At 47.9% G+C, this 72,089-nt stretch overlaps 3 protein-coding genes and 1 non-coding gene across 4 annotated transcripts; 3 read left to right on the forward strand and 1 right to left on the reverse strand.

The window, feature by feature from the left end:
- Nucleotides 1–9,326: 9,326 nt before the first annotated feature.
- LOC124700954 (chaperonin-like RbcX protein 2, chloroplastic) lies at nt 9,327–10,866 on the reverse strand. Its single transcript, XM_047233022.1, has 5 exons — nt 10,585–10,866; nt 10,274–10,365; nt 10,123–10,180; nt 9,906–9,971; nt 9,327–9,626 (listed from the first exon to the last, which is right to left on the reverse strand). Exons 1-5 carry the CDS (start codon nt 10,822–10,824, stop codon nt 9,504–9,506), a joined length of 579 nt encoding a protein of 192 aa, XP_047088978.1. The 5' UTR covers nt 10,825–10,866; the 3' UTR covers nt 9,327–9,503.
- On the forward strand, nt 9,705–9,778 carry TRNAI-AAU. Its single transcript has one exon. It is a non-coding gene; the product is annotated as a tRNA-Ile (tRNA).
- Nucleotides 10,867–38,830: 27,964 nt separating the features above from the next.
- LOC124697789 (polygalacturonase-like) lies at nt 38,831–40,105 on the forward strand. The gene has a single exon (XM_047230330.1). The coding sequence runs from the start codon at nt 38,831–38,833 to the stop codon at nt 40,103–40,105; it is 1,275 nt and encodes a 424-aa protein (XP_047086286.1).
- Nucleotides 40,106–59,263: 19,158 nt separating this feature from the next.
- On the forward strand, nt 59,264–60,508 carry LOC124700955 (polygalacturonase-like). The gene has a single exon (XM_047233023.1). The coding sequence runs from the start codon at nt 59,264–59,266 to the stop codon at nt 60,506–60,508; it is 1,245 nt and encodes a 414-aa protein (XP_047088979.1).
- The last annotated feature ends 11,581 nt before the right edge of the window (nt 60,509–72,089 follow it).

A 72,089-nucleotide genomic window follows, 5' to 3' on the forward strand; every position in this document is an offset into this window, starting at 1 on the left:
TACTGACTAGTTTGTTGGTTGATGATGATTAAGGTTTCCTAATCATAGACATGTGTTCTCAACTAAAAATGGGGTCATGTTATTGGAAGAATGACATGATGGACAAGACCTAACTAAGCAAAGCAATACAACCGTGTCATTTAATTGTTATAGCTTTCCAATGTCAAATATATTAATCCTTAGGCTATGAGATTATGCTACTCCCTGTACCAGAAGAATGCTTTGAGAACATCAAACATCATTTCGTAATTGGATGATCGTAAATGTGTTCTATGTTGCTAATCCCATCAGCCGTCGCAAGATGAAAACAATGAAAAGAGCAAGAAATGCAAAAAAAAAAACACACACACACACACACGCACACACACAAAAAGAGCAAGAAATCCCATCAGCTTGCTCCTTGTCGTAATGCTTGTTGCGGACGTTTCTTTGTTATTTTATCTGTGTTGTTGGTTAGATTACCAATATTTTTCATGCTGCTAGTTGTCCCTGATCTTCGTATAGGTCGCTGTATATTCTTATTTTCTATTCTTAGCTCTCTCCTTTTTTGCCCTGCCTAAACTCTCTAGATGATGTCTTATATTTTCTCGAACATTTGAACCTAATTGCTATATATGAGTGCGTAAAAATAAACAATATAATATTTCTTGACATGGAAATCTTCTCATGTCACGAAAAGGCGGTTGCAGAAACCCAAGCATCACATCAAGCACCATCTTAGGCCATCTACAATCCAAGATGCTAATAAAAACGAACAAAATATTCTCTTGAGCACAAATGTTCGTATGAATTATTAATATCTACAGGAGTGGTGTCTAGTTAGGCATTTTTCATGTATAAGTAAACAATAGTGCTTGAGCAAAGAATAACTATCACCAGTTACCGTTCCTTTTTTATATGTCTGACCTCGCACGGAGGTCCCCATGTAAATAACTTGCTTCCATGTAGCCCAAACACCTCTGAATATCAGTTTCGGACGGCTGTTAGTGGGTAACAATTGAGCTTTATGGTTATAGTTATGCCAAAAACTTATGATGGTTAATTTAAATGGAGACAAGGATCGTTTTGTATGGAAGTTGACAAACAATGGATTGTTTACGGTGAAATCTATGTATGAGGATCTTATGAATGACCACACATCTTTTTTGAGAAAATATCTATGGAAAGTAAAAGTCCCTCTTAAGATTAAAATATTTATATGGTTTCTCAGTAATAAGATTTTGCTTACCAAGGACAATTTAGTTAAACGACGATGGAATGGGTGTACGCAATGTGTTTTTTGTGGAGAGCAAGAGACTATTGAACACCTCTTCATAAATTTCCCTTTAGCTAAAATTCTTTGGCGCACGGTTAATTTAACGTATAATCTTCCACCTCCAATCAATATTATGAATATGTTTGCTAATTGGTTAAATGGAGTCGATAGACAATCTAAAACTTTTATCTGTATTGGGGTCTCTGCCTTATGTTGGTCTATGGAGGGTGATGAATGATGTTATTTTTAACAAAAAACAATCTTTTCACTTTTTGCAGGTTATTCATATGGTGTCACATTGGGTTCAGCTGTGTGCTCTACTGTCACCGGAGAAGCAGCGGGATGCTATGGCTTCTGGATGCACACGGCTCCAGACGGTCGCTCAACATATCTTGTGCTAGGCTGGCTGGCGGCACAATAGGCGGCTACTTTGATGTGTAGTCATCTTTTTTTTTCGCTGGTTGATTCTTGTATCAATCCTGGGCGATGCGTGAGTCGTTTTGAACTATGTACTCGTAACTTTTTAATAAAAGGCCGTGTGCATCATCATGATGCAGAAGCCGGGGTTCAAATTCCCATTTCGAAAAAGAATGTAATCGAATGGAAGTATGTTTATTTTATTTTACTCACATATTGTTGACGGTCAGAAACCCCCTGGCGGGCAGAGACGGTCAACACGGTAGAGCCAGGAACAACTAGGGCTGCGGCTGGCCCCAGTCCCTCAGAGCGACGGCCCGCAAAGCCTCCTGGTCGCACGTCCGATGTTTATCACAAGGGCGTGCCACCTGACCTATACCTGGTCAGGAAGGTGTGGATGATGCCTCGCTTAGTTTCCTGCATGGCATACACGTAAACATTAAATACGAGCCTCGATCGGCTCTCGGGTTATCCCGTGAATCGGCTCAAAGAGCCGATCCACCCATGATCCGGACAAGGTGTCCGAATATATGGTGGTCCTGCTTGATCAAGATGAAGCTAATGAGATCTACAACGATTTAGGGTTTTCACCGCATAATCGGATCATCCTACTCACGATTGGGCCTCGCGCTCGCGCACGGTGACCGTAAGCCGATCCTAGACAGGGCCTAAAAACCAACACGAGGTTGATCCCGGAACATCCTTTCTAGGGCTAGCAAACGCCACCCTACACGCCGCTGGATCCTCCAACCCTTTGTAAGGCATAACTATTGCGGATGTTAAACTAATCCTTGATGAAACAAGGAGCAATCGTAACGGATCAAATCTACTAAACTATGATCAAGCGGGGTGCCGCCCCTACACCTAAGATAGGTGTAAGGGCGGCTAGATGTGCAAGGGTCGCATAACGAAAGCATGTAATTCGAAGAACAATGCTAACCCTAACACATCTAAGATAACTACGTTGCTCGCCATCAAAAAGGCTTCGATACGAGCAACGCATGAACAACGTAGGCAGGCTTGTGCTGCCTAGATCGCAAGATGCGATCTAGGCAGCATGATGCTTACCGGTAGAAACCCTCGAGACGAAGGAGTTGGCGATGCGCCGAGATTTGTTTGTGGTTGAACGTTGGTTGTTGTTTATCCATAAACCCTAGGTACATATTTATAGTCCAGGGGACTTTCTAATGTGGGGCGTGCACTAAACCGTGCACGGGTAAAACTCTAACTTCTAAACTAGGATGCGATCTAATATGTTACAGATACACGGGCAATTAAGCCCAACTTGGTATAAAAGGCCGATTCACGTATTTCTTCTATATATATATCTTCAAGTCCATCTTGATCGCGGCCCACCTTGACTCGGTCAAATTCTGGTGATAACACATGCCCCCCTGGTTTTGGAAATGACATTTCCAAAATCATTATGTTCTTCTTTCGTCGGGTCATGTCGTGGCAGAACCGTTGCAGTATCCGTCATCATGATGCCCTGCCTTCTCAACTTCTCCGCGTGACCTGGCAGTTTTTTTTTTAGGCACCACTTCCTCGGAAACTGCTGTGGCATTGAACTTCCACTATATCCCCTTTTATTTAACCGCTCCGCACAGTTTATTCCTGCATCTTCTTCGCATTAGCACTCCAAAAGCCCTCCTGCGCCACCATGTCCTCTTCCTCCTCTGCTTCATCGGATCTTTCCACCCAGTCCTCTTCGTCTCGCGAGCCGACGCCGGAGCCGAACCCGGCGGAGGGCCACGCAGCCAACATCCGCCGCGCCATTGCGGCCGGGGAGGAGCCTAGCCATGACTTCTCCCTTTGGTCAGAGGACGACAAGTCCTTGACCGACGGGGAAAGCGACCTCCGCTTCCTCGCCGATGGGACAACGGAGGAGGAGAGTGACGACGATCGCTTCTCCTGTGACTTCCCCTCTCCCGAGGAGGAGGAGGAGGAAGAAGAGGAGGAGGAGGAGGACGACACCTCCTCCGACGAGCCTCCGGCCAAGCGGTTCTGCCCTTGGCCGGGAAACCTCAGCGACTTCGACAGTGACGATGACGACGCTGACGAAGAAGACGAGGACAATGAGGGCCCGGTCGGCGGCCATTGGAGCGACGACGAGCCTGCCGGGAGTAGCGCCGACAGCGGCGATGACGGCGACGGCGAGGGCAGCGACGGCCCGTAGATAGGACATCTAGCATAGGACCGATAGCGGTAGATGGGGTCATGTATCCCCTAGTACTCCCTTTTGAGAGCAATCAGCTCCTTATGTAAGAAATCTATCAATGAAGGACTTTCCCCAATCTGATTTTGCCGATTCCTTTTAGCTTATCTTAGCCGATTTCCTCTCATACTGATCTTGCCGATTTGTCCCTTTTGCCAATGCGTAACGAGCCGATAGCAACGCATCGGTCCTTCGACATTTACCCTTCCCTTCTTCAACTGATGATTCTCTTTCCGGTAGATACTGTGGGATTTCCAAGAGAGCCCTTAAATTTCTCCCACCGGTTTCAGCGATCCTTTTTAGCGAGCGCTCATTATTTTGTGAAGAAGGTTGCAACGAAGATCAGCCGATGGTACCCCAATCGGTTCCTCAATAGAGCATCTACCAGGCCTGTTGCCCCCCGAGTCTCAGCCAAGGCAAAACAGAGACAAGGATACGCAAATTAGCTGTATGGACCTGTGCTTGATTATGTCTGAGGGAGCTTCTTATGCAGAACCGGCCGATTTGAACATAAATCGGCTTCCCAGAGCAGAGAGCCTTCAAGGTGAGCTGCCCCCCGAGCTTCTTCAGTTCTTCCTGCACCTTGCCGGCTAGATCGGCTCCTTTCCTTTGGCGGATCTAACGCAATCCATCCTTGACCTGATCTGCACGTCCAGGCCGCTCTTGGCATTGTTCTTGAAGAGAGGATCCGAGCCCTTAAACTACTTCATTGAGGAGTTCTTCCATTAAAATCTCCCTTCGTGCTCCATTGACCCTCTGATCGTAACAGTTATTCCTCTTGAGTCGATGGCCATGCATCGGCTTTCATATTCTTAAGTCGATGTCTGCTGCATCGGCTGTGCTCAAAAGTCTCGGATTTTTTTACGGCCGACTTATGCATCGGCCCCCACACTTCAATACCCATCACCAAAGGATGAGATAATTCTACTGCATATCCTCGTGTTTTATCCACCTGGGTGCCCCCCGGAGCCGATTCTGTCAAGAGAATTGATGGTATCGGCTCTGTTGGATAACATGTTGAACCCAGGCAAAATGGATGGTGAGGATAATTTTTTGGCCGATTGCTGGAATCGGCCTCCACGTTGCTTGCTTGGTGAAGGTTTTGTGATGTCCCTTCATAAATTTTTTTGGGGCCGATCACAAGGATCAGCCTCGCCACGTTTGCTTATTGACGTGCTCTTGCTACTCGTTCAGGCCGCTAGATAAAACCAGCCCAATCTCTGACTTTATCATGTTGGTGCGCTTGCTGTCGCCCACCTTGAGTGCATCGTGTAATCGTGGAGCACTAAGCTTTGTCGGAAGAACGAGCACCATGTTTGTGCCAGCCGATGTTTCATCATCGGCTTTCCTTTGCTTGGGGCGCCACTCCATTTTCCGTGGATGACCCTCTTCATCCAGGGTTCGTTGAACCTTCGCCGCCAGATCAGGCCTTGCCTTCCTCAACGTATGCAAGTATAACCTCTCGGCTTCCTCCAGGCCGCGCAATCGCTGAACCCTGCGTTTCTGGGAACGGCTAAGTCCATCAGGGCACCACCTTGGCCGGTGATACCTGTCTTCTTCTTCCCCCTCGTCTTCTGAATCTTCGAGATCTTTCGACCGATGGGACTCAGCTCGTTTGCTCTGTGGCGGGAGAGGCCCTAGGCGCTTGAATACGGACACGTTGGCTGCCTCCTTCTTCTTCTGGTTGCATTCTGGACAATTGCCGATTGTGGGCAATCGGCTCATTCCTGAATCCCAGCAGTGTCTAAAGAAGGGACAGTCCCAATGCCTATCCTCGTTGACTTGCTCCTCCAGCTTTTCCTTGGCACGGCGCTCGTGCTCCTCCTCATCATGATCATGCCGACGACGTCTCCGTCGTCCCTAGCCAGGCGATCTTCTTCATCATCGCCGTTGTATCGCCGGCGTTGGTCATACTGACTCACATACTTGTTGAGGAGGTGATCAGAGAGAGGTCGTTGATACCTTATGTTTTTCACCTCTCCCTCTGTGATGTAGCGCTTGCCGTCTTGGCGGAGCCGATCGCGTGGAGCGGCTTCCTCTGTATCTTTGCTATGAGAGCAGCTGCCCTCATCTCCATCCTTGCCAGCGTGGTGTCCAAGATCTACCATATTGATTTTGCACGAGAAATCCGGCTGGCACCCTCCGTGGTAAGTATACTCCGCCATGTTTACGGCGGGGAAGGGGTGTGTGTCGACCTTCATGGCGTACTGGTTGAAAATTAACCGTCCGTTTTCTATCGCCATTTGGATCTGCTGCCGCCACACCCTACAGTCGTTGGTGGTGTGGGTGAACGTGTTATGCCACTTGCAGTATGGCCTTCCGTTCAGCTCTTGCACCGTGGGGAACTTGTGGCCTTCGGGTACCTTTATATGCTTCTCCGTGAGTAAGAGATCAAAAATCTGCTCCGTCTTGGTCACGTCGAAGTCGAACCCTTTTGGAGGGCCTTGTGGCTTCACCCATTTGCGAGGTCACGGGGCCTGTCGCTCGAGTCCATTCAGCCACCGCTACCTCTCGATCTCCCGCAGCACCTTCATCCTCGTCTGCCTCAACCAGGGTCACCACACGCTTGAATTTGTCCTGGTAAACATCTGGGTGGCGCTGCTCATATGCTGACAGCTTCTGCACCATGTGCGCCAATGAAGGGTAGTCTGCTTGGGAGGCCACGTCCTTAATCGATGATGAGAGACCAACCACCGCCAACTCGACTGCTTCTTTTTCACTTATATGAGCCGAAAAGCATCGGTTCCTAATGGTCCTGAAGCGCTGGATGTATTCTGACACTGTTTCCCCGCGCTTCTGTCGTACTTGCGCTAGATCGGCAATACCAACATCGGAAGACTCCGAGTGATACTGCTCATGGAACTGCTCTTCCAACTGCTTCCAAGTCCGGATGGAGTTCGGTGGCAGCGATGTGTACCACCCGAAAGCCGATCCTGTGAGGGACTGTGCGAAGAACCTCACGCGCAACTCGTCCGATGCTGAGATCGTGCCCAGCTGTGCCAAATACCGGCTCACATGCTCGATGGAGCTGGAACCATCCGATCCACTAACCTTCGTGAAGTCCGGGAGCCGATATTTGGGTGGTAGCGGGATCAGTTCGTAGTCGTTGGGGTACGGCTTGGTGTAGCCGAACGTCTTCCTTTTCGGCATCATGCCGAACTGATCTTTCAGGATTGCACAAATCTGATCCGCTGTGATGGCTGAAGGTGTCGAACCCTGAAGATTCGCCGAGGTGGCATACTTAACCAGCCATGCTTGCTTTTCCGATTCTAAGCCAACTGCAGGAGCTGGGCTTTGGAGGTCTGTCGGAGTGGCGTACTTAGCTAGCCACGATTGCTTCTCGAGATCGGCTCCCGACGTTCCTCCCGCCGTTCCGGAGGCCCCCGATATTGCAGCCTGGTTCGAGAGTGCCCGGGCGTTGCGGTCCGGTACGTATGCGCACGCGTATCCGTGCGGGATCTCCTTGGGTGCCTCGGGTAGGAATTGGTAGTCACTAGGATCACCACCAATCTTGTAGACGACGTATGCCGATGAGTTCGGCAGTTCCGGTGCTGCCCATGCGAACGGCTGGGGCCGGAGTGGCATCTCTCCTTTGAAAGTCCCCAGAGCTGGTCCCGACGGAGAATACCGGTGGCTCATGATTTCCTGGACCACGCGCAGAGCGACACGCTCCAAAGTGTTCACCGAGGCTCTCGAGTGGCGGTGCAGCGAATGAGCCACCATGTAGTTGATTTCCGCCGCAGCGACCCGGTGCGTTCTTCCGACGGGGCGGACAGATCCACTCCATCGAGTGCGCCTTCAGGTGTGAAACCCTTCCACCTGACGCCATGGGAGCGGGTTCGGTGGAAAGAGCCGATGAGTTCGGCTTCGAGGGTTGCCCTGATCTCGTCATGTTTCTTCTTGAGTTCATCAGGCAGATCCTCGTACGTGACCGGAGTGTCTTCCGCCATCTCGGATGTGGATGGCGATGTTGCGGATGTCGAAGGTTGTCCCACCGGGCGTGCCAGAATGTGTTGACGGTCAGAAACCCCCTGGCGGGCAGAGACGGTCAACACGGTAGAGCCGGGAACAACTAGGGCTGCGGCTGGCCCCAGTCCCTCGGAGCGACGGCCCGCAAAGCCTCCCGGTCGCACGTCCGATGTTTATCACAAGGGCGTGCCACCCGACCTATACCCGGTCGGGAAGGTGTGGATGATGCCTCGCTTAGTTTTCTCGCATGGCATACACGTAAACATTAAATACGAGCCTCGATCGGCTCTCAGGTTATCCTGTGAATCGGCTCAAAGAGCCGATCCACCCATGATCCGGACAAGGTGTCCGAATATATGGTGGTCCTGCTTGATCAAGATGAAGCTAATGAGATCTACAACGATTTAGGGTTTTCACCGCATAATCGGATCATCCTACTCACAATTGGGCCTCGCGCTCGCGCACGGTGACCGTAAGCCGATCCTAGACAGGGCCTAAAAACCAACACGAGGTTGATCCCCGGAACATCCTTTTTAGGGCTAGCAAACGCCACCCTACACGCCGCTGGATCCTCCAACCCTTTGTAAGGCCTAACTATTGCGGATGTTAAACTAATCCTTGATGAAACAAGGAGCAATCGTAACGGATCAGATCTACTAAACTATGATCAAGCGGGTGCCGCCCCTACACCTAAGATAGGTGTAAGGGCGGCTAGATGTGCAAGGGTCGCATAACGAAAGCATGTAATTCGAAGAACAATGCTAACCCTAACACATCTAAGATAACTACGTTGCTCGCCATCAAAAAGGCTTCGGTACGAGCAACGCATGAACAACGTAGGCAGAGCTTGTGCTGCCTAGATCGCAAGATGCGATCTAGGCAGCATGATGCTTACCGGTAGAAACCCTCGAGACGAAGGAGTTGGCGATGCGCCGAGATTTGTTTGTGGTTGAACGTTGGTTGTTGTTTATTCCATAAACCCTAGGTACATTTTTATAGTCCAGGGGACTTTCTAATGTGGGACGTGCACTAAACCGTGCACGGGTAAAACTCTAACTTCTAAACTAGGATGCGATCTAATATGTTACAGATACACGGGCAATTAAGCCCAACTTGGTATAAAAGGCCGATTCACGTATTTCTTCTATATATATATCTTCAAGTCCATCTTGATCGCGGTCCACCTTGACTCGGTCAAATAAGCACCCTGCATTATTGTACATGGCGTTATTCAACGATATGCCGTATGTTGTCTTAATTTCTTCTTGTTTTTCGGAAAACATAGTGTTCGTTTATATGGATAACTTGTCCGTGTGAAGCAAAACTCTCAAATCTGAAGCTAGTATAAACAGGGGGCATGCAGTGTCTTAGCTGTAGAGAGAAAGCATGAGCATTATATAGCTCCTTGCTCGTCAGAGGCCAGTGCAAGACTATTTAACAAGCTAATTCATGCATGTATCAACTGGCACATTATACACACTTTGGTAGCATCTTCACCGAAAGACCGAACAATCCTCTGCTCTGCGCTAGATCGTACATATATACACATATCTGACATGTTGGTGCACAATGCTCTCTCTACCTAACTAGGAGGCTTGATGATGAGCTAATTATGTTTAGCAGAACTGCATGCGCGGATGAATGAGATCAGCCGATCTTCTCGGTGTTGGTGTCGTCGGTGGGCCAGATGACGGTCTCCATGAGCCGCTCCCGCATCAGCTCCAGGTTCTCGTCCGAGATCTTCTCGTACATCTTCGCGTGGTCGCATTTCTGATCGTCAATTAAACATGAGAAAAATCAATTGTTATTAAAATAATATAAACGTTTTAGCACTATTTTAAATAAAAAGGTCCTGTAGCTCAGTTGGTCAGAGCGTCGGTCTAATATGCCGTCGGTCGTGGGTTCAAGCCCCACCGGGACCATATTTTTTTTGCATATACGAATATAAAAAAGGATTTCTTGTTTTTGTTGGCCCACCAAGACGGTAAATTAGTGGGCCGCATAGTCGAATTAGTGGGCCGCATAGTCGAATTAGTGGGCTGTATTTACCTTGATCCATTTCCCGTACAGGTGAAGCCTTGTTATCATCACTCGCTCCGCAAGCTCCTGCCTCTCCTGCAAGCGACGAGAGGAAAAACAGATATCCTTGTAAGGAAATATATTCCATGTTTAAATCTGTAGCTCTGCAAGAGGAACACGATGCATGCTATCTTTTGAAGATTGTGCTGCATCAGTTGAGCAGTCTCTGGATTTACTAGTTGCTTACCTTTACAAGAGCGCGCAGGAAGAACTTGCCCTCAGTAGGCTTGTTCACTGCAACAAAGCTGCCAGGGAAACAAGAAGAACTGAATTAGTACAAAGATTTGAAAAGAAGAAATTATCTTTTTGGTGTATGTATGTATCTCTCTCTGACTTACTTGTAGAACCAGCGGTAGCTTGGCGGGTTCATCTCGTAGAGCTGGGTCATCACGGTCCTGACGGCTTTGTACGTGAAGTAATTCATCAGTTGCTGCACAAACATGAACAGGCAGGAGGGGAAAATCACATGTCAAGAACTAGTAGTCCTGAATAGATATATGCAGTACAATTAAACAAAATTTAGCCGAATCTATCAGCTGGGAATTGAAATTGTTGCCAAGAGATGTTCCATGAAAATTCCCCAAAGCTGTTTACACAAGTACAGTATATAATTAAGGTGTAGATGAGCCTAGGTTAAACAATTAATTACCTTGTCGACATCGCTAAAGTCGTCCTCGTACGTGCCCCCGAGGTTGCAGACGATGGCGAGGCCGCCCCTCCTGCCCCGGCCCTGCCTGAGCCTGACCGAGCACGCCGCCGACCGGCGAGACCTCCTCCTGCTGTCCCCGACGAAAATTCCCGCCCCTGACCCAGACGCAGCGGCAACCCGCCTCCTCCCTAGCCCGACGTCGACGGCGCCCACCGCCGGCATAACCTGAACTCCCGCCATGATCTCCAAGCCAAGGCAACAGAAATGGAATCGATTAGCAGCTACCTAGCGAATGCTTTCTTGATTGAGCTAAGCTAAAGCTTCTTCAGCTCGGGCTGCGCCCGCGGGCGCAGTATATAGTAGTCCTAAGCAACCGAGAATTCCAAGTGGCAGGAGGAGGAAGAAGAAGAGGTGGTGTTGAACCGCTGTTCCTCGCTGCCTTTTCTTCTCGTCGTGGCTGGCTTGGCCGCGACGCTCACCAACCAAATTTTCTGAGGCGCAGGGCACTCCGCTACAGAGGAAATTCCGTGGCCGGCGGCAGCCGGAGAAACTGTAATTCTCGTGTGACCCCCGCGTGTCATTGCCAACGCAAGTACTTACGTCGACAAGGCAGATGTGAGGCTCCTAGTTCCCTGCTGATTCTATGAATCTGAAAGCAAGATCTTTTTTTCCTGTGAAAGAATCTGGAACCAAAAGCTGGGACGTACGGCAGCAGGTTGTGAGATTCAGAGCAGGGCCACGGCGGGTTGCTGCGTGCTATGTGCTGCCTCTCGGTTACCGTCCGGGTACAACGAACGGGACTGATCACATGTTTTTCCCATGAGTAAAATGCATGGCAACTAATGAAACTCGTCCGCGGGATCAGATTGGTCCAGTGTACCCAGAGCGGACACAGATCCTCTAACGTGGGCAACCTTGTCGGCCCTAAGGGCATCTCCAACAGGGCGACCCATCCCGCGCCAGCGCGTCCGGATGGGTCCAGCCGGACAAAAACCCGGTCCAACGCGGGGACGCACCGCAAAAGCGGACGGCCGCGGCGTCCGGAACGACGCAAACCCGGCCCAAATCTGGGCCGGGTTTGCGTGGCCGCGGATGGCACGCGGCGTCCTCGCGTGTCCGCCCGTCCGCGTGGCTGGCCCACTGCGTCGGTGCCCCGGTCCTATTAGATGTGGATCGGGGAAGGGGACGGTCCCTATCCAGTCCCCACTTTCCACTCCGGCCGCACGCGCGAGCTCGAAGCTTCCGCGCCGCCATGGCTCCGAGCGCGAGTTCGAGCCTTCCGCCAACGACCACGAGGCCGGCGGCGGCCGGCAAGTCGCGCCGCCGGCGCTCGCAATGGGGCCGCCGGCGCCTCCCGGACGCGAGCGGATCTACGTCACCGTAGCGGTGGCGCGGATGTTCCGGGACGCCGGCGTCCCAATGCCGTGGGGGACGTGCACCTCCCCACGGGCGGCACCCGAGCCCGGATCGGGTTCCGGTGCCGCTCATCCCGGCGTCGGAGCCGCGCCCGCTACGCCGAGATCCGGAGGCGCCGCGCTCGACTGCCGGCGGACCTCCGGCAGGACCCCGCGTACGGCGACGCAAGTCCCAACCGGGACTTGTGGTTCGAGGTGGAGCACGATGCGCGGCGGCGCACATGCTTCACATCCGCGACGGCGCGGCCTCGCGCGCGGCCAGTGCTCGGCTGCTAGGCGGGCTGGCCGCCGCCCGGCGGCCTCTACATCAACGAGCCCGCGCCCCGGCCCCGGCCGCGGCCGCAGCCGCAGCCCCGTGAGGAGGAGAACGACCCGGAGCCGCAGGGCGGCGCTCGCGGCGTCCCGCGAGCAGCGAGGACCTCGACGAGGCTGGCCAAATGGCCGCTCGTCGCCGAGACGCCGCGCACCTCCGCGGCCGGAGGAGGCGGCCGGGAAGGCCCGGGAGGACGCCCGGGCGGACGCGTGGGCCTTCCTCGAGCCGGCGCGCCGTCGGGGAGGAGGCTGCGCGTCGGGCGGCGCTCCGGAGGAGGAGCGCCGGGCCGCGCGCCCGGCGGAGGAGGAGCGCCCGGCCACGCGAGCGGAGGAGCAGCTCCGACAGGAGTCGGTGCGGAGGGCACGGCCGCGCAGGCCGGCGAGCCCGCCGAACGCGCACTCCGCCTCGGGAAAGGGCGCAGCTGGGACCCCGGCCGGAGTCCCCGGTGCCCTCCGGCGTGTCGAGCCGGAACGGCGCATCGCCGCCGGGGCGTCGTCGTCATCGACGCCGACGATGACGAGTACTACTGGGGGTAGTACGCCGCCGGCCACCGCGTGCTCGCAAACCCCGGCTAGGGTTTGCTTTTTTTAGTTTAAAGCCATATATGGCTTTCTTTTGTGTAAAATTTGCCCAAAATAGGGCTAAGTTTAATGACCAACTAGTTTAAATTTATGTTTTGTTCTTTTCCTTTTTTATTTTCATTTTTGTTTTATTTTATTACCAATGCGCTGCGCCCGCGCGTTGGGCGCAGCGTGCGACCCAAACGGACACGCGGACGCGGGGCGCTGTCCGGGTGTCCGTTCGGCCACGCAAACGGCCCAAAACGGACGGCCCAGCGCGTCCTTTTGGGTTGCCCGGTTGGAGATGCCCTAACTCTGGGTCACCGACGACAGGTGGGCGACACGTGTTAGTGACCCAAAGTGAGGGCATGGCAGGGTTGCCCACGTCAGAGGATCCCTGTCCACCCAGAGCCTATTTGAATAGTCACAAAATTGTTTCTCTTTTTTAGGATGCAAAAAATCAGCTGTTTTGTTGGGAATCATTTCCGCCTTCTTGCTTAGCACGAAGTTAAAAGCACTCTCTGGCTTTGGAGGAGCGCTCGATTCCACCACCCTCGTTGGGATAGGCCCTGAAGCCGTTCGCGAGGGAGAAAGATGGAGACGATGGAAATCAGAATTTTAGCTCCACGTTTATGCACGAAAAGTAGCATCACCGCCAACTTAGTAGGTCACCCCCACTGTAGAACAAATTCTATCCACACTTTTCGTATCGGACAACCAAGGTGGTGGCGGCGGTGATTTAGATCCGGGGCTTCTCCACCTTAGCAGATCACCGTCGCAGTTGCGGCGGGTCTATCCGCCGCACTGGCAAGCACTCGTCATCTCCAGCATCCTCTTTTTCACGTCTATCTCCGACTCCGGCTCCAGTAGCATTACGCTGCCTTCAACCAAGGTTGTAAGCACCTACAACCCACTTGTGCGCCTAATTTAGTTATGTATCTTCTTTAATTTGTTTCAACTTCTATCCAATTAACTTATTACTTACATGCAACCAAAATGTTTAGGAGAGTGGTTGAAGCTTTTTGTTGACACTGCTTTCCTCATAGGTGTGATTCATGCCTGGATGCTTTAGATCCACCAGAGGACGATTCGTCGCAACTATAGGTTCTCCATCACATATGGTCTTATGCTTGAGTCGAGATTATAGGCCTATTTCATTGTTGAATATTTGTTTGAAGCTTATCACAAAATATCTAACAAACCATTTGCAAGAAACAACCCTTGAGCTAGTGCATATTAATCAATAAGGTTTCCTTCACTCAAGAAATATCCAAGATTGTATGGGGTGGATGTATGAATATATTCATCAATGCAAATAAAGTGGAGCCGAAACAGTAATTCCCAAGTTAGACCTTGCTAAAGCATTTGATACACCGGATCATAGTGCAATCAAGAGAGTCTTTGAATGGGGGATTTGATCCCAGATGGTTGAATTGGTTATATATGATCATGTGTACTAGTACCTCCTTTGTTCTTCTTAATGGAGTTCCCGAGAGGAAATTATTTTGTAAGAGAGGACTTCGGCAAGGCGACCCACTTTCTCCCATTGTATTTCTGAGTGTGTCTGAACTTTTGGAACCTATTGTTAACCATCTTGTTCAGGAATGGATACTGCATGCCCCTCTAAATACTCCAAATATTGGTTTCCCCATTGTCTTTTATGCCGACAATACACTTCTTATTTTACAAGCATGCCATGCTCAGTTGTCTTCTCTAAAGCTCATGATAGAGTCTTTCGCCCAAGCTACTGGTGTAAGGGTGAGATAGGAAAAATCTTCCTTGGTCCCATTTAACATTTCGGAGCAACAACTTATTATGCTGGTAGCAACTTTCGGATGCTCTAGTGGTTAGTTTCCCTTCAATTATTTGGGTCTACCTCTTGGCACGACAAAACCCACGGTTGTAGATCTATCCACCTTGGTGGGTTTGGTGGATAGGATGATAGTTAACACTAGTGCTTCTTTTCTTGGCTATGGAGGTCGACTAGAATTTGTTAAATCTGTTTTGTCAACTCTGCCTGCCTTCTTCATGTGCTCACTTAAGCTGCAGAAAACCATTATAAATATCGGCAATAGAGATCAACGCCATTGCAAGGAAGAAGATTCCACATCATCTAATGCCTTGGCTGAATGGTCACTGGTTTGTCGCCTCAAAAAGCATGGTGGTCTAGGCGTGTTTAATCTGGAACTACAAAATAAAGCCTTGCTCCTAAATCAGCCCACAAGTTATATGAAAAATTTAATACCCCTTGGGTCAAAATGGTTTGGTGTCTTTATAATGAAGGGGCTCCTCATGCTCAATCTAGGAGAGGATCTTTTTGGTGGAAGGATATTTTTAGTCTTGTGGGAGAATACATAAGTATTTCTAAGTGTAAAGTTGGAGATGGTTCCTAGGTTCTATTTTGGAAAGATTTTTCGCATGACAGCGTGACTTTCCGCAAAAAAAAAAATTCCAGGCTCTTCTCTTATGCTTTAGATGCAGACGTCTCTATCGCTCAGTTTGCTGCTACTAACCTCCTACTAGGTTTTTCCCTGCCACTTCCGGTGGAAGCCTTCCATGAATATCAGAAGGTTATTGCTCTGATGGCTGAGACATAGTTGGAATGGGGTCAGTCGATAAAAGAAAATTAATGTGGGGGAGCAAGTACACTTCCTCTCAGTTTTGTAACTTCTTATTTGAACAACTTCCAATGGATGGTGTATTAAATGCTACATGGAAATCCAAGGCTCTCCTTAAACTGAAAGTTTTCTCTTGGTTGTTGATGGTGGATCGTCTAAACACACGAGATCTAATGCTTCAAGAGAAATGTCACCTTGAATCTGGCTATGATTGTGTTTTATGCTGTGAGACGGCTCTTGAATCTAGAGATCACCTATTTTGAGTGTGATTTCGCAACTCTTTGCTAGAGTAGTGTTGGTGTTCAATGGAACATATCCCTCTCTTTGTCTGACAGAATTCTTTCTGCAAGAACTACGTTCCTTGGTCCCTGTTTTACGGAAATAATGGCCTGCTCTGTTTGAAATATTTCGAAGCTTCGTAATGTTGTTATATTCAGAGAAATACCTGCTTCACTAGTTCATTGGAAAATTAGATTCCAAAATGATTTGATGGTTCATAGGCATAATGTCAAGGAAGCTCTGACCGGATCCTGACCCTTTCTTTTTAGTTCTTCCAGTGTTTTTAATTAGCACATTTCTCCCCCCCCCCCCCCCCCGACTGTAATGTAGAGACGTTATGACCACCATTGCCGTCAGAAGTGCGGAAAACACACCAGTCACACATAAGCCTTCTTCCGGTAGTGGGGTTGCCAAGATCGATCCAAGGTTTAGACTCATCGTTCCATTGATGCCAAAGCCATATCATTCGGAGAGACGAATCGAATTTCACAAGGTTGAGGATGCCAATTCCCCCATACTCTTAAGACTTGCAAAGCACTTCCATTTCGCTTTGCATTTTCATCCGGTAACCTTGTGGCATGCCTCCAATAGACAAGCTCCTCGGATGTTATCAATTTACATCAGGACCTCCACTGGAACGTTTAGGACGGTGATCTATTATCTGTCAATAACATTTCTTGAATGTTTAGAAGCTAAAGGTAAACTATATATTCTCTAAGGCCCTATAACCCACTGATGTGGCTCTTCGTGCCAAGCAATGTGCTAGAGTGTGCAAGGTTGTTTTTACTATTAACTAGAAAATGTAAAGTGGTGAAAGTAAACTACTGCAAGTAAAGTAAAGATTATAAAGGTAAAAGGAAGTAAAGTAAAAGAAAGTAACTCAAGGGATCAATTATTTAGGAAAATTATTATTTTATTTGTTTGGTTGTCACAATTACTAAGCACATGAATAGTCTTTTTTTTGTTTCTTCTAGAGAGGAGCCATAGATAGGTGCATCCATGTACATGAGCAATTACAACCCTAATAATTAATCCTAAGGCCATATCCGAGAAAACAAAGGAGTTATTAAAACATGAAGTCCAACCACTGCTGTGAGTTTCAAGGTGCGCACAGTTATATCCCCCGTTAATTTACCATGAATTAAGTTATCATGCATATTTAAGACTTGGGGCACGGTTTCTGTCAATATCTGTTACCCCTCCTCCTATCATCATGTAACGGTGAAAATCTTATGCATCCCCCCACATATGTGTGCACCCATATATCAGTACATAATATTATCATAGAAGATAAAATATATTTGTATGCATCCATCAACAAACTATTTCACAATTGTCATAAACAAGTCACTGCTCAAACAAAGACATAGAGGCCTAATAGACCATGCGAAAACAATATATTGCATCACAAATCATGTTTGCCAAGAGATTACACTAGGGGGTGATGGATATTTGTTGCAGGTGGTGATGGAGAGGTGTCTCCCAAAGGGGGAGAGGCGGCCATGTGAGGAGAGGAGACGGCGCCGGCGGCAGGGATGCGTTGATGACTCCCTATGGGCGGCGGCCCTTGCCCCCCTTATTTCTTGGACCATCAAGGTGCTGTAGATGAGCCCTCCCCCTTGTAGATGGAGGTTAAGGGGGAGGATAGTTTGTGGCTTATGGTGGCTGCCTCCAAACTTAGGGTTTCCTCTCTTTATATAGACTTTTGCAACACATCTTGGCCATGTAATTGATACCCAGTTGACCCAAGGACTTTTGGGCACCTCTAGAATTTTACTAGGATCCCTCTCTGTCCTTTATGAGCCCATAATGTCGTGGCTTGGACGAAATCATCATCTATGGTGGAGTTGGCGTCAATCACGTCACTATATTTCAGATTCCAGAAACTGCTTCTGGAATCCGCAGTAATTGGGCTTGAAAACGGACTTATGGAGTTTGATTGGGACGAATTTTACGTCTAGAATTATTGCCAGAAATTTTTCAATTACTTTTATGTTTTGAAATTTTTCATTGGACTCCGTCTTCAAGAGTCTTCGTGACAATCTTTGAAAACTGTTCTGGAAGGACAGATTCCACAAAACTCCGGATTTCGCTATAATGTTGGGTTTCCTTCCATATTTGTGTGTTTAGTACCCAACAAAGAGTAAAACAAGAATGTGTGCACTTCTGCAACTATTAGTAGGTTAGTACCAATAAATATAATAACATTGTAAAACAATAATAATTTTAACACAATAAATACATAGTTCATGTATGCATTTTACATGCATCAATGTAGCCTTGTTGGGTGGCCCCTTCTTAATTAGGATATTTGTAGTACCAAATGAACAAAATATGGAATTATATGTCACGATGGTTCAAGTAATATTGTTTTGACATTGTATATTTTGGTATTTTTTCACATATGGTTGGTCAAACTTTATAAAGTTTGAATTTGACCAAAACTAAGAGCATCTCCAGCCGTTGGGGCTCCCTGTTGGAGATATGCCCAAGAGGCAATAATAAAAGTGGTTATTATATATCTTTATGTTTATGATAAATGTTTATATACCATGCTATAATTGTATTAACCGAAACTTTGATACATGTGTGATATGTAAACAACAAAGAGTCCCTAGTATGCCTCTTAACTAGCTTGTTGATTAATGAATGATTAGTTTCATAATCATGAACATTGGATGTTATTAATAACAAGGTTATATCATTGTATGAATGATGTAATGGACACACCCTTTTAAGCGTAGCATAAGATCTCGTCATTAAGTTATTTGCTATAAGCTTTCGATACATAGTTACCTAGTCCTTATGACCATGAGATCATGTAAATCACTTATACCGGAAAGGTACTTTGATTACACCAAACGCCACTGCGTAAATGTGTGGTTATAAAGGTGGGATTAAGTATCCGGAAAGTATGAGTTGAGGCATATGGATCAACAGTGGGATTTGTCCATCCCGATGACTGGATAGATATACTCGGGCCCTCTCGGTGGAATGTCGTCTAATGTCTTGCAAGCATATGAATAAGTTCATAAGAGACCACATACCACAGCACGAGTAAAGAGTACTTGTCAGGAGACGAGGTTGAACAAGGTATAGAGTGATACCGAAGATCAAACCTCGGACAAGTAAAATATCGCGTGACAAAGGGAATTGGTATTGTATGTGAATGGTTCATTCGATCACTAAAGTCATCGTTGAATATGTGGGAGCCATTATGGATCTCCAGCTCCCGCTATTGGTTATTGGTCGGAGTGAGTACTCAACCATGTCCGCATAGTTCACGAACCGTAGGGTGACACACTTAAAGTTGGATGTTGAAATGGTAGTACTTGAATATGGAATGGAGTTCGAATATTTTTTCGGAGTCCCGGATGAGATCCCGGACATCACGAGGTGTTCCGGAATGGTCCGGAGAATAAGATTCATATATAGGATGTCATTTTATGTGAATTAAAATGTCGCGGAAGGTTCTATGGAAGGTTCTAGAAAAGTCCGGAAGAAACCACCAAGGAAGGTGGAGTCCACATGGGACTCCACCTCCATGGCCGGCCAACCCTAGTGGGGGAGGAGTCCCAAGTGGACTCCCCTTAGGGGGCCGGCCACCCCCCATATGGGAGGTGGAACTCCCACCTCTAGTGGGAGTCCTAGCTTGGCTAGGTTTCCCCTCCATATCGAAGGTTTTTGGTTCGGGTCTTATTCGAAGACTTGGATACCAACACTTGGGGTTCCACCTATATAATGAGGGGCATAGGGGAGGGGGCCGGCCACCCCAAGACCACAAGCTGGCCGCACCCCCCTAGTGGCTGGCCACCCCCTCCCAAACCCTAGCCGCCCCCTTCTCCTCCATAGCTCCCGCGTGCTTTAGCGAAGCTCCGCCGGAGTTCTCCACCGCCACCGACACCACGCCGTCGTGCCGTCGGATTCAAGAGGAGCTACTACTTCCGCTGCCCGCCGGAACGGGAGGTGGACGTCGTCTTCATCAACAACCGAACGTGTGACCGAGTACGGAGGTGCTGCCCGTTCGTGGCGCCGAACCGATCGTGATCAAGATCTTCTACGCGCTTTTGCAAGCGGCAAGTGAACGTCTACCGCAGCAACAAGAGCCTCATCTTGTAGGCTTTAGAATCTCTTCAAGGGTGAGACTCGATACCCCCTCGTTGCTACCGTCTTCTAGATTGCATCTTGGCTTGGATTGCGTGTTCGCGGTAGGAAATTTTTTTGTTTTCTATGCAACGTTATCCTACAAAGTGGTATCGGAGCCGTGTCTATGCATAGATGGTTGCACGAGTAGAACACAATGGTTTTGTGGGCGTTGATGCTCTTGTTATCTTTAGTTGAGTACTTTGCATCTTTATGGCATAGTGGGATGAAGCGGCTCGGACTAACTTTACATGACCGCGTTCATGAGACTTGTTCCTCGTTCGACATGCAACTTGTATTGCATAAGAGGCTTTGCGGGTGTCTGTCTCTCCTACTATAGTAAAGATTCAATTTACTCTTCTATTGACAACATTAGTATCAACGTTGTGGTTCATGTTCGTAGGTAGATTAGATCTCACTCGAAAACCCTAAACCACGTAAAATATGCAAACCAAATTAGAGACGTCTAACTTGTTTTTGCAGGGTTTGGTGATGTGATATGGCCATAATGTGATGATGAATATGTATGAGATGATCATTATTGTATTATGGCAACCGGCATGAGCCTTATGGTTGTCTTTATATTTCATGTTGAGTAGTATTTCAAAGTAGTTGTAATAGTTGCTACATGGAGGACAATCATGAAGACGGCGCCATTGACCTTGAAGCTACACCGACGATGATGGAGATCATGCCCAAAGATGATGGAGATCATGTCCGTGCTTTGGAGATGAAGATCAAAGGCACAAAGACAAAAGGGTCATATCATATCACATATGAACTGCATGTGATGTTAATCCTTTTATGCATCTTATTTTGCTTAGATCGCGACGGTAGCATTATAAGATGATCCCTCACTAAAATCTCAAGATAATAAAGTGTTCATCCTTAGTAGCACCGTTGCCAAGACTTGTCGTTTCGAAGCATCTCGTGATGATCGGGTGTGATAGAATCAACAAGTGCATACAACGGGTGCAAGCCAGCTTTGCACATGCGGATACTAAGGTGGCCTTGACGAGCCTAGCATGTACGTACATGGTCTCGGAACACGTGATACCGAAAGGTAGAGCATGAATCATATGATTGATATGATGAACACTTTGAGTGTTCGCCATTGAAATTACACCTTGTCTCGTGATGATCGGACTTCGGTGTGGTGGATTTGGTTCGTGTGATCACTAAGACAATGCGAGGGATATTGTTTTGAGTGGGAGTTCACCTAGATTTTTAATTATGTTGAATTAAAATTTGAACTCAATTTGTCATAAACTTAGTCTAAACTATTGCATATATATGTTGTAGAGATGGCGTCCCCAATCAATTTTAACCAGTTCCTAGAGAAAGAAAAGCTTAAGAGCAACGGTCGCAACTTCACCGACTGGTTCCGTCATGTGAGGATCTTCCTCTCTGGCGGAAATCTGCAATATGTGCTTGATGCACCGCTAGGTGACCCTCCTGCAGAAACTGAAACCGATGAAGTAAAAGCTGTTTACGAGACTCGGAAAACTCGGTACTCTCAAGTTCAGTGTGCCATCATGTGCAGTCTGGAATCCGATCTTCAAAAACGTTTTGAGCACCACGATCCTCATGAGTTGATGAATGAGCTGAAAGCTATTTTTGAGACTCATGCGGCCGTGGAATTCTATGAAGCATCGAAACATTTCTTCAGCTGTATGATGGAAGAAGGCAGCTCCATTAGTGAGCACATGCTCGCCATGACCGGGCATGCGAAGAAACTCAGTGACTTGGGAATAGTGATTCCTAACAGACCGGGGATTAATCGTGTCCTTCAATCACCGCCACCAAGTTACAAGAACTTTGTGATGAACTACAATATGCGAACATGAACAAGGAGTTACCCGAACTCTTTGGCATGCTAAAAGCTGCTGAGATTGAGATCAAGAAAGAGCACCAAGTGTTGATGGTCAACAAGACCACCAGATTCAAGAAACAGGGCAAGTCTAAGGGAAAATTCAAGAAGGGTGGCAAGAAAGCTGCCACTCCTCCTATGAAACCTAAGAACGGCCCTAAGCCTGATGCTGAGTGCTATTACCGCAAGGAGAAGGGACACTCGGAAGCGTAATTGCTCCAAGTATTTGGCGGATCCGAAGAGCGGCCTTGTCAAGAAGAAGAAAGAAGGTATATCTGATATACATGTTATAGATGTTTATCTCATCGGTTCTCGTTCTAGTACCCGGGTATTTGATACTCGGTTCGGTTGCTCATATTTGTAACTCGAAACAGGAACTAAAGAATAAACGAAGACTACCGAAAGATGAAGTGACGATGCGCGTTGGAAATGGATCCAAAGTCGATGTGATCGCTCGTCGGCACACTTCCTCTACATCTACCTTCGGGATTAGTTTTAAGCCTAAATAATTGTTATTTTGTACCCGCGTTGAGCATGAACATTATATCTGGATCTTGTTTAATGCAAGACGGTTATTCATTCAAGTATGAGAATAATGGCTGTTCTATTTTTATGAATAATATCTTTTATGGTCGAGCACCTGAAAAGAATGGTTATTTCTGTTAGATCTCGATAGTAGTGATACGCATATACATAACATTGATGCTAAGCGAATTAAATTGAATGATAATTCTACTTATATGTGGCACTGTCGTCTTGGTCATTGATGACCCACAAGTATAGGGGGTGTATCGTAGTATCTTCGATAAGTAAGAATGTCGATCCCAACGAGGAGCAGAAGGTGTTGACAAGCAGTTTCGATGAAGGTTTCACTGTAAATGCTCACAGACAAGTATTCAGGGGTTTTGATGTAACGGATGAAATAAATACGAGTAAGTAAAATGCGAGAGAAATAATTGCAGCGAGTGGCCCAATCCTTTTTAGCACAAAGGACAAGCCGGTTTGTTTACTTATAATGACCAAACGTTCTCGAGGACACACGGGATTTTAGTCTAATGCTTTCACTACATACGGCTAAATAATCTTCATTGTTATGATAAGTGTTGTGTGGGTGAACCTATGCTAATGTACCGCCCTTCCTAGGACTAAATACATACTTGTGATTATACCCCTTGCAAGCATCCGCAACTACAAGAAAGTAATTAAGAATAAATCTAACCACAGCCTTAAACTCTGAGATCCTGCGATCCCTCCCGCATCGATATACCAACGGGGGTTCGGGTTTCGTCACTCCGGCAACCCCGCAATTAGCAAACGAATACAAGATGCATTCCCCTAGGCCCATAAATGGTGAAGTGTCATGTAGTCGACGTTCACATGACACCACTAGAAGAATAACACCACAACTTAAATATCACACCATTGAATATTACTCAACCATAGTTCACTACTAACATTTAGACTTCACCCATGTCCTCAAGAACTTAACGAACTACTCACGAGACATCATACGGAACATGATCAGAGGTGATATGATGATGAATAACAATCTGAACATAAACTTGGTTCAATGGTTTCACTCAATAGCATCAACAACAAGTAGAGATCGATACCGGGAGAGTTTCCCCTATCAAACAATCAAGATCAAACCCAAATTGCTACGGCGGTGACGAGGTGCTGCGGAGGAGATGGCGGTGATGACGGTGGAGATGATGATGATGGTGATGGCGATGATGTCCAGCTTGATGACGGTGACGATGGCGTCGATTTCCCCCTCCCGGAGGGAATTTCCCCGGCGGATTCCTGCCCGCCGGAGAGCTCTTTTCTCTCTCGGTGTTCTCCGCCCCGCAGAGGCGGCCGTAACTCTTCGCGAGGTACCCCTTCGGCTTAGGTTTTCGGGACGAAGGTTTTCGCGAAGAAAAGGAGGCGAAAGGGGTCGTGGGCCCCCGGACCATAGGCCGGCGCGGCCGGGGCATGGGCCGCGCCGCCCTAGGGTGTGGGCCCACCCCGGCTCCTCCTGGCCCCTCCTTCGGCTTCCTTCGTCATCTTGAAAAATAGGATTTTTGGTATAATTTCCTTCCGCAGTTGATCTTCCGAAATATTGCGTTCGACGGTGCTTTTTCCAGCAGAATCCTGGCTCCGGTGTTCAATCCTCCAATAATGATGAAACATGCAAAATAGATGAAATAACATAAGTATTGTGCCCCAATATGAAATATATCAATGAATAACAGCAAATTATGATATAAAATAGTGATGCAATTTGGACGTATCAACTCCCCCCAAGCTTAGACTTCGCTTGTCCCCAAGCGAAACTGAACTCGATAGACATGACCACATGTTTATGGAGTGAAGAGTCGATAAATAAAATACGGACAAGAAGCATCATATTCATTCACACAGGATATTATAGTAAACAATCTCTTATAACTCATATTGAAACAAGTATAAGGTAATCACAAGTAAAGGTGCATAAGAAATCATCATTGGTGATGGCAAACTTCGTTCTTGGTCAGAGAACAATTAACAGATTATATTTATCTCATTGAGCAGCGCTCTCATACTAAAGTTTATAAGGCACAACTTGCATACTCAATCATAATGGTCTCTTCATAATCATTGATAACTTGCAAAGCTATATTCATTCAGATAAAACTTGTACTAAACAAGGAAGAATAAAAGACATGATGTAGCAAATCACAATATAATGGTTTGATCACAACTACTCAAATGCTTGCTTGAGATGGAGAGAAATAGGTTTACCGACTCAACATAAAGTAAAAGACAGGCCCTTCAGCAGAGGGAAGCAGTGGATTAAATCATGTGCTAGAGCTTTTTCGAGTTTTGAAATCATATAAAGACAATAAAAGTAACATTTTGAGAGGTGTTTGTTGTTGTCAACGACTGGTAGCGGGTACTCTAACCCCCTCGCCAAACAAACCTCCAAAGAGCGGCTCCCATGAAGGACGTTATCTCTACCAGCAAGGTAGATCATCCCTCTTCTCTTTTGTTTACACATGTATTTTAGTTTATTTAAGGATTGACACTCCTCCCAACCTTTGCTTACACAAGCCACGGCTAACCGAATCCTCGGGTGCCTTCCAACAATCTCATACCATGGAGGAGTGTCTATTGCAAAATTAAGTTGCTTACTGACGAATCAGGGCAAAATATGTGAAGAGAATTATTAATGAAAGTTAATTAATTGGGTCGGGAACCCCGTTGCCGGCTCTTATTGCAAAATTATAGGATAAGTGGATGAAGCCACTAGTCCATTAGTGGAGGCTGCCTAACAAGACCGAAAGATAAAACACCACATACTTCCTCATGAGCTATAAAACATTGACACAAATAAGAAGTAATAAGTTTTGAATTGTTTAAAGGTAGCACATGAAGTATTTACTTGGAATGGCAGAAAATACCATGTAATAGGTAGGTATGGTGGACACAAATGACATAGGTTTGGTTGAAGGTTTGGATGCACGAGAAGTATTCCTTCTCAGTACAAGTCTTTGGCTAGCAAGGTTAATTAGCAAGCATAAGAGTCGAGGGAAACAAACAAATATACATGTTATAGAAACAATCATGCATCTTCCTTGTAAGCACAAACAATTTTAACTTCAGAATAATGAGCTATGAGCTAACAAGAAAGACAATGAAACATCTACATGTATTTCTCTTTTCTATTTAAACCTCAAAGTGTTGTTGCTATTGACCAATGCTAAGTTTGCCAAAACCAAATAGATTTATTCAATGCTCCCAAAGTGATACCTATACTAACAACAAGACGAATCATATAGTAGAGAATGCAAACTAAAATAAGATGTGCAATATGCAAATGATAAGACTTCTCATTAATATTCCATATCGATAACTCACACCAAGGGATACATAGACAACTAAAGGAGAGATACTTCCAAACGCAACCCATCCTATACGATAACTTCCCTATTCATGATATGATACTACTTGACAATAAAAGTAAAAGATAGTGATAATGTGATACCGCGGCACTCCCCCAAGCTTGGAACAAACCAAGGGGATGCCAATACCGATGATGAATTACTCCTGAGGAGATGGTGGTGATGAATCCCTCATGCGCTTCTTACAGATCTCCTTCAGCTTCAGCTTCTCAGCTTGGCAAATCTGCACTAAATCTCGAAGAGATTCATTGTTATCCGAAGTCGGCGATGGCGAACCTGTAACGGGCATCAAGTAGTATCCCAACATTCTACGGAGTCGGTGATTCTCCTCCCTGAGTATCTCCACTTCTCTTTTTAGAGCCCGGTATTGACCACAAAACTCATCGGTAGTCCGTAGAGCTTCTTCCAGTGCAGGGAAAGAGTCGAGGCCGAGAGCGGGGGGTAAGGATCCCTGCAAGTTATGAGAGAAAGAACGACGAGTATCAACAGATCCCACCAAGACTTGCTTACTCCCCACAGCTTGTTGCTCCTGCTTTGACGACACCCTTTTCACTTCTTCCTTCGAAGGCCCTTTGCCCTTGTTGTCGGAGGCCATGGTGCTCCTAGATTGAAAACAGATCCTGGCAGAAGCGGCTCGAAACAAAACACGTCGAGAAAACGATATACGGACCTCCAGGGGTCCGGGGGATTATATAGCAAAAATTTTCTCGACAAAAGGAAAGTACCAGATCGAACCAGAGTCGGAAAGGGGCGACGGGGCGGCCAAACCATAGGGCGGCGCGGGCCCAGGTCAGGCCGCGCCGGCCTATGGTGCCACGCCCTCGTGCGTCCTTTCCACTCCGTTTCGAACTCGTAATTTCTCATATTTTCCAAAAACAGCAAAAATATAGTTCGGAAAATAAATTGCGTACTTTTCATTACCAGTACTGTTACCTATTCGAAGTTGAGTTCTGGCAGACTGTCAATTTGTCCTTTGATGAAAGCTTCCGGTGTTTCCACTCGAATAATATCAACATCAACATTATAGGAATCACCCGAGATATAATGCTTGAGTCTTTGTCCATTCACCACTTGCGTAGCATTGCCTTGGAGAGAGCTAATCTTGATTGCTCCCGAGCGATACACCTCCTCGACAACATATGGTCCTTCCCATTTCGAGAGTAATTTCCCTGCAAAGAATCTGAGACGAGACCGATACAATAGGACTTTATCCCCAATATTAAACTCTCTTTTGATGATCCTCCTATCATGCCATTTTTTAACTTTTTCTTTAAAGAGTTTAGCATTTTCATAAGCTTCGCTTCTCCATTCATCTAGAGAACTTAATTGTAACAACCTCTTATCACCGGCAAGTTTAGGATCTTTATTTAATTCTCTAACAGCCCTATAAGCTTTGTGTTCTAACTCTAAAGGTAAATGACAAGCTTTTCCGTAAACCATTTTATAAGGTGACATTCCCATGGGGTTTTTATAAGCAGTTCTATAAGCCCATAGTGCATCCTTCAATTTACTAGCCCAATTCTTTCTAGATTTATTAACGGTTTTCTGCAAGATAGATTTAATCTCTCTATTTGATAACTCTACTTGACCACTAGTTTGAGGATGATAAGCGGAAGCAATTCTATGATTAATACCATACTTAGCAAGAGTTTTTCTAAAACCCCCATGAATAAAATGAGAACCTCCATCAGTCATAATATATCTAGGTACTCCAAATCTAGGAAAAATAATATCTAAAAGCATTTTTAAAGAGGTCTCACCATCAGCACTTTTTGTAGGTATGGCTTCCACCCATTTAGTAACATAATCAACAGCAACAAGTATATGAGTGTTACCTTTTGAAGAGGGAAAAGGTCCCATGAAGTCAAATCCCCAACAATCAAACGGTTCAATAACAAGAGTATAATTCATTGGCATTTCATTACGTCTGGAGATATTACCAACCCTTTGGCATTCATCACAAGATAAAATAAACTTTCTCGCATCCTTGAAGAGAGTTGGCCAATAAAAACCTGATTGCAAAACCTTTTGCGCGGTCCTTTCTCCGGCGTGATGTCCTCCATAAGCACTACCATGACATTTACTCAATATCTCTTGTTGTTCATATTCGGGGACACATCTTCGCATAATACCATCCACTCCTTCTTTATATAAGTGTGGGTCATCCCGTAAATAATGCCTCAAATCATAAAAGAATTTCCTCCTTTGCTGAGCTGAAAAGGTTGGAGGCAAGTACTTGGAAACAATAAAGTTAGCATAATCAGCATACCATGGACTCGTCTCGCGAGCTCACCTTTATTACAGCCAATTGTTCATTTGGAAAACTATCATTAACGAGAACAGGATCATAAGCAATATTTTCCAATCTAGACAAATTATCAGCAACGAGGATTATCAAGCACCTTTCCTATCTACAATATGTAAATCAAATTCTTGCAACGAAGTACCCATCTAATAAGCCTTGGCTTAGCATCTTTCTTTGTCATAAGGTATCTAATTGCGGCATGATCAGTATGAATAGTAACTTTTGAATCAACAATATAAGATCTGAATTTATCACAAGCAAAGACTACAGCTAATAATTCTTTTTCAGTTGTAGCATAATTTCTTTGAGCAGCATCAAGAGTCTTGCTAGCATAATGAATAACATTCAGTTTTTTATCTACTCGCTGTCCAAGAACAGCGCCTACAGCAAAATCACTAGCATCACACATAATTTCAAATGGTAAATTCCAGTCAGGGGGTTCAACTATAGGAGCAGTTGTTAAGGCTTTCTTAAGAGTTTCAAAAGCTTCCTTACAATCATCATCAAAAACAAATGGTACATCTTTTTGAAGGAGATTAGTAAGAGGCTTTGAAATCTTGGAGAAATCTTTAATAAATCTCCTATAAAACCCAAGCATGACCAAGAACACTACGAATACCTTTAACATCCCTCGGATAGGGCATCTTCTCAATTGCTTCAACTTTAGCTCTATCAACTTCAATACCTCTTTCAGAAATTTTATGTCCCAATACAATTCCTTCATTAACCATAAAGTGGCATTTCTCCCAATTAAGAACAAGATTAGTTTCTTCACATCTCTGTAAAACTTTATCAAGATTTCGCAAACAACTATCAAATGAATTCCCATAGACAGAAAAATCATCCATGAATACCTCTACAATACTCTCACAAAAACCATGAAAAATAGCAGACATGCATCTTTGAAAAGTAGCAGGAGCATTACATAAACCAAAAGGCATACGCCTATAAGCATAAGTTCCATAGGGACAAGTAAAAGTGGTTTTCTCTTGATCTTTAGCTTTAACAAGCAATTTGTGAAAACCCGTAATATCCATCAAGAAAGCAAAAATGAGTATTTTTAGACAATCTTTCTAACATTTGATCAATAAATGGTAAAGGGTAATGATCTTTCTTAGTAACCTTATTAACTTTTCGAAAATCAATGCACATTCTATACCCTACAACTACTCTTTGAGGAATGAGCTCATCATTATCATTAGGCACAACGATCATACCTCCTTTCTTGGGAACGCAATGCACAGGACTAACCCATCTACTATCAGCAATAGGATATATAATACCAGCTTCAAGAAGTCGTAATACCTCATTCCTTACCACTTCCTTCATCTTCGGAATTAGACGACGTTGAGGTTCAACAACGAGGCTTTGCATCATCTTCCATATTAATAGCATGTTGGCAAATAGATGGAGAAATCCCCTTTAAATCATCAAGAGTGTAGCCAATAGCTCCTCGGTGTTTCTTCAATATTCCCAATAACCTTTCTTCTTCAAACTCGAAAGCTTAGAACTAATAATAACAGGATATATTTTCTTATCATCAATATGAGCATATTTAAGATTATCGAGTAAAGGCTTTAAATCAAAAACAGGATCTTCCTTTGGTGGCGGTGTTGTACCCAAATCTTCCACCGGTAAATCATGCTTGAGAATAGGTTGGCGAAGAAAAATTTCCTCAAGTTCATCTCTTTCTTTCCTAAAAATTTCACTCTCGCTATCCTCCAAATGCTGCTGCAAAGGATTGTTAGGAACAAGAACAATAGATGCACATTGCTCCATTTTAAAATCATTACTAGGCAAATCAGATTTATAAGGAGTTTTAGTAAATTTAGAGAAGTTAAACTCATAAGATTCACCAGCAAATTTAGTCAAAATTTTCTCTTTCTTGCAATCTATAATAGCTCCACAAGTATTTAGAAAAGGTCTACCAAAAATAATAGGACAATAATCACTAGCAGCAGAACCTAGTACCAAAAAGTCAGCAGGATATTTAATCTTACCGCATAAGACTTCCGCATCTCGAACAATACCAATTGGTGAAATAGTTTCTCTATTAGCCAGCTGAATAACCACATCAATATCTTCAAGTTCACAAGAATCAATTTCGTGCATAATCTCCGTGTAAAGCTCATACGGAATAGCACTAACACTTGCACCAATATCACATAATCCATAATAGCAATGATCACCAATTTTAACGAGACATCATAGGAACACTAGCTTGTTTGGGTTTATTAGGATGTGAAACAATATTAGAAGCATCTTCACAGAAAATAATATGACCATCTTCCACATTTTCGACTCACAAGATCTTTAACTATTGCAACAACGAGGTTCAACTTTTATTTGTTCTTCAGGTTCTACAGGTTTCTTTTCACTTTTATGAACTGCACTATTTATAACAGAGTACTCTTTCATTTTAGCAGGAAAAGGGGTTTTTTCAATATAAGCTTCGGGAATAACGCGATCAGCAGTTTCAATTACAACACACTTATTAATAGATGAATCAATTTTATCTTTATACGGTTCATGATACTTATCAAAATTCTTCTTTGGCAATTCATAATGAGAGGCAAAAGCTTTATAAAGATTTACAGCGACTTGAGAATCAAGACCATATGTAGCACTCATATTACGAAATTTATCAGTATCCATAAAAGCTTCAATGCATTTATAATCATAAATTATACCTGATTCTCTATCTTTGTCGTTCTCCCAACCTTCGGTATTTTCTTGGATTCGATCAAGAAGGTCCCTTTTAAACTCTTCTTTGTTGCGTGTAAATGATCCGAACATGAAGTATCCGAGCAAGGTCTTGTCTTGAAAAGAAAGTCTTGCATAGAAATTATCAATAATAACATTACCGGGAAGCTCATGAATGGGGCATTTGAGCATTAAAGACTTCAATCTCCCCCACGCTTGGGCAATACTCTCTCCATCATGAGGCCAAAAATTATATATGCGATTCCGATCCTTATGAATTTCACTTGGAGGATAGAACTTAGAATAAAACCGGGGCACAATATCATTCCATTCAAGAGAATCCCCATTATCCAGTAATTTATACCAATGCGCCGCCTTACCGGACAGCGATAAGGAGAATAATTTCTTCCTCACTTCATCCACAGCAATACCTGCACATTTGAATAACCCGCATAATTCATGCAAAAACAGTAAATGATCACCAGGATGGACAGTTCCATCCCCTTCATAGCGGTTATCCATAACATGTTCAATAATTTTCGTAGGTATTTTATATGGTATTACTTCCTCACTGGCGCCTCATCCACTACCGTTGCGGTAGTAGTAGATTTCCCAAATAGAAAATGAAGAGAAGATCTCTCCATAATGACTTATAGCGACGAGCAGAAATAAAATCAGCACAACGAGTAAGGTTTTCCTTACCAATCCCACTTACCAATAGCGCTTCACTCCCCGGCAACGGCGCCAGGAAAATAGTCTTGATGACCCACAAGTATAGGGGGTGTATCGTAGTATCTTCGATAAGTAAGAATGTCGATCCCAACGAGGAGCGAGAAGGTGTTGACAAGCAGTTTCGATGAAGGTTTCATTGTAAATGCTCACGAGACAAGTATTCGGGGGGTTTTGATGTAACGGATGAAATAAATACGAGTAAGTAAAATGCGAGAGAAATAATTGCAGCGAGTGGCCCAATCCTTTTAGCACAAAGGACAAGCCGGTTTGTTTACTTATAATGACCAAACGTTCTCGAGGACACACGGGATTTTAGTCTAATGCTTTCACTACATACGGCTAAATAATCTTCATTGTTATGATAAGTGTTGTGTGGGTGAACCTATGCTAATGTACCGCCCTTCCTAGGACTAAATACATACTTGTGATTATACCCCTTGCAAGCATCCGCAACTACAAGAAAGTAATTAAGAATAAATCTAACCACAGACCTTAAACTGCGAGATCCTGCGATCCCTCCTGCATCGATATACCAACGGGGGTTTAGGTTTCTGTCACTCCGGCAACCCCGCAATTAGCAAACGAATACAAGATGCATTCCCCTAGGCCCATAAATAGTGAAGTGTCATGTAGTCGACGTTCACATGACACCACTAGAAGAATAACACCACAACTTAAATATCACACCATTGAATATTACTCAACCATAGTTCACTACTAACATTTAGACTTCACCCATGTCCTCAAGAACTTAACGAACTACTCACGAGACATCATACGGAACATGATCGAGAGGTGATATGATGATGAATAACAATCTGAACATAAACTTGGTTCAATGGTTTCACTCAATAGCATCAACAACAAGTAGAGATCGATACCGGGAGAGTTTCCCCTATCAAACAATCAAGATCAAACCCAAATTGCTACGGCGGTGACGAGGTGCTGCGGAGGAGATGGCGGTGATGACGGTGGAGATGATGATGATGGTGATGGCGATGATGTCCAGCTTGATGACGGTGACGATGGCGTCGATTTCCCCCTCCCGGAGGGAATTTCCCCGGCGGATTCCTGCCCGCCGGAGAGCTCTTTTCTCTCTGGTGTTCTCCGCCCCGCGAGGCGGCTGTAACTCTTCGCGAGGTACCCCTTCGGCTTAGGTTTTCGGGACGAAGGTTTTCGCGAAGAAAAGGAGGCGAAAGGGGTCGTGGGCCCCCGGACCATAGGCCGGCGCGGCCAGGGCATGGGCCGCGCCGCCCTAGGGTGTGGGCCCACCCTGGCTCCTCCTGGCCCCTCCTTCTGGCTTCCTTCGTCATCTTGAAAAATAGGATTTTTGGTATAATTTCCTTCCAGAGTTGATCTTCCGAAATATTGCGTTCTGACGGTGCTTTTTCCAGCGAGAATCCGGCTCCGGTGTTCAATCCTCCAATAATGATGAAACATGCAAAATAGATGAAATAACATAAGTATTGTGCCCCAATATGAAATATATCAATGAATAACAGCAAATTATGATATAAAATAGTGATGCAATTTGGACGTATCAGTCATATTGGAGTGAAGCGCATGAAGAAACTCCATACTGATGGATTACTTGAATCACTTGACTTTGAGTCACTTGATAGATGCGAAGCATGTCTAATGGGAAAAATGACTAAGACTCCATTTTCCGGTATGATGGAGCGAGCTACCGACTTATTAGAAATCATACATACCGATGTGTGCGGACCAATGAGCGTAGCATCGCGCGGTGGTTATCGTTATGTTCTAACCTTCACGAGATGATCTGAGTAGATATGGGTATATCTATTTCATGAAACATAAATCCGAAACTTTCGAGAAGTTTAAGGAATTCCAAAGTGAAGTAGAAAATCAACGTAACAAGAAGATTAAATTTCTACGATCTGATCGTGGAGGTGAATATCTGAGTTATGAGTTTGGCATGCATTTAAAGAAATGCGGAATACTTTCACAATTGACACCGCCGAGAACACCACAACGAAACGGTGTGTCCGAACGTCGTAATCGAACTCTCTTAGATATGGTTCGTTCTATGATGTCTCTTACTGATTTGCCGTTATCATTTTGGAGTTATGCATTAGAGACAGCCGCATTCACTTTAAATAGAGCACCATCAAAATCCGTAGAAACGACACCGTATGAATTATGGTTTAATAAGAAACCTAAGCTGTCGTTCCTTAAAGTTTGGGGTTGCGAAGCCTATGTAAAAAAGTTACAACCGGACAAGCTAGAACCCAAAGCGGAGAAAATGCGTCTTCATAGGATACCCTAAGGAAACTATAGGGTACACTTTCTATCACAGATCCGAAGGCAAAATCTTTGTTGCTAAGAACGGAACCTTTCTTGAGAAAGAATTTCTCACTAAAGAAGTGATTTGGAAGAAAAGTAGAACTCGATGAGATTGATGAATCTATACTCGTTGATCGGAGTAGCGCGGTACCGGAAGTTGTACATGTACCGCCTACACCGGCAACGAGAGGAAGCTAATGATAATGATCATGAAACTTCGAACGAGGAAACTACTGAACCTCGCGGATCGACAAGGGAACGTGCCACTCCTGATTGGTATGATCCTTGTCTAAATGTCATGATTGTGGATAACAATGATGAGGACCACTGCGACGTATGAAGAAGCGATGATGAGCCCAGATTCCAACAAATGGCAAGAAGCCATGAAATCTGAAATGGGATCCATGTATGATAACAAAGTATGGACTTTGATAGACTTACCTGATAGCCGCAAGGCTGTCGAAAATAAATGGATCTTCAAGAGAAAAACAGATGCTGATGGTAATATTACTGTCTATAAAGCTCGACTTGTCGCAAAGGGTTTCCGACAAATTCAAGGTGTTGACTACGATGAGACTTTCTCACCTGTAGCGAAGCTAAAATCTGTGAGGATTTTGTTAGCAATAGCTGCATTTTTCGATTATGAGATTTAGCAGATGGATGTCAAAACGGTATTCCTTAATGGAGACATTGAGGAAGAGTTGTATATGGTACAACCCAAAGGTTTTGTCGATCCTAAAAATACTGACAAAGTATGCAAACTTCAGCGTTCAATTTATGGACTGAAGCAAGCATCGAGAAGTTGGAACCGACGTTTTGATAAGGTGATCAAAGACTTCGGGTTTATACGAGTGCCATGGAGAGGCTCTGTATTTACAACAAAGTGAGTGGGAGCTCGTAGCATTCCCGATATTATATGTAGATGACATATTATTGATTGGGAATGATATAGAACTATTAAGCAGTGTAAAAGGTTATTTGAATAACAGTTTTTCAATGAAAGACCTTGGTGAAGCATCGTATATATTAGGCATCAAGATTTATAGAGATAGATCAAGACGCCTAATAGGGCTATCACAGAGTACATGCCTGGACAAGATTCTAAAGAAGTTTAGAATGGACGAAAGTAAGAAAGGGTTTTTACCTATGTTACCAGGCAAGGTCTTGAGTAAGACTCAAGGACCGGCTACGGCAGAAGAAAGAGAAAGGATGAGTCAGATCCCCTATGCTTCGGTAGTAGGCTCTATTATGTATGCCATGCTATGTACAAGACCAGATATAGCGCATGCTGTTAGTTTAACTAGCAGATATCAAAGTGATCCAGGAATGGAACACTGGACAGCGGTCAAGAATATCCTGAAGTACTTGAAAAGAACTAAGGATATGTTTCTTTGTTATGGAGGTGACCAAGAGCTCGTTGTAACAAGTTACACCGATGCAAGTTGGAACACCGATCCCGATGACTCTAAGTCACGGTCCGGGTACGTGTTTATATTGAATGGTGCTGCGATAGCAGTCGGGCAAGCTCGAAGCGAGTGCACGGTGGCGAAGTCTTGAACGGAATCGGAGTACATAGCGGCTTCAGAGGCTTCATCAGAAGCGGTATGGATGAAGAGGTTCATTGTAGAGCTCGGTGTGGTTCCTAGTGCATTGGACCCACTAGTCATATACTGTGACAACATGGGTGCCATCGCCAATGCACAAGAACCAAGGTCACACAAGAGCTTGGCTAGGTTTAACCTCCATATGGAAGGTTTTTGGTTCGGGTCTTATTCGAAGACTTGGATACCAACACTTGGGGTTCCACCTATATAATGAGGGGCATAGGGGAGGGGCCCGGCCACCCCAAGACCACAAGCTGGCCGCACCCCCCTAGTGGCCGGCCACCCCCTCCCAAACCCTAGCCGCCCCTTCTCCTCCATAGCTCCCGCGTGCTTTAGCGAAGCTCCGCCGGAGTTCTCCACCGCCACCGACACCACGCCATCGTGCTGTCGGATTCAAGAGGAGCTACTACTTCCGCTGCCCGCTGGAACGGGAGGTGGACGTCGTCTTCATCAACAACCGAACGTGTGACCGAGTACGGAGGTGCTGCCCGTTCGTGGCGCCGGAACCGATCGTGATCAAGATCTTCTACGCGCTTTTGCAAGCGGCAAGTGAACGTCTACCGCAGCAACAAGAGCCTCATCTTGTAGGCTTTGGAATCTCTTCAAGGGTGAGACTCGATACCCCCTCGTTGCTACCGTCTTCTAGATTGCATCTTGGCTTGGATTGCGTGTTTGCGGTAGGAATTTTTTTGTTTTCTATGCAACGTTATCCTACACTCCCTAGGCCGAAATCCGGCGCTATTTAGCGCCGGATGGATGTAAAGTTTGGCCTAGGAAGGACCATTTTCCCATCGGCGAGTTCAAAATGGATGAAAATTTTGGACAAATGTCGGCGAATTTAGACAAAACGAGACAAAATTCGTTCAAACATAAGCGAAATTTAGAGATATTTAAGATATATAGGTGAGTTCGTACATATATAGGCCGAATCCGTTATACATTTGAATTCGGCAAGATGGAAACGTAAACTAAAATTTAAAATCGGCGTTCTAGATGGGGAAACGGTGCCGGAGCCGACGGCGGCATCCCCAGGACGGGGAGTTGCCGGCCTCGATGTGCACGCGCACACCGGCGAGCGTGCGGCCCGGCGCGCCCGACCAGCGGCGGCGGCCGCTGGCGTTGTTACGCGCCGGAGGAGGGGGATGGCCGTCGTACGCTGCGAGTTCCCGTTCGTGCCGGAGACGGACGAACTCGTTCCAGGCGCCGTAGTTGTCGGGGAGGTACCTCTCCTCCGCGCGCTGCTCCTCGCTGAGGGTGACCCGCACATCGTCGATAGCGGTGTCGAGCTCGTCCCCTCCCACTGGAAGCGGCGGGATCGGGACGCCCCCCGCGCTCAGGCGCCATCCTCCGGGCACGCGGAAGTCCGGCGGCGCCGGGTAGCCCGCTATGTGCAGAAGTCCCGCCTCCCACTGGTGTAGGGAACGCATGCCGAAGCCATTGTTCGTTGCACCTTCGTCGTGGCCCGCCATTGCTCGCTGGAGGCGGATTGGGGAGAGAAGACAGGGCTGGGGAGAGGAGGGAGACGGCGGTGCTGAATGCAGCCAGACGCGGTATGTTCCGCGATAAATAGAGGGAGCCACGCGTGAATCCAAGGCGACGGTATTAACTCGCCACGTGGAAGCCCGTCCGGCGAAGACTGACCGGCGGCAGGCTTTTGAAGCGTGCTGAAGACGATTGGCCTTTGTCGTCGACAAGTCGGGGCCACCATCCGCGCGGGAAGTTTTCTCAACGTTTGCCGCGTTTTCGTTTCGTCCGGACTCCCCGAGCGCTCCCCGGGGGGGCTGGGATGACCTGGGCTCCCCGGATGGATGAAAGCCCAAATCCGGACGAAAACGAGGTTCCGGGGGTGCGACTGACCCGTTTTTGTCTATCCGGATGAAAAAGAAGGGGTCATCGGGGCCTTCCCGGGGAGAAGGCTGGAGATGCTCTAATATGCAGAGTAATTTGAAACGGATGGAGTTCATAGGTTCTTAGTGGGCAGTCAGAAAATGGAAGGGGCCCACATGGCATATACATGCGGTCGCATCGAGAAGTCGTCAACTCGCTATCGCAATGCACTGACCACACTCAAATAGATGTATCTGTAATTAAAATGTGTCTACACATCTGTATTAGTGTCAACTAATATGAATCGAAAGGGTATAAATTATTTCACCTTATACATATTTAATGATCCATGGTATCTAGGCAGTCTGACCTCATATGGTCCATTGTGTGTCCTAAGGTATGTATGACCGCATACTGAAAAGGTCTTACCGTCTTCCTGTTAGCTATTAATGTGGCAAATTGCTCTAATTTAGTAGTCCAGCCATCGAACTTTTTTCCTTGACAAAGGGATAATTGCATTTACTTAGTAAGTTTAGCACTAGAGTTCCTTTGATATTAGCGGGGATAATCCCCACCAAACCTAAATTCTCACTTATTTCTAAAATCATGTTTGACACTAAAGTATTGGCCTAGTTTAATTTTCACTTATCCTCAGTTTACCCAAATTTTACTGCATTTTCCTCAATCCCGAATGCATTACATGTACCTCATGAATTGGGGATTGAGTGAAGATAGAGATTTTAACCCAATCCCTGCGGCGATTATCTTTACTAATCTCCATAAAAATTCTAGTACCAAACAAGCTGTAATAGAGGATTACGATTCCTGCTTAAGAGGTTCTCAGCCAGGCCTCTCCACATTATCAACGTCCAGACTTCGTCGCCAGCTGAGCTAAATCTTGAGCGCGACTGCATTACGGTGTCTTTATCTTGCAGCTTCGCCAAACATTCGCTCCCGTGCCGACCCAATGCTGTGATGGAACAGTTTGCACGCAGTGACGCGCCATTGCTCTGACGTAATCAATTAGCTGACATTCTTTCCTTGACAATGTGACTTATTGGAAAATCTCCCAGATCATGTTAGTTTGTGCGTGCAACTGTCTCCCAGCAGAGACACCCGCTAGCTGTTGGCGAAACGGCGGTGCCGTGCGGCAGTACGTATACGTTCACGGTAATGGATGTTCGTGAATCTGTTGGCACTTTTCTTGTGTTCGAAGAAGCCTTTAATTAGTACCAGCCGATAGAAATTAAGAAGGTTACCGGTTAGTGACCGTACGCTGCGGCGATCCAGCTCCCATTCATGGGAGTGCAAGTGCTGAAGCTAATCAGTCAGTCTCTAGAGGGGAAAATAAGTAGCAGAAGATACCAAGCTGGCGGATTTTTGTCGTGCGAAACATGCAAGAGTCTACGAATTTTGGCACACTTATCTCTGGTGATGCAACTCGTTCATCTGGACATTTTGAAATTCCCACTCCACCATACGCATCGAGCCTAGTCTCTCAATCACAAGCAAGCAGAAACACCGCACCTATAAATACGCACCGCCAGCGCCTCTTCATCGATCCATGACTACTCATACAGCTCCTCTTCTCCCGTCCAATATCAACCAAGCTACAACGCTTCTTCGCTTAATTCCAGCTCCAAATCAATGGCTTCGGCCAAGCTCGTGTCTTCTCGCTTGCTCGTGCTACTCTTGCTGTCCATCTGCAATGCCGCCAGCTTAGTCGAAGAGACTAACAACTCGCTGAAGAGATCCACCGGTGCGCCGCCTGGGGCCAGCTCCGTTGTGTTCAACATCCACAACTACGGCGCCCGTGGCGACGGAAAGCACGACGACACCCAGGCGCTAGCCAAGGCATGGAAGGCGGCGTGCTCCTCTTGGCGGCCGGCAGTGCTGCTTGTTCCCAAGGGCAAGAGCTACCTGGTCAAGTTCATCGCTCTCTCCGGACCATGCAAATCCAGCATCGTCTTCATGGTGAAGGGCACGCTGGTCGCTCCTCGGAGCAGGTCGGCATGGAGGGAGAAAAACAGGAGGCACTGGATTGTCATCCAGCACATCGCCGGTCTCAACGTTACAGGCGGTGGCACGATCAACGGAAAAGGCAAAATTTGGTGGAAGAACTCTTGCAAGACCAATAAGGCTCTGCCTTGCAAGGGCGCTCCCACGGCTTTGACATTTCATCTCTGCAACAATCTCAAGGTAGAGAACCTGAAAATTCTAAACAGCCAGCAGATCCATCTGTCGGTTGAGGATTGCAGCAACGTGCAATTGGCGCGTTTGTCAATCACGGCACCCGGTACCAGTCCGAACACCGATGGCATCCACATCACTCACAGCAGAGATGTGCAAGTCAGAGACTGTCTTATCAAGACCGGCGACGACTGCATGTCCATCGAGAGTGGAACCCATAATCTACATGTCACCAGAGTTGTTTGCGGTCCAGGACATGGCATCAGCATTGGAAGCTTAGGTGATGATAATTCCAGAGCCGAAGTTTCCCGTATTTACATTGACACTGTACGGTTGTATGGTACGACCAACGGAGCACGGATCAAGACATGGCAAGGAGGTAGCGGGTATGCAAAGGATATCGTATTCCAGAACATGATCATGGATAATGTGCAAAACCCAATAATAATTGACCAGAACTACTGCGACTCGGTCAAGCCGTGCAAGAATCAAGAATCGGCAGTTGAGGTGAGCAACGTGGTGTTCAAAAACATTAGAGGGACTACCATTTCCAAGGATGCCATCAAGTTGAGCTGCAGCAAGAACCTCCCGTGTTCTGGCATTGCCTTAGAGGACATCGACCTCAAATTGCAAGGTGGCAAGGGTGACACTGAAAGCACATGTCAAAATGCAAAATGGAGAAAATCAGGAAACGTTGTTCCACTACCCTGTAAAAGTAACGAATCCGAGTAGAAGTGAAAAATTAATATTTTAATTGGCATCTATGGAACTTGTATAAAAATCCAGAAAGATTTAGTCCTACTTGTTCATACAACTAAGCTACCAATAATGGGCAATGTGCAGCCACTATCGTAATAATATATCAAATTGTTTCAAGTCATATTCTTTAGAAATGGACAATATTTAGCACTTTAAGTTTTGGGGTGTGATTAATTCTCACTTGAATGAGAATTAACTTAGTTCTCAATCAGGCGATGGCATTTAATCTCAATTACAACTCACGATTAGGAAGAATTGCAAGCAAATCCAAAAGTTCGAGCTATTTTTTCTAGTTGAACATTGGTCTCCCCCGAGGGGAGGGAACAGACCTAACCTCTCTCCGCCCGCCGTCCCCGGGGAGTTCCCCTCCACACCGCCCTCCTCCCCTCCCCTACAGGTCCCCCTCCTCCGTCGCCGTCGCCGTCGCCGAGGACGCCGCGGGGCAAAGCCCCTGTGGTGAGGCGGCGGTGGCGGCTCGGTCCTCCGTCGGCAGAGCGCAGCGCGGCCTGCGGGAGCGTGTGGGGGCAGCGGCCTACACCCTCCTCCTCCGTCGACTGAACGCAGCGGGATGGCGGTGGCCGGCGGATCTCCGGCGGCCGGCGGCGGATGTTGGCTGCGGTGTGGTCGGATCTGGGTCCGAGGTTCGGATCGCGATCCATCGTGGCTGCGTCTCGTCAATGGCACGAGGAGGCTTCGCTGGGTCTTCTTCGCGGCTTGAGGACGTCCGGTTCTTCGGCCCGGGCATGGTGGTGGTGGCTGACTTCATCCACCGAAAGCAGTCGGCCAGGCTGTCTCTGTTGGATTTTTGATCCCACTTTCAGCGCTGGCAGCGAGACAGGGAGGCATAGTAGCCGGTGAAAACCGAGCCGACTCCGGTCATGGCGGGCGATGGCGGCGTCTGCGCCGTTATCTTGTTGAAGGCATCGTCAAGCAACTATCGCTAACCTACTCGTTCCGGCGGCGAGATGGAGGAGTTTGGAAACCGGCGATGGTGTCGCCGGTGGAGGGTTGGAGTGGCCAGTCCAGGATGGTCGCCGACGTGGGGGTCCGACCTGAATAAAGACGGCGGTCCTAGGGCCTCTCTTGCGTGAAGAGGAGGACCTACCGGAGGCCTGGACTCGTGATCTGGCCGGAGTGTTGAGTTCCGGAAGGCTCCGCCGGTGAATGTAACAGTGTTTTTGCCTGGAGTTTGTTGGATCGGAGGTATTCGGTCGTGCACACCCATGTTTTTATTCCGACCGATTGGTTCTGGAGGGAGCGGCGCGAAGCTCTTTTTCATTGATGACATCAAGTGACTATGGATCCATGATGAAAGTCGGAAGAAGAGAATTTCATGAAGGCCGGAGGGGAGGACTAGCTAAGGGAGGTTCAAGTCTCTGCGTTGTTGAGGGACTTGCTTGGTGTTCCGGGCTTCACAGCAGCGGTATGAAAGTGGTGGCGACAACACATGTGAAGTGCAGAGTCCTACCTTTCAGGGTGAAATCCCAAGGTCTGGTCTTAATTGGTTGTGTCTGGCAATGTCCTTGGTGGAGGCATTGTTTTGAGAGCGGGGACTATCTTCAGGGTGAAAACCTAAGATCTTTGATCGAGCGACGACGGTGTTTGAGCACTGTACCCTTCTTGGAGGTGTCGTTTTTGGAGATTCTGTAATACAGGTGTTGTCTTGGCGGTGGATGTATTGCTATTGTTAGACCCGAGATGCTGTAGCGGGACTTTTGTTTCTTAGTTTTCTTTTCTTGTTTTTGGCTGTGTGCATCCGTAGTGCCATTAGGGTGGTGCGTTGTTGCAGAGGCTGGATGTAATTGGTATCTTCTTGATATTAATATATTCCCTTTATCGAATTTTTTTTTCTAGTTGCGACCTCATTTGCAATTGAAATAATTTCAGTTGCAACTGACTTGCAACTCATAAATAGATAAATCACAATGGCAATCTAGTGGTGCAGGACTCGACTGAGAGCTGAGAATTAGCAAAGCTGTTAAGTTTATGATGTCTATTAATTAATCTTCTGGCCAGGGAATACAAATATCTTCTTATAAATTTGTGTTTTTTTTATATTTACATCTTGGGGGAGTGAAGATTTTTGTATGGCATCAATTAGACAGTTAACTGAGTTTGAAGGCCTTGATGTTTTGCTCGTTTTCTTTAGAGTTCTTAGTCCGATGGCAAAGCAACCCTAAACAAGACAATTCATATTTTTTACGTTTTGTGAACCGCTGAAGGGAGCTCATGTAAGATATGATGTACTATCTGGGTTAAGAAATATCACTGAAGGCAACTCATATAAAGGTCAAAGATATATGCATGCGTTGTTCTGTCTTGTTTTACCTCCAGTCTAAGAAATGATGCAATAGCTTTGAAACACAAGATTTTGCTTGTACAAGAAGTGGTAGTTAAGTGAAAATGGGTCAAACGTAGTGGTGTCTATAACCTTTGTCTAGGTTTCTGTTGTTCATTGATTAATTTTACTCACGTGAATAAAAACATGTCGTTAATGATTTTACATGGTATTTGAAAAAAAGCATCCCAATGCAATTTCGAAACCTCTCGAGTAACATCTAAGAGCATCTTCAGCCGCATCCTCCAAAGGTTTTTGGGCGCGCCGGATAATTTTTCGTCTCCAGTCGCGCACCCCAAAGGTTCTTTATGTCCGGCGCGGTCCAATACGTTATCCGGCATTCCGAGCCTGTCCACGCTCCACAGGGGACACTCCAGGGATACCGGACAAAGCGATAAACGAGGCGGGGAGTGGCGGACCTGACGCGTCATTGACACACGAACAAGTTTGGGGGGGCGCGTTTGGGGAACGCGGCTGGGGAGCGACATCTCCCAAACGCCGCACGAAGAAAACGCGTCCCCCAAACGCTAAATCCTGAGCGCTTTGGGGGGACGCGGCTGGAGATGCTCTAACTATCTTCGTGTCCAAAACTCAAAATCACTTCGTTTGCAATCTAGAAACTGACAATTGATCTAATGTGTCACTGCTCACCTTCAGATAATGGGCTTCTAGGCTTATACAGTAATATGGAATTTAAGTTCACTAGACACTTAAGAAATGACCGACGACTGAGATTTAGAAAAAACTGTACAAAGATATCCAACAGAAAAATGTCAAATTTAATTATTTGTACTTGTAGGTTGCAACTATGATAACATCTTTGATTTAAAGGATTGCAAAGATGCGGCAATAGGAAAGTGCAGGGTTGCAATGTTCATGCCGCCGGCCTCATTCCTAAATGAAATAGTTAGAACGAAAGTTTATTTTATTGAACCATGAGAGATTAGAACAATGAATATTGAGCATTGTTGAGTGGATGCAATAAAAAATCTATGAAATGTATTGCAAAGTAATCCTTGGAAAATATCTTCTTTAAAATCTATGTCCTACAAATTAATCCAGTCACGTAGGAAAAAACATAAATATTAATCCAAACTTGCAAATTCTCCGTTTTGATGACATGCTTGCATGCCCGATCTGTACCGTTCTACACTATTTAGCCAAACTCAGAGCATCTCCACCGGAGGAGACCCATATCGTAGCCGGCAGCGATTGGGGGTCCTAGTGAGAGAAAGTGCTCACACCGATGGTCCCTATACAAAATTCACATCATCGCGAGCCCAATAAACGCGCCGGCGAGCCCCAACCGAACCCTATACGAAGGGAGACTATCGGGAGCGCCGGTGACACAAGCAGCAAACTCCATGTAGGAAGATTTCCGATAGCTCATGCGTCGGCCTCTCTCTTTTCCCCACCTACCCCTCTCTCTTCTTTTTACAGTACTAGAAGAAGGCCTATTGCCGGCGCACCTAAATCATCTACTGCCGGCGCACCAGAGCCCACCAGTGCGAACAAGCCGGTAGTAACGGGCTACTGCCGGCGCACCATCTAGTGCGCCGGCGGTAGTTCAGTTACTGCCGGCGCACAGACCCTGCTTCGCCGGCAAAATCGCTGCACCGCTGGCACATGTTGCGTTGCGCCGGCAGTAGAGCTGCCAGCAGTGGCGCATGTTCCGTGCGCCGGCAGTATGGCATGTAGGTGCGCCGGTGGTAATGTTCGAAAATACAATTTTTATAGCTTTTTCCAGCGTATTACAATGCATATTTATACAATATCAGCAGTTCAGCAGTACATGCAATATGAAAAGCACATAGAGAGCCAAGTCTCATTTCGGTATCAATACACAAATAGGCAAGTCTCGTTTTGAAATGTTGATTCATACAACACACATGCAACACCGAACGACGAAGTTTCACAAAGTTAGAAGTCTCGGTACATAGTCGTCACAAGTGTCGTCATACACCTCACAATGTAGCTACTAACTTAAACTACAATCACATAAAACATAACCATAGTCACGATGAGCATCATCACGAAGGCCATGGTCTTCTTCCGGTTCCTCCTCATGTCCCTCATGTCTCCCGCTAGATAACGCGCGTATCTTCCTTCCGCCTCCACCCTAGTGGGGTATCCCTTGTAGCTGTTGTCGCTGAAGCGGTGCACCTGTCTCTGATATTTGTCCCAGTCGTCGTAGACTCCAGGAACCCTCCCATTGTACACGACATATGTCGTCGGCATCTCTATGCACAAGACAAATAAAACGTCAGTACCAATATAATTAACAAGTGCCAACTCCAAATAAAAGACAAGTAGTATGAACTAAATAGCATGTGCCTCATACTTTGTTGGTCGAAATAAATATTGACATTCAGGGATGGGATCAGCGAAGCCAAGTAGGATGCACAAGAGATTGATATTTATGTCATCACACCAGGTTCACTGGCCCCACCCCAGTGTACAAGTGACCAAACATTCTAATCATCGACCAATGAAATTAAGAAGTGCCAACTCAAATAAAAGACAAGTAGTACGAAGTAAATAGTGTGTCTCATACTTTGTCGGTCGAAACAAATATTAACATCCAGGGATGGAGTCAGTGAGGCTAGGTAGGATGCACAGTAGATTGATATTTGTGGCCATCACACCAAGGCTCACTGGCTCCACCCCCGAGTATACGAGTGACCGAACAATCTAATCATCGGCGAACTCCAAATACGAGGCGAGTAAGGAGTCGAGTAAATGCAAATAATGATTAAGGTAAAACACGCCATAATCTAGAAATATATAGCAAAGTAAGTGTAATTATAGAAGAAGGTTCACATGCACATCCATACAACTAAATAAAAGCGAAAAGTCGATCGGGCCGAAATATATATCAATTACAGTATGGAAGTTCATGAACATATCGTTCAAGCTTAAGCAAAAGAGTTGCCGTCGTAGTATCAGGTCGTAGGCTTAGGGGGGAATGGACGGCAACCCTTCAGCGTGTTGAATGGCCTGTCATCACACGACATCTACAACCGGAGTTCTATCTCGTCATTAGGTGGTAGACCGTAGCCGTAGAAAACGCGCCAGACCTATTGTTGACATCGTGCATGATTGTCGTGCAAATCAACTGCTGGATGCGACCCCAGTTTTTCCTCATCTCTCTATCGTTGACATCCGCCATGTTTGCAAACCTGTTTCTGAGACTCCCTGGCAGCAACATATCATCTACGTGCTTTATGTACTCCTGCATCTGAAGGATGGCGTACCACGTGTCCATCCCATTGTCTTCCGACGACTGCTTGAGGGACGCGAAGTTGGTTGTGTGGGTTAAGGCCAAGCCTCCTCGTACTTTCCTCTATACTTTGAGGGGGCCTGTCTTGGAGGAGAAGCCGGTGAGAGCTCATTGAGAACGGTCTTGATGTGGCTGTATTCTTTCTTCTTGTCCCTACCCGAGTCGAGATAGATTGCATGCGAGTGTTGCGGGTGCACGACGATGAGGGTGCAGAACCTGTCTCTGCGGAAAACACACAGATTAACCTTTGCAAATGCAAATGGAGATGTATGATAGAATGGTAATGGGGACTAGCGAGTGATTACTTACTCGGGGAAGTAAGGGATGAGAATGCCGCTCTTTTTTAGGTTCGCCACCATGAAATCCTCGACCTGCTTGGTGGCAATCGCCCGATCCCCAGCGTTGCAGATGATGCTCTCCCGCATATAGAAGGGGTACATTATCGCGATGCTCAGCGTCTCATCCTTAACGATCTGGGAAGACAGGCTAAGAGAAACTAGCCGAACCATTGAAAAGTGGACCATTCTCATGCGAAAGACGTCGAAGATGTCATTGAACCTGATGAAGCACAAGTCTGCGGGGTACTTTTCGACGAAGTTCCTGCCAGTTGGCACCCTCGCCACGTACAAAGGGTAATCAGGTTGTTTTGCATTGAGAAGCTGCTTCTCCACATACAGGATAGAGTTATGCAAGCTCCTCATGATGCCCTCCTTCTTGCCGGTCATTACCACATGCTGTCGTCGCCCCATTGACCTCCGCGCCATCATCACTCATCCATTGAGTGTGTCCATGCATGAAACCATTAGTGAGCAGGCGCCCCTGCAATTTGCCTGAATAGGGGTCAAACCATTTCCCTAGTTTGCATCTTCGGCACAGACACAATACCTCCGTGAGGTTATTTTCATACATGTCGATGATCGCGTGTTTTAGATATCTCATCACGACGCTTTCACTCATCTTGATATCCATTATCGCCTGCACGACAAGATTATATAATTGATTAGAACCATGCATCCGTCGGTAGTTTTCACGGAAAATTTCGGCATGACCTTCCTACACGGTAGGACATAGGAGCGCCAGAAATGTGCCGAAATAGAAACTTAACGAATCAACATTTCGGCGCAACGTTGGCAACTCATTTTCAACGCCAACACACACAAGCAAAAACACAACATATATGCCACACACGAGCTTTGCTTCAAATGTCCAATATACGTCGATTTCATTCCTCAATTTGTTCATTAATCACCTATTTGTTTGATATATTCGTCGATGAGATCGAGACGTCACGCCGCGACCACGGCGTATGAAAGCCGACTTTCTAGATCTAGATATAGATTGAGCGGTTAATGCGGGATAGTAGATCTAGATCTACATAGGGATATGGGAGATGCATGTAGGAAGGGAAGATTTGCTCAAAAATATTATTTTGTTTAGTCAAATTGGTCAAATTTGTGGTAGAAATGGGCAAAAAAATAGCTGGGTTGGAAGAAGGCTCGGGTTGTGTGGAGGAGTGGAGTGTAGTGTGGGTGTGTAAGTGCTGGTTGGTGAGAAATAAGTGCCAGGTTACTGCCGGCGCACCCAGGTCTATATAGCCCATCCGGCTATATCTGCTCCGGGCCAGGCCCAAGAATCACTGCCGGCGCACCAGCCCAGGAGCGCGCCGGCAATAGTAAATTACCGCCGGCGCGCTCCTGGGCTAGTGCGCTGGCAGTGATTCTGGGGCCTGGCCCAAATCGGACGACCCATGCCAGGAAATATCGCCGGCGCATCTTTTCAGCTAGTCGCCGACAGTGGACCTGCATCGCCGGCGCTGCTGAAAGGTGGTGCGCCGACACCACGTGCCACCGGCGCATGCAGGATGTGGTGCGCCGGCACCAGATCTTCCACCTATAGGCTTTTTCCTAGTAGTATTAATTCATATGAGTATATGATCTCACGTGGAATACATGCAAAGCGTATATACATGGCGACGCGCACTAGTGGAGAAGAGGCCTTTGGTCCCAAGCCACTGGAAGCAAATGTCCCAGTTCTGAACCAAACCGGGACCAATGGGGGGCATTGGTCCCGGTTCGTTTGGCCCAGGGCGACCCCACTCACTGGCGCCTGTCCGTTAGCGGCCTATGGCCCCGGTTTGTACTACAAACCGGGAATAAAGGGTCGGCGGAAGGGCGCGGCAGGCCGTGTCAGGTGTCAGAAACCTTTAGTCTCGGTTTGTAGTACAAACCGGGCCCATAGGCCCATCCTTTGGACCCGGTTTGTATTACAAACCGGGACAAAGTCCCCAATCTGGCTATATAACCTTGCCCCTGCCCAAGTGTGAGCCACACTTAGCCATTTTTTCACTTTCTTCACAAGAGGGGTGTATTGCTTTGCTCTCTTCTTCACATGCACAAGAGGTGTTGAAATGCTTAAGAGGATTCGCCACTTGAGTTTACACAAATCAAGCCACACTTAATTAACTTGCTTTTTTCTTCTCCATCGAGGTTAACAAGTTTATCCTTTTCATCTGTAATTGATAAAATGCATGTGTATATATACATCGTGATGTTCTGTAATGGTTTTGATCAGCTTAATTATATCATGCAGAAGCCACCAAGCAGGCCACCTCGTCCGCCTCCTCCGCCACCTGCGCAGTCTCCTCCGCGTGATGATTCTCCTATGCGCGATGATGATTCCCCTGTGCATGAGCAGTCTCCTCCTCAGGAATCACAGGCGGCTCCCACACATGACAATACTCCGCCGTCTCCTCCTCCTCGTCAGGAGACTCCGCCGCCTCCACCTAAGCAAAAGAGGAAGCTAACCGCGGCACCTCCTACAGCTCTGAAGAGATCATCAACTCCGATGAGGGAACAGACTCCAGAGTTGTTACCACATGAGCAGACTGATGAGCAAAAGGCGTTTCTTGTGCCGAAGAAGACGTTTATTGCACCGCATACAATGAAGCACTTTGCCGAGACGAGAATAAAGAGAGCTGAGCCGAGAAGTGATCATGACCTCTCTCTTGGACAATCCTATAGAGCGGGAAAAGCAAAAAATGTCGCCCAGCTTGGACAGCAGGACATTCAGTCCATACCCCACTTCGTCGTGCAGTCCTATGATGATCCAGAGACTGCATCGATGATCGAACGGGAGGCTAGAGCTCAGGGAGCATCAGTTTAGTACGAAGATTACTATCCAACGGCTCAAGTCGTAAACAAGTATAGATACGGATCTGATCTCGTCAAACCTGGCGAGCTCGCGCGTCTAGGGACTCAGATGCGAAGGTTGCATGAATGGTACCTGAAAGCCTGTCGAAGATGTGATCGCTACCTCACGGTGTATCTTAGAGATGAGCATTACTTCCGGGGGACGAGGAGATAATTCTTGAGTTAGAAGAACTGTTTCAGTTATTCAATCAAGACGCCCTCGACAAAGTTGTCATCAGTTGCTACTGCCTGTAATTGATTTATTTATGTAATTAAGTCTGTAGCTCATCTCATTCATTTGCACTAACAATTATCATCACTATATTCTTTGTGTACGCTATATATTTCATTATGCAGAATGAAGAAGCTCGAATGCAAAAGAGGCAAGCTCCACGAGCTGGGGTTCATTGACCCAGACACAGTTCATGAAGTTACAGTTCGACAGTACCCCAAGGACACAGAGGACACATGCTAATGTTTTTAGTGAAGCAAGCAAACAAAGAGGATATATTCTTTCCCTACAACTTCAAGTGAGTGTTATATATAACATACATTATGCTTGTGCAGCTTCCACTTTATTCTCGTAATCATTGAGCTATGCTTGTGCAGATTCCACTTTATTCTCCTAATCATTGATCTTCACAAAGGAGTCGTAAATGTCATGGACTCAAAACGTAAAGAACATGCGGAATGAGCGGACATGGCTGCCATCCTCCAGAGGTAATTTCAATCAAATTCGTATTGGCATCTTCATCTGTTCTAATTCGACGATATCATCAACTAATCAATAACTCATTTATTCATTATTTTTTGCCGGGCAGGGCTTGAAAACGGTTCATCAATACTGTTCCGGGTAAATGGAAACCGGAGCTTACATTTAAATATTACCCTGTAAGTAGTACTATATATAGCTATGCCCGTGAAACTCTATGATATTTACTTTCAATACGATGCTTGATTATTAGTTTGATCGAACTATTTTTTCGTAAAGTGTATGAGGCAGGAACCCGGGAATAACTTATGTGGATACTACGTCTGCAACTTCATTCGTGACATGGCCTGTCCCAGGGGTGCGGATGCCGCTATACACCACACTCGTGTACGTGAACAATATTTCACAATTAATCTTAGTACCATTAATTGTATTGAGTTCCATTCATATATATATATATGCATACGAGCAATTCAAGAGGAAATCGCGGGATTCTTTCTTGCCGAGGTCATTGTCCCAACTGGAGAGCACTATGCGAAGGTCATAGATATGGAGCAACTTCGTAAAGGCTAATAGATTTAGTAAAGAGATCCGACTAGCTTTATATTGTAAATAGGCATGCATTACGTGTACTGTTGACGATGTCTATATATTCACGATGATATTTTGTGGTTTCTTGAATGATATATGCATTGCTGAAACTCTGCTGTGGCAGAGAAAAGCCCTGTTTCCCTAAACCTGTGCCGCGGCAGAGAAATAGCAATTTTCTGCCGCGGCAGAGAAACACCAGCCCGGTTCGTACCACGAACCGGGACCAAAGGTCCTCCACCTCGAGCGCCCTCGCCGCATCACGTGGCGGGGCCTTTAGGTTCGGTGCAACTTTAAACCGGGACTAAAGGGGAGACCCTTTAGTCCCGCCTTGTTGGTCCTGGTTTGGAAACCGGGACTGAAGGCCCAAACGAACCGGACCTGTAGCCCCGTTTTCCACTAGTGGCGGTATATAGCCTGTTTGAGTAGTTTTGCATCACAAGTACATGTGTTGACGTCACGCGAGTAGATCAGCTAACCAGATCAGGTGATGATCCAGAGTTCTTTTTAGGAGAAACTGCGCACTATCATTGGTCAACAAATAGGGTTACAAACTAGGGTTTTGGTTACTAGACAAGTTACCGGCCGGTAACCAGTTTACTATATAAGGGCATCTCCAACCGGGCGACCCAAACGGACGCGCTGGGCCGTCCGTTTTGGGCCGTTTGCGTGGCCGCCCGGACACGCGGACAGCGCCCCGCGTCCGCGTGTCCGTTTGGGTCGCACGCGGCGCCCAACGCGGCGACCCAAAGAGACACCACGTGGTTCGTCTTCGTTGCGCGGCGCTGCGCCATGGCAGGCCTCGACGGGACAGCCATGGTGGGCGGTGGAACGCGCGGGAAAGATCCCGCGCGCACCAAGGTTCCCGCGCGCGAAACGCCATTGGCGCGCGCTCGCGCCCAAGTTTCCCGCCAGACCGCCGGCTATAAAAGACGGCGGCGGTCTCACCCAGACCGCATCACCGTTCTCTTCCCCTCCACCTTCTCCGGCGCCATGCCGCGCACCCTTCAGGCCACATGGGCCAAGCTCTCCCTCGCCGCCCGGGCCAGGTTCCCGCGGACGGACGAGGAGGAGCGCGCGGACTCGCGGTGGGTCGCCGACGACGAGGCGCTCCGCGTCGCTGCCGAGGCGGCGGCAAAGAAGGCCGGTGACGCGGAGATGGGGGAAGCGGCCGCGGAGGGCTGGCACGAGACCGCGGACGGCTGGTACGAGGCCGCGGAGGAGGGGGCGGACGCCGCGGAGGAGCCCGTCAGCGCGGAGGACCTCGCGCTGGCGAACATCAACGCCGCCATCGAGGAGCGTCTCGCCGACCTCACGCGCGTGACGAAGGAGCACGAGGGCATCTGGCGGGCCGGCCGCCGCGGCTTAGGCGACCTCCTCGGCCAGAAGAACGAGCTGCTCGCTATGCGAGCAGCCCGTCACCTCATCCAGATGCCGCCGCCCGAGCGGCGCGCCCGGGAGGATGCTGCGTCGGCGGAGCGCGGCCGGCAAGAGCGCATGCGCCGGCGGCAGGACAACCACGAGGCCCAGGCCGCCGGCCGCGTCCGCCCGGAGGCGCGCACCGCCGTGGAACGCGCCGCCCTGCGGGAGCTTGAGCTATGCGGGAAGCGGATGGTTCCGCCGCAGGAGGCGGAGCGCGAGCGCGCCCGAGCTGCGCGGGCGGAAAGGAGGAGGATGATGCCCTCCGTCCAAGCTGCCGAGGCCCGCGCCGCCGCCCGCGCCGCCGCCGACGCGCCACCCAGCCCGTAGGAAGCTGGAGTGGAATCCTCACGCGTACAGGCCGCCCGCGTCGAGTGAAATCCACGGCCCCGACGGCGAGCCGGCGAGGAGTCGCCGGCGAGGCCGCCGGCCCCGTACGTATTTAGGATAGAAGTAGTAGCTAAAAAAAAATTGTAATGAGTTCTATTTAATGAAAAACATTATTTATGCCTATGACACGCGGGCCAGGGGCGGACAACGGGCGGACGCGAGCGACCAGCCTTTCGCGTCCGCGGCCACGCAAACCCGGCCAAGATTTGGGCCGGGTATGCGTCGTTCCGGACGCCGCGGGCATCCGTTTTAGGGATGGGTCCGCGCGCTGGGCCGGGTTTTTGTCCGGCTGGACCCATCCGGACGCGCGGGCGCGGGATGGGTCGCCCGGTTGGAGATGCCCTAACCACCCCATATGTATATGGGTTTTTCGAGCGAAACATTTTGGACCATGTAATTGGGTCCATATTTTTACAATTTTCAGTATATAAGTAGTTACCGCTTGGTGATCATATGGTAACTGGTTGGTTCTAGATATTTTGAAAATTTCCCTTTTTGAATTTAAATTTTATTAAAAAAATTGTTAGATAATTTCCGGTAACTATCCAGGGTAACCTAAAATACCATCACCCCTAGTTAATATCAGTCCGGTAGCACTATCTTCTCCCTATTGCAGTTGTTGCATGTGTTTGTAACAAGGTTTTGGCTATTGCATGCACAAAGACCCCAAGGAAAATTAAAGTAGAGTAAATCTCCTGTAAATCCCTGCTCACACGAGCAGCCATTTCCATCCTCTAGAGCCGTCAAGACACCTTAGGAAGAGGAGACCAAACACATCCGTAGATTCCAGGTCCAGGGAAGCACTATTGCTATGAAGGCTTTGAGAGTCGAAGAGCAGCATGTTGCAAGCAACAAGGCACTTTTGGATGTGGCATGTTAGCCAGTGAACATCCCGGTGCTGTCCTCGGCCATGATCCGCTGCGTCCCATCAATGGAGCAGCGGAAGAAGGCCGGATCTACCGTCGCCGAACCATCATCCCTGATCTAGAGCCACCATCTCCTCCTAGCTGTTCACATCGTCCAAAAGGATAATATCCGACTGCCACAAAACATGAAAACAAACCTCGCCGTCGCGAGCGGACAAAGAGCACACAAGGCTCCCGGACTTTCGACGTTGCCGTGGGGAGCATCTCCATGGTGATGAAGAGGCTGAGGTAGATTTATCAAACGTGGCACCAGCCTCACCGCCATGGCGCGGCCCACACCAAGATCTTACCAGTTTGTACAAACCGAAAGTGAAACGAAGTTCCAACCCCTCCTTCCACCACCGGAGCGGCGAATAAAGAGGGGAGAACCCACGGTATTGCTGGAGTTCCCCGGGAAACTGCCGCCTCCCTGTCTCTTTCTCTCCAAGAGAGATTTAATTAACTAACAAAGTATAAGTAGGTGTGCTAATTTCAGCGACGTGCACCCCCACGTTAACTTCTGGTGTTATTTCGTTGGCTCTTGACCCATGTGCCAGATTGCGCCCATGCTTGTTGAAGAAGAAATCATAGCGGCGCTTTCTGAGAGAGGCAATTCTCCCAAGAACGGGAGATCATAGAAGAAGACTGAAGGTGTATGTATTTGCATTGAGTAGATCTCAGAGGAGATCGGTTAAGTACAGAGGGAGCAGAACGTGGCCGTCAGGAGCGTGCGCAGACGCATGAGCGGCATGGGAATCGGTCTCCCAGAGACTAGGGGCGACGGTTACAGACGTGTATTACAACGTTCAGAAACATAGGTTTCAACACCCCCCCCCCCCCCGCAGTCGGAACGGCGGTGACGTTCAGACTGGTTCTGAAATCCGTGAAGACCGTCGTAGGGAGCCCCTTTGTGAAGATGTCGGCGTACTGGGAGCCGGTCGGGACGTGCAGAACCCTTGCCTCGCCGAGCGCCACCTTGTCACGGACGAAGTGGAGATCGATCTCGACGTGCTTCGTGCGCTGATGCTGGACAGGGTTGGTGGAGAGGTAGACTGCCGAGACGTTGTCACAGTAGACGATGGTGGCGCGGGTAGGCGGGCGATGAAGCTCGACGAGTAGTTGCCGGAGCCAGCAGGACTCCGCGACACAGTTCGCGACGGCGCGGTATTCAGCTTCCGCGCTTGAGCGGGAGACGGTGTTCTGCCGTTTTGAAGACCAGGAGACCAGGTTGCTGCCGAGGAAGACACCGAATCCCGAAGTCGACTTCCGCGTGTCCGGGCAGCCTGCCCAGTCCGCGTCGGAATATGCCACCAGATCATGAGCGGACGCGCGATGGAGCTGGAGGCCGAAGTGTGTTGTCCCTCGAATGTACCGCAGTATCCGTTTGATGAGCTGAAAATGGTTGTCAGTCGGGGCGTGCATGAAGAGGCAGACCTGCTGGACTGCATATGCAAGGTCCGGCCGGGTCAGCGTGAGGTACTGAAGGGCGCCCGCAAGGCTGCGGTAAAGCGAGGAGTTGTCAAATGGTGCACCGGTGGTGAGGGAAAGTTTGGAGGTGGTGTCGACAGGGGTGGCAATAGGGTGGCAATTGAGCATTCCGGCTCGGTCAAGTATCTCCAGGGCGTACTGGTGCTGATCAAGGAAAAGACCATGTTTGTTGCGAGTCACGGTGACGCCAAGAAAGCCGAGGGAGTGTAGGAATGTGGTGAAGCGGACGAACCAAGTTCGGGGAGCTTGTTTGAGGCCGTAGAGGGATTTGTTGAGGCGGCAAACATGTGTGGGGTATGTGGGATCAACAAACCCGGAGGGCTGCTGACAATAGACCGTCTCAGCAAGATCACCATGGAGGAATGCATTTTTGACATCCATCTGATGAATAGGCCAAGAGTTTGCGGTGGCAATGCTGAGGACGACGCGAATGGTAGCCGGTTTGACAACCGGGCTAAATGTCTCACCATAATCCACTCCAGGCTGCTGTGTAAATCCACGAACAACCCATCGAGCTTTGTATCGTGCCAAGGTGCCATCGGGATGAAGTTTGTGCCGATAGATCCATTTGCCTGTTACCAAGTTAACACCTGCAGGACGAGGCACAAGAGACCAAGTATCATTCCGAATAAGAGCATTAAATTCATCAAGCATTGCGTCGTGCCAATGGGGGTCTTTTAGTGCTGCTCGGTACGAAGCTGGAATTGGAGATGGGGTGGTAGTGGAGATGGTCAGGTCAAAATGGCGCTTGGGCATGAAATAACCATTTTTGCCTCGAGTGGTCATTGTGTGTTCGTTCTGGGGTGCACGTACGGGAATAGCTCGCGCGGGGACAGGTGGGTGACGTGGCGAAGCGGGAGTGGGGGGAGGGGAATCGGTGGGACTGTCAGGTGCGGGCAAACCGCGTCCGGGCGTGTAGCACGAGGGGGATCCGGTGGGGCTCTCGGCAGGTGGGGTGCGGTCCGGAGTGGGCGCGGCAGTAGAGGAGGATCCGGTCGCGGCAGGTGGGGTGGATGGTGGGCCTGGGGGGTGAGGTGGCGTGGGAGGGTTGGCTGTTTGATTGGTTAAGGTAGGTGGGATGGGCGGGAATGATGGGGGAGCGATCCCGAGGGGGATCGGGGCGGATCGGGTCGGATCGGGTGTGGGAGGGTTTGGTGTGGTGTCTGGTGTGCTGTTTGTGTATGGAAACTGAGATTCGTCAAAAATGACGTGACGCGAGATGTGAACTTTGCGAGTCGTCAGGTCGAGGCACCGGTATCCTTTCTGTTCTCGTGGGTAGCCTATGAAAACGCAGCGGGCAGATCTCGGTGCGAGTTTATGTGTTGCCGTGGGTGAGACATTTGGGAAGCATAGGCACCCAAAGGTTCTAAGGTGGTTGTAGGAGGGTTGGCAGCCATATAGAAGGAAATGCGGGGTGAGGTGTTGGACGATGCGGGAGGGTCTTAGGTTGAGCACGTGATTGGCAGTGTAGAGGGCTTCGACCCAAAACGCAGGTGGGAGTGAGGCTTGGAAGAGCAAGGTGCGGACAATGTTGTTAGTGGTGCGAATGAGCCGTTCAGCCCGCCCATTTTGTGGAGAAGTGTAAGGGCAGGAAAGTCGCAGGGAGACGCCGTGAGTGGAAAAGAAATGGCGAAGGGCAGAGGTGAGAAACTCGCCGCCGTTGTCACATTGCATGCATCGGATTGTGGTGTTAAATTGTGTGGAGACAAAGGTAAAAAATCGTTGGAGAGTGTCACAGGTATCTGATTTGTTTTGTAAAGGAAAGACCCAAGAGTAATGTGAAAAATCGTCAAGGATCACAAGATAGTATTTATAGCCGGAGTAGCTTACAATGGGGGATGTCCACAAGTCGCAATGAATTAAATCAAATGGTGATGTGCTACGGGAGTGAGATACAGAAAATGGGAGGCGAGCTTGTTTTCCTAATTGACATGCATCACAGAAACTAGTTTTGGTGCTTGCTTTATTACATGTAAAGAGAAATTCTAGGGGTAAATGGGAAAGAGCTGCATCGCTGGGATGTCCCAGCCGCCTGTGCCAGAGGTCACTTGTGACTGTGAGAGCCGAAGATGGAGGAACACCGCCGTCGCCAAAGAAGGGATACAAGTCCCCGGAGCTATCTGATCTCATGAGGAGTCTCCGGGTGGTAAGGTCCTTCACAGAGAAGCCAAAGGGATCAAACTCAACAGAAACAGAATTATCTCGGGAAAATTTGCGAGTGCTAATTAAATTTTGGACAATGTGAGGTGATACTAAGACATTGTGGAGGTGGAAGGGACGGTCGGTGAGAGCAGCTGTACCAGTAGCAACAATAGGAAGACGAGTGCCATTACCAACGACTATGTGCTGAGAAGTAAGCTCTGAAGGGGAATGAGACTTAGTCAGTATACCTGAACTGCCGGCGACATGGGAAGAGGCGCCTGAATCCATGACCCAATCGCCTCCGTAGGCAGCAAAAGCAGATCCGTAGCTGGGGGCGTTCTGGTACATGGTGGAATAGTCCCACGAAGGAGCCGGAGGTGCTGGTGCAGCGGGGATGGCCGGTGGTGCAGATGGCGCAGCGATGGCGGGGTAGGCGTGAGTGGCCACGTGGGGGCGCGGGCCGAGCACGCCGTGGGCATTTGGAGGGATCCATGGCGCGCGAGGAGGCGGGAAGGGCATGTGCATGGGCGCGAAGTAGCCAATCCACGGTTCCTGGCCACCGCCACGTCCGTGAGAAGTGTCGCCGTACCCGCGCCCACCGCTGGGGTGACCACGACCACGGCCGCCGCCGCCTTGGTAGTGGGAAGGGCCGCCGCCACGACCGTGCGGAGGAGCGCCTTGGCCGCGTCCCTGATACCCTGGGATGGGGTTCTTCCCTTTGTAATTGGGGCTGATGTAGTTGGGGTCGGCGTTGGCGGAGGGGCGCGGCGGTGCTTGTCCACCGGGAGCGGTGGGCTGGCCACGGCCACCGCCATGGGCGACCATGACATGTGCACCGGCCGTCAGCTGCTCGGCGTCGTCGTCCATCTCGGCGAGCTGAAGGCGGGAGCAGGCGTCGGCGAAGCTGGGGAGGTTGCTCTTGAGGATCTCCCGTTGGACGGCGAATCGCTTGCCGAGGCCGTCGAGAAATTGCAGTGTGAGATCGCTGTCAGAAACGGGACGCCCGATCGCGGCGAGATCGTCGGCGAGGCTCTGGAGCTTGCTGGCGTAGTCCGTCACGTTGAGGTCGCCACGCGGACAGTTGTGGAAGGCTCGGTTGAGGTAGAGGTACCGGGAGAAGCCGTTGTCGCGGAAGAAGCGGTGGAGACGGGTCCAGGTGCCGCACGCGCTGCCGTCGGGAGCCTGAACGAGCCGATGGAGATCATCACTCAGGGTTTCAAGGAACCACAGGGAGATCTGTATATCGACGGCCTTCCAGGTGGCGTCGAGAACCGCCGGAGCGGCGCCTTCAGTGATGTGATCCATGGCCTGATACATGGTGAGAAGCGCGATGACGATCTGGCGCCACTTGGTGTAGTGTGTGCCGGCGGTTGGCACCTGGAACTTGATGTAGTTTGAGATGGGAAAGGTGAGAATGGGGTGGGAAGGTGTGGGGGAAAACATGGGGTAGGGCGTAGGCCGATAGTTGCCGGCGGAAGTGGTGACGGCTAGGGCGTCGGAGAGGCCGGCGAGGTTGAATGCATCTGAGGCTGTCGGTGTTTCCGGAGCGCGAGGCATCACGGGCCGTTGCTGAATTGGGGTTACTAGGTCGGGATCTATAGAGGTAGAGGGGGCAGCGGAAGAGATGATAGGTGGGGATGAGGCCGGAGCGGAAGAAGAGTTGTCGGCCATTGTTGAGCTCTGAGCTCTGATACCAAGAAGAAGACTGAAGGTGTATGTATTTGCATTGAGTAGATCTCAGAGGAGATCGGTTAAGTACAGAGGGAGCAGAACGTGGCCGTCAGGAGCGTGCGCAGACGCATGAGCGGCATGGGAATCGGTCTCCCAGAGACTAGGGACGACGGTTACAGACGTGTATTACAACGTTCAGAAACATAGGTTTCAACAATCATGTGGATGAATTTTAGCTGTCGATCAGGTGCTTCAAGATTTGTGTCACAGTGTATCATCAAGTTTCATTAGATTTTTGAACTGCAGTCTGTTTGGACTTTGGACCAAATGAAACGCAACGAAACATGATGAAACCGTTAAGGAGAGAGATGCTCGTGGTTGATTAATCCTGCGCTTCTCATTTGTCTTGTGGAAGAAAGCGAACATTGGTTGACTAGTTGCGTGTAAAAACTAAATTAACACTACCGATTAGCGTAGAAGCATGCATGTCCAGGATATCCATTAATTGCGTACAGTGTGTAGCAGGGGATTCACTAGTACAAGGTCATGCACATACAAGGCCAACGGAACAAAGGAGCGAGAGAAGAAGAGACACGTACGTACGCGCACGGAATTTCGGATACATGTTCCTGGGATTTGGCCGGGGTGATTGACATTTCTGGCGTGCAAGCCTGCACGAAAGTCCGAGGAATATTCTGGCACGCTTATCTCCTTGCCAATATTTTCAATGCTCACGTCGTAGAAAATTTTGCATGCGGCAGCATGGGCATGACTCCAGCGCAAAATTAATGTGGCATCACGAGCGTTTGCAGCTTTGGACACTCCACAACACATGCACGTACGCCTAATTCTCGCCCGATCCAGCTTCTCTGTCACACAAGCAACCCACCACATGAACTTATAAATACCCCTCGCCGGCCACCCTTCTTCTCCACCTCCTCTACGACCAAACTCCAGGCAACAAATCATCGAGCTAGCAGCTGCTTCGCGTTAATTAAGACCTCCTGCGAATGGCGTCGAGTGTGAGAGTGACTAAGCTCGTTTTGTCCATGGCGGCTCTCGTGATGCTCTTGCTGTGCAGTACTACAGCCGCCACGAGCAATGCCAAGGAGACTCAGCAGAACGTGTTCATCCTCGACAACTACGGCGCCCGCGGCGACGGGCAGCACGACGACACGCAGGCACTGGCCAAGGCGTGGAACATGGCGTGCTCCTCATCACGGCCGGCCGTGCTGCTCGTCCCCAAGGGGAAGAGCTACCTGCTCAAGCCGATCGCCCTCTCCGGCCCGTGCAAGTCCACCGTCACCTTGACGGTGGAGGGCACGCTGGTGGCTCCAGCTAGCAGGTCCGCATGGAGCGAGGACAACATTAGTCGCTGGATCGTGATCCAAGGCGTCACCGGCCTCACTGTCACCGGTGGCGGCACGATCAATGGGAACGGCGACATTTGGTGGAAGAACTCGTGCAAGACCAACAAAGCTCTGTCATGCACAACGGCTCCCACAGCTCTAACATTTCACCGGTGCAACAATTTGAAGGTCGACAACCTGAAAATTGTGAACAGCCAACAGATGCATGTGTCCGTTGAGGATTGCACCAATGTGCAGCTGGCTCGCTTGTCCATCACGGCGCCTGGCACCAGCCCAAACACCGACGGCATCCACATCACCCGGAGCACAGTTGTCCAAGTTAGAGATTGTGTCATCAAGACGGGGGATGATTGCATGTCGATCGAGGATGGCACTCACAATCTTCTCGTCACCAAGGTTGTTTGTGGTCCGGGGCATGGAATCAGCATCGGAAGCTTGGGTGACGACAACTCCAGAGCTGAGGTTTCTGGCATTACAGTTGACTCCGTACAGTTATATGGCACAACCAATGGCGTCCGGATCAAGACGTGGCAGGGAGGAAGCGGGTACGCCAAGGGTATCACGTTCCAGAACATTATCATGGACAACGTGCAAAACCCGATCATCATTGACCAGAACTACTGCGACTCAGCTAAGCCATGCATGAAACAAGAATCTGCGGTGGAGATCAGCAATGTTGTTTTCAAGAACATTAGAGGGACAACCATATCCAAGGATGCTATCAACCTTAGCTGCAGTAACCAGGCGTCATGCACTAACATTGTCTTGGAGAATATTGACCTGAAAATGGAGCGCAACCAGGGAGAAACCGAAAGCACCTGCCAAAACGCCCAATGGCGAAAATCTGGAACTGTTGTTCCACAACCGTGTGAAGCAAAAAACTAAGAAGGGTCATTGCAATTACTAGGCTTACCGTAACATGTATACCGCGATGTACAGAAAATCCAAAATAGCTAGTCATACTTGTGCATACATAGTGTAAGCTCTATTGGATATATACTAGTAAACTGCAATATAATGTGAGTAATAGTGTATTTTTTTGAAAATTTTCAAGTTACATTCTTCTAATCTTTTCATAGATGTATGTAAATCTGCTGAACTACGCTCCAACCTGGCAGAGTATCTTGGTTGTATGTCACGAGCTATCTTTAAGAAAAATATGTAACAAAATAATATATGAGGATTAACAACTTCAGCTTACTTTGTGTTACAACAGTCAACAAAACAATATAGGTTTAGAATGAAGGACTTGATCAAGGATGTGGGATAGTGTTATTTTATGCACATTCTGTATAGCAAGTGATGTCTAGGGCCACACGGTTTGTAAGTCATCAACTACAAAGTTTTTGGCCTCATTATTAGAAGACAGTGGACTTAGCGGCATGTGATGTCCATTGGTATTGCCGGCTCCCTTTGCCGTGTGGGAGGCGAGGCAACAGAGGGCAGCGATCATCGAGATCGATATGATGCTAGTAGTGTCATATTGGGACCGAGAAAAATCCTTGTTCGACTGGTCTGACCACAGTGATAGCAATGCCTTTGGATGTTGCTCCCCTACGCCAAACCCCGTCCTTCATTTCTTGGTGAATATCTGAAATCTGGCTCTGATTTGGTGGAGATGACGTCGCCGGTGTCATTCCACCCTAACCTCACCGTTTCTGCAATGATGACGGCAGCGGTAGTTGTTGCAATGATGGCCCCCAATGCACCGACCAGGAGCAACCCTATGGTTGTTTGGCCAATCGCGCTCGCCCTGATGATTGTGGCGGCCGCCGACACAATGGTGGTGGTGGAAAGGGTAATCAAGGCGGACGTGGACAAGGCCGACATCATTGTCCATATCATGGCCGCAATGACACTCTCTCTTACCGGCAAGATGGCACGTTGCAAATTTGCAAGATCTATGGGAACCCGGAAAGTGAATGTTGGTGGCGCTATGAGGTCAACAATGACTATGGTGATGATGTCCAACAGAGGGTGCACAAGCGCACCATATGGTGCCAATACAAATTAGTACGATGTTATAGATCACATCACCTGAGAGTGAGCAATTTTTCTACTCGCGAGAAGTACAAGGGACATAATCGAGTCCACACAGCTGATGGTAATGCTATGATAGTTAGTCATGCTGGTCATTAAATCTGAGTAACCCACCCCCCACCCATAGTTCTTTCCATCCATAAATCTCTTGTCTGCACATACATATGGCCTAGATAACAATGCATTCCTTAAATTTGAACCTTTTTTGGTTTTTGATTAAGGATGAGGTAACAAAGAAAAGAATTTTTAAAGGTTCATGTTATGGTGGCCTATATCCTCTTGTGATTGCCTCATTAAAATTTGACAATCATGATTTCATCACCACACAAGGCCATCATCATCTGAATGGCATCATCACGTACCATTCAGCAAGTTCTTAGCAAAACTAAACTATCATATTCCCCACATTTATGAGACTTGATCAAGTGCCCGAATGACATGATGTATGATACTGCACCTATTCTCGCGACAACTACCGGTAGATTTCGGTGCATGTGTGTACTTGCCTTTGCTTGTTGTTTTGTAGATATTCACTTATGGGTGTCATTTGACTATGCATGTTTTTTTGCGGGTTGGTTGTGCACGATTTTTTTTTTGTTGAGAAACACTGTATAAACGTAGACGCTAACATACACGCGCATACACTCACCCCTATGAACGCACACACGCACACGCTACCCCTATGAGCACCTCCGAAATACTGAGCCGGCAGATTGGATCTTAAAATTAACAAAGTCACCACAGGCGTCTCGCTGTCGACGGGAACGTCGCCTCCCACTGAATGAATTTTCCGCCTTTATGAGACACATAGATGTCAAACTTGGGATTTGAACTCTGGTGAGCTGGGGTACAACCACCCTCCTAACCATCCAACCTCAGGTTGATTCTCTGTTGTGCACGAAATTTATTATTGAACATTTCTCAGTTGATATTCTTATTTAGCTTTTAGAATTTATTTTTGGCCAGAGCAAAGAAATACTATTGTAAAGCAAGTTAGCAGGCATTTGTTCTTGGTCGCTTCCAAGTTGATGACGAGCCTAAAGCTTGCACATAAGTTTTATTCTACAATAAATTCTCCAGTATGCAAATTTAGGAAAAGCAACATAGGTGATACCTAGGCGACCCAAATACCACCACAACTGCACAGATAAAGTAGTGTTAATATTATTACCTGAATAATATTTTAGAGGACCCACATATAAATTCAGCTAGAGTATTGTTTTAAATTTGTAATCATGTTTCATGTGAATTGGTTGACGAAATTATATTTTCACTTTATTTGTAACACATCATATCAAAGAATCAAACCGTAGCAACGCACGGGCAAATTTGCTAGTAAAATGTAAAGTAGTTTGTATTGAGATTTTACACCATAGTATACAGCATTGGTTATCTCTAGAATTTTGTCTCAAATTTTTTAAAAATTTAAATACAAAGTTTGATTGTTTGCAAAAAGGGTTGCGTGTAGCTCGGCCTCCATTTTAAGTGTTCCATCGTGATATTTTTTTAGTTAATATGTTGGTTGTGGGACCAGTGCGTTAGACTGCATATGCCCAATGAATTCTGCATCACTTTCCCTGATCAGCATGAAGTCTTCGATTGAAATTAAAGAAGCGGCCATTGAAGTCCACTGAGCTACAAACATGGAAGCATGCATGTCCAGGATATCCATTGATGACATATCGCGAGCCAGTAGAATGTGGCCATATAGCCATACTCATATTACGCGCCAACGCAACAAAGGAGTGAGCGAAGGAGAAACACGCACGCACGGAATTTTAGATACGTGACTAAGATTGAGATTTTCTGAGAAATCTGGCATTCTTATCTTCCTGCCAATTGGCAAATTGACACGCAGCGCAGGTGATCAATTGTGCGCGCACCTCTTAGAAATTGTTGGCCACCCAGTATGGGTGACGGGAATCACGAGCATTTGCAGCTTGCCACACTCCATGACACATGCACACACGCCTAAGGGCATCTCCAACCGAGCGACCCAAACGGACGCGCTGGGCCGTCCGTTTTGGGCCGTTTGCGTGCCCGAGCGGACGCGCGGACGGAGCCCCGCGTCCGCGCGTCCGTTTGGGTCGCACGCTGCGCCCAACGCAGCGGCCACCCATTTGGCCATTTGGCCATTTGGCCTATTTCTTTGGAAAATAGGTCCTCTGACAACAGATCCTTAAACAATGTCTAACAAATATAGAATAATATCTCGTAAACAGAGAATAATATATAATAAACATAAAATATTATCAAATACCATAAAATATTATCAAATGTACCATGATAAATCAAATAAAATGTGCCATAGTTTGAGAAAAATATAAAAATTACAATTGAGATTGTCTAACTCAATTTGGGCGCTCGAGGATCTCCTTCTGTCTCTTCTCGAACCAAGCTCTCTTTGCCTCGCTCATGTTGGTCAAGTCGGCGTTCATGATGAGGTTGTCCTCGGCTTGGCGTTTGAGCTCAACTTCCTTCGCCTTCAGCTCCACCTCTTTGGCCCTTGCCATTGCTATGAGCTCAAGTTCTTTAGCTTTGGTCTTGGCCTTGACCTCTTCAATCTCAAGCTTCTTCTGCTGGACATCAAAGAATTTCTTCCTGTCCTCTTCTTTCTCCCGGCGCCTCTTCTCATCCCTCTTGTCCGTGGACACCTCTCTGTCCGCATGCATCTCCTTCAAAGTGCCATACAAAAGCATGGACGAAGCATCACGCTTCATGTCGGCTTTGGTTGACTTGTGGCCGCGTGGACGACTTGCACGAGAAGCGGAGCTACCGCAAGGCTGCCTACCATCAAGGTCAATGACCGTGGCATCTTTGGCGGGATTGTTGCCAGTCAAGGTCGCCATGTACCCCTCGTACCCCTCCTGGAACTTGGGGGTGCCTTGGAGTTCCTTCCAACAATGAGGGAAGGCAAATGTCTTCTCTCCATTGTTGACTTTGTAGAATTCCAAAGCTCGCCACACCTAGAGCAAAGCGAGACAACAACGATAAACAGATGTGCAAACATCGGATGAATAAGTTGAGGTTAAGAATCATACCAAGTCCTTCACACCCATGCCACTAACGGGGATCCGCTTCGCGTGATCATACGCCGCCCGGAACTTGTTGCATTCCGTTTGAATTGCTCCCCACCTCTTTTGGAGCGATATTTCGCTGCGGTCGCTCTCAAATGGCTCCTGTCCATATTTGCGATGTTCATGGAAGTATTCATAGATCCGGCGCCGAATGCGGTCCCTTCTCGCTCGGCACTCGTCAACGCATCTTGCCCGATGGTCAACCATCCATCGACGAGCACCTTGTCCTCCTTCTCCGTGTAGTTGGCGGTTCGTTTGCTTACCCGGCGACCTCGAGCTTGTGCAGCTGCGGCTTGTGTGAGGCCCTCACCGAACAACGGCTCCTCCTCGATGTTTATGCTGCCGGGACAGGCAGGTGTGCCCTCCTGTGTGTCAATGGGAGGTGGCTGGGGAGCCTGCTGTGTCGAAGGATATGGCAGGGTCGTCGGCATTGTCTGCGCGAAAGACGGAGGGGCCTGCACGGTGGACGGTGACTGCGTGCGCGCGGCCGACAAATCGTCGAACAGGTTGCGTGCACCGGACATCGCAGCTGCTCCCGAGGTTCTTGGGGCCTTTGGAGTTCGCCGGCGCACGGTTCAGGTCAATGGACGAAGGTGACGGCCCCGTCATGGACTCGCCCACCTCCGGTGACCCATCCCGTGATCGGTACGCGTGCCGCCCATGCGCCCCCATTTCGTGCCCAAACGGGGCAGTCGGTGGGGCAGTTGACCTTGGAGGAAGGAGCCGGGTCACGGAGGAGGCCGAGCTCCCCCCCGAGGCCGCGCCGGTGCCGGGGATGATCATGTGCTGGCCGAGCGCTGCGTGGCCGTAAAAGAGCATGGCATGCGTGTAACGGCCCCGGGTAGTACCCCTAATAGATTCTGCTTGTTCTTTTCCTTTTTGCATCATCATGGCATCATGCATATTTTCGAACCCTTAATTATTTTATTAAACTTTATTTTTGTTGCCAAAATTCTTCTGTCCTTTTCATCCCAAAATTAAATCCTATTTTTCTAGTAATTTTCTGGTATCAAAACTATTTTTAAAATGGTTTTAAACAAACAGAAAAAGTAAAACAGGAAACAATTTTTAAAATAAAAAAAAGGGGAGAGAACCGGCCAAGCCAGCCAGGCCCAAGTCGGCCCCAGGCAGCCCAACCGGCCCAGCCGGCGAAACCCTAGCCCCTCCCCTGGCAATCTTCCACTCCCACCCCCGCCGCCAGCCTTCTCTCACCCCCCTGTTCTTTTTCTTTTTTTTTCCGAATCAGTCCTTCCACCTCTCCTCTCGTCTCTGCGTCGACTCAGACCCAAACCCGAGCCCGCTCGACCTCCCTGCTCTCTCTGCCACGGCCGCCGTCCCGCGTGGCCCTCTCCCTCCTCTCCAGCTCCGGCCGCCGCGCAGGCCGGCGTCGCCTCCTGCTGCAGGGCCCTCGCCACGCGCGTCGTGCCACCCCGTCTGGCGCCCTCCTCTGTTCCCCGCGCGCGTCTGCAACGTCCAGGGCCCCGGCCTCCTTCATCGACCAGGTCCGCCTCCCATGGCTGCTCCCGTCCCCGACCTAGCCGGCAACCACCGCGCCGCGGCCACCTCCCGCTAGGCCACCCCGAGCCGCTGCTCACCACCATGCCGCCGTTTCGCCCATGTTCACCTCCAGCTCGCGGGCATCCTTGATGTTGAAGCACACGTGAAGGACCTGCTGGCCTGCTGCATCTAGTGCATGTACTCAGCAGCAGTTCCACGCATCTGCTTGTCAAACACGAGTTTTCTCCGATTGTTTTGGCTCCTGGGTCTTGCTATCTGTTCCTGTTGGTATGTGATATTCCTGCCGTGAGTGCCATGACCAAATTGGTTGAGCATTTCTGAAGATCCGTTCGTGGCTTGTGAAGTATTGATGGATGTGGTGATGTTGCAGTGGCTGCGCAACCCGGTGACAATTTCTGCAATAGTGGTGTGATGCCACATGAAGATCACCGGTGCTTATCCAAGGTCATCACCAATAAATGAAGCCGGGAGTTCAAGTTCTCCTTCCCGGATCGAAGGCGAAGACCCTGTTTCCTCTTCTTCCTCTCTGAACCCGAATCCGGCGACCCTCTTTGTTTCGTGAGAACCCAAACCCTAACCTATACCTATTTTCTAAATGTCCCATAAATCTTGCTGCATCTCTTATCATGTGCATCAACATCATTCATACATGTTGCACCGCATATGTGGTTGTTCGGGGTTAAATAGCGATTCACTAAATAATTAAATATGGAATTGTGCGGGAATGCTTATCTCTTATCCCGGTTCCATTTAATTTGTGTAGCGCACCCATGCCATGTTTGCCATGCTAACAACTTTTTAATTTTGCGGGGTAGGAAAATAACTTGAACCTAATAACTGTTTGTCCGGGGTTCCGACTCCGCTTAAATTGGATAAGTTGCATTGCACCATCTTTGCCATGTCATGCATATTATCTTGATCATGTTGGATCTTCTTTATCTGTAGTAGTAAGACTTGCATGCGTTGTGTGTTCCAGCATTTGCTTCTTCTCGAATAGGAACACGAAGTGGTGTTGTGAGATACGACGAGTTCTCCGACAAGTTCTCCTGCAGCTTTTCACAGGCGAGCCCTCTTTCTTCACCTATTTACTCTCTCCCTCGCACTGCTATCCTTATGTTGCGATTCTTTATCGAGTCACGTGTCCTATTCCACTTGTTTACCATAATAATCCTATATGTATCATTCCTTAACCATAGCCGTTGCTTGATGTTTGAGCCTTGCGAGTCGTAGGCGTGTTTAGGCTCTGTTGTTTATCTCGATCTGTTAGCGGGATATGTTGGGTTTTTGGGAGGTTAACACATGCTATATCAGTTCTTGGAGATACACATGCTTTACTTATTTGTTAACAACTAAAATTGTAAGCAGAGGCATCTGTGAGCCCCTTTGCGAAAGCATCGGAACTTTGACTCGCTAATGTCCCCTAGGACCCGAGTTCTTGTTATCTGTTCCGATATTGAGCGCTCTACCCATGCGTGGGGACGATTATTGGGACCCCCCTCACCCATTACCTTTTCTCAAGTCAGTTGAAAAGGGGGCCACAACCTTGGTTTTATTTGCCTATGCAAGGTATGCCATGCTTTACTTACTGTTGCCTTCGGGTGTTTACTTCCTGTTGGCTTCGGGTGTTTATATTCTGTACTGTACCCCGCGGGACGTTTAGCGAAAGCGTGTGGTTCGCACGCCTAGCCTCCGTCGCAAACCCTGAGTCCGCTTCGGAGTACGGCCGGACTTCGTCACGGGTAGCTTAGTCGGGTGGCCCCCCTAGACTTTCTTGTTGAACTGGGAACGGTCTTGTTGTGAGACATCGCCTGTAAGAAGCAGGTCGAGCATGCGTATGGTTACATTTGGGCAACCCCTGCAGGGTGTACATCTTATCGATAAGCCGTGTCCGCGGTTATGGACGACTTGGAATTGTATAGCTTGATCATAGAACAACTTACACCGTTATCTTGTTGCTAATAATCTGATAATAACTTGCGTAGTAATATAGCCTTACTACAACCGTTACCCAATAAAACTTGTCCACCGTTGAGTGCCTTTTACATTGCCTCTTCGCAATTGTTGGAGGGGATATGTGTAATCGGCTGGGTTATGTTTGTGTAGTATTTTATCTGTTACCTTATGCGCTCTCTCACCTTCTCTGATTAGACGAATGTTGTGGAGTGTCTCTATAGGTTTTTAGTGCTTGCGCTGCTGCTTAACCCCACCATATTGCCTATGACGTTCCTCTTGCGTCCTCTAAGTCCCCTGCGTGCCTCAAGTACAAAGGACGACTGGTTGACGAATGCTTATACGTCTTGAAGTCTTGTTAAGTACGAACCCGTACTTATTGCTGCTTCTACGGGATATAACCGGGCAGGTATGAAGATATGTTCGATGAAGACGATGTTAGCAAGGTTACCCTTCCGGCTTGGCCTGGGCAGGGTTATGGACGCCACTGGTTATCTTCAGGACTCTTAGTCCAATTTGTATCTTGTCCGTACCCGGACGTATTTGATCTTTTGTATGATTCGGATCTTTGTATTGTATATTTGTATCTTGACTCGTTGGAGTCGTTGTTGTAATATATGTATCTTGTGGGCTCTATTGTAATCCTCGTTGTAATGTTACCGCTCGTGTTAATTCCTCTGGCATCACGTGTGTGATTCGTCGCGCACGTCGTGTCGGAGGGCGTCTCTGGATCGATATCGTGCGGATTTCGGCGGGATCGCTGGAATCCTCAGGATACCGGTTCCGGGGCGTCACAAGTTGGTATCAGAGCCTCAGGTTGTCGATACCCCACTAGTCCAGCCTGTAGGATAACCTTGCAAACGGACGTTGTGTCTAGTGTCAAAACTATTTTCTGAAAACTCGTTGGATAGATCTGATTAGCTCTGATTTTTCTCCTCATCCATATTCTTTCTCCTCTTACCCATGCGAGTTTTGAGTCTTCTCCCTTATCTGAGTTCTCTGAGTCTGAGGTCTCTATGCGGGTTGGACGATCTTTGCCCCTCACCTATTAGGTCCGATCTTCGGAGGATCCCGATGGAAGAGCATCATCAACAGTGGAACAACGACTTCTTGTTAGTGGTGTCGCCGATCTACGTGGAGCAAGAACTCTTGTTAGTGGTGTCGAGGAGATCGACACGTCGCCTGAAGACCCGATAGTTCACCTCTCTCCCCCGTACCTTGAGGTGGAACCTCGGGGCGAGGTTCCTTGTTAGTGGTGTCGATTGTAACGGCCCCGGGTAGTACCCCTAATAGATTCTGCTTGTTCTTTTCCTTTTTGCATCATCATGGCATCATGCATATTTTCGAACCCTTAATTATTTTATTAAACTTTATTTTTGTTGCCAAAATTCTTCTGTCCTTTTCATCCCAAAATAAAATCCTATTTTCTAGTAATTTTCTGGTATCAAAACTATTTTTAAAATGGTTTTAAACAAACAGAGAAAGTAAAACAGGAAACAATTTTTAAAATAAAAAAGGGAGAGAACCGGCCAAGCCAGCCAGGCCCAAGTCGGCCCCAGGCAGCCCAACCGGCCCAGCCGGCGAAACCCTAGCCCCTCCCCTGGCAATCTTCCACTCCCACCCCCGCCGCCCGCCTTCTCTCACCCCCCTGTTCTTTTTCTTTTTTTTCCGAATCAGTCCTTCCACCTCTCCTCTCGTCTCTGCGTCGACTCAGACCCAAACCCGAGCCCGCTCGACCTCCCTGCTCTCTCTGCCACGGCCGCCGTCCCGCGTGGCCCTCTCCCTCCTCTCCAGCTCCGGCCGCCGCGCAGGCCGGCGTCGCCTCCTGCTGCAGGGCCCTCGCCACGCGCGTCGTGCCACCCCGTCTGGCGCCCTCCTCTGTTCCCCGCGCGCGTCTGCAACGTCCAGGGCCCCGGCCTCCTTCATCGACCAGGTCCGCCTCCCATGGCTGCTCCCGTCCCCGGCCTAGCCGGCAACCACCGCGCCGCGGCCACCTCCCGCTAGGCCACCCCGAGCCGCTGCTCACCACCATGCCGCCGTTTCGCCCATGTTCACCTCCAGCTCGCGGGCATCCTTGATGTTGAAGCACACGTGAAGGACCCGTCGGCCTGCTGCATCTAGTGCATGTACTCGGCAGCTAGCTCCACGCATCTGCTTGTCAAACACGAGTTTTCTCCGATTGTTTTGGCTCCTGGGTCTTGCTATCTGTTCCTGTTGGTATGTGATATTCCTGCCGTGAGTGCCATGACCAAATTGGTTGAGCATTTCTGAAGATCCGTTCGTGGCTTGTGAAGTATTGATGGATGTGGTGATGTTGCAGTGGCTGCGCAACCCGGTGACAATTTCTGCAATAGTGGTGTGATGCCACATGAAGATCACCGGTGCTTATCCAAGGTCATCACCAATAAATGAAGCCGGGAGTTCAAGTTCTCCTTCCCGGATCGAAGGCGAAGACCCCGTTTCCTCTTCTTCCTCTCCGAACCCGAATCCGGCGACCCTCTTTGTTTCGTGAGAACCCAAACCCTAACCTATACCTATTTTCTAAATGTCCCATAAATCTTGCTGCATCTCTTATCATGTGCATCAACATCATTCATACATGTTGCACCGCATATGTGGTTGTTCGGGGTTAAATAGCGATTCACTAAATAATTAAATATGGAATTGTGCGGGAATGCTTATCTCTTATCCCGGTTCCATTTAATTTGTGTAGCGCACCCATGCCATGTTTGCCATGCTAACAACTTTTTAATTTTGCAGGGTAGGAAAATAACTTGAACCTAATAACTGTTTGTCCGGGGTTCCGACTCCGCTTAAATTGGATAAGTTGCATTGCACCATCTTTGCCATGTCATGCATATTATCTTGATCATGCTGGATCTTCTTTATCTGTAGTAGTAAGACTTGCATGCGTTGTGTGTTCCAGCATTTGCTTCTTCTCGAATAGGAACACGAAGTGGTGTTGTGAGATACGACGAGTTCTCCGACAAGTTCTCCTGCAGCTTTTTACAGGCGAGCCCTCTCTCTTCACCTATTTACTCTCTCCCTCGCACTGCTATCCTTATGTTGCGATTCTTTATCGAGTCACGTGTCCTATTCCACTTGTTTACCATAATAATCCTATATGTATCATTCCTTAACCATAGCCGTTGCTTGATGTTTGAGCCTTGCGAGTCGTAGGCGTGTTTAGGCTCTGTTGTTTATCTCGATCTGTTATCGGGATATGTTGGGTTTTTGGGAGGTTAACACATGCTATATCAGTTCTTGGAGATACACATGCTTTACTTATTTATTAACAACTAAAATTGTAAGCAGAGGCATCTGTGAGCCCCTTTGCGAAAGCATCGGAACTTTGACTCGCTAATGTCCCCTAGGACCCGAGTTCTTGTTATCTGTTCCGAGATTGAGCACTCTACCCATGCGTGGGGACGATTATTGGGACCCCCTCACCCATTACCTTTTCTCAAGTCAGCTTGAAAAGGGGGCCACAACCTTGGTTTTATTTGCCTATGCCATGTATGCCATGCTTTACTTACTGTTGCCTTCGGGTGTTTACTTCCTGTTGGCTTCGGGTGTTTATATTCTATACTGTACCCCGCGGGACGTTTAGCGAAAGCGTGTGGTTCGCACGCCTAGCCGCCGTCGCAAACCCTGAGTCCGCTTCGGAGTACGGCCGGACTTCGTCACGGGTAGCTTAGTCGGGTGGCCCCCTAGACTTTCTTGTTGAACCGGGAACGGTCTTGTTGTGAGACATCGCTCGTAAGAAGCGGGTCGAGCATGCGTATGGTTACATTTGGGCAACCCCTGCAGGGTGTACATCTTATCGATAAGCCGTGTCCGCGGTTATGGACGACTTGGAATTGTATAGCTTGATCATAGAA

This window comes from Lolium rigidum, chromosome 3 (assembly GCF_022539505.1).
Source record: "Lolium rigidum isolate FL_2022 chromosome 3, APGP_CSIRO_Lrig_0.1, whole genome shotgun sequence".
Taxonomy (NCBI): domain Eukaryota; kingdom Viridiplantae; phylum Streptophyta; class Magnoliopsida; order Poales; family Poaceae; genus Lolium; species Lolium rigidum.

Excerpts from the sequence above, each read along its gene's own strand:
- LOC124700954 (XM_047233022.1), bottom strand. The coding sequence starts at position 10,824 with ATGGCGGGAGTTCAGGTTATGCCGGCGGTGGGCGCCGTCGACGTCGGG. Across the intron at positions 10,181-10,273 it reads AGCTACCGCTGGTTCTACAA|CTTTGTTGCAGTGAACAAGC; the intron begins GTAAGTCAGAGA and ends TTTCCCTGGCAG. Across the intron at positions 9,627-9,905 it reads TGTACGGGAAATGGATCAAG|AAATGCGACCACGCGAAGAT; the intron begins GTAAATACAGCC and ends ATTGACGATCAG.
- LOC124697789 (XM_047230330.1), top strand. The coding sequence starts at position 38,831 with ATGGCTTCGGCCAAGCTCGTGTCTTCTCGCTTGCTCGTGCTACTCTTG.
- LOC124700955 (XM_047233023.1), top strand. The coding sequence starts at position 59,264 with ATGGCGTCGAGTGTGAGAGTGACTAAGCTCGTTTTGTCCATGGCGGCT.